The following is a 59,598-nucleotide window of genomic DNA, read 5'->3' on the forward strand; positions in this document are numbered from 1 at the left end:
ATATTGCCTTCAAATCAGTATCACCTGCGCTCTATTCTAAAACACCTTCTGCATATCACTACTAAAGACTGTCAGCAACTGTCGGTTATAGCAGATGTGGTTCGTCATGCGTTACAACACTGCAGTGTCTTGGTTATACATATATGCAGCTTTTAAGATTGCACTTACCTATTCTGACATAGTTTATGCCCTCTGAGACTGTTATAAAGAACATTAAGCAACAAGTTGAAAAGACATAGGTGATTGATGAAGTTATTAGTCAAAAGAGATTCTTATAGGTACTGTTGTTTAATTTGGATCAATAACACAGGTGGAAGTAATAATACTCTTTCTCTCTTATCCATTTTCTCTCCATAAGATTCCTGTCAAATCACACTAGGACTTCTGATTGTTTAAGGAAAACCAATGAATAAAATATAAGTGGAAATTGTATTTTTCATATGAATAATGTAAAAGAGGGCATGCTGTTGGCGTCCACGTCTCAAGGTTAGACTACATTGTTAGTTTCTTCGCCTGGCCCATGCTTTGTTCTTGTTTGATTCAAAATGAGAGGATCCAATTCTATCAAGTTTGCTGTTTTGAGGGACACTTTGCCTCCTCTGCAGGGATATGTTATTCAAGGAACTTCAAAGAAAATCCCAGCATGAGGCACGTAGTGTCAAAGTAGTACCATATGGTATGACTTGAAGAGTATGCCAAAACTTCTCACCACAGACAGTTTCCTTCACTCTGTCACAATCAAATGCTTCTTACCAGGAGGTAAATTGATGAAGAAGAGGAAAAAACTAATGGAACACTAAGATAGATTTATATGCTAAAATGACTGAAGATAATACTCATCTGATGACTTAATGCCAAGCATATTCTCCAAGGGAATTTTAGTTTGATGAGTGACTTGTAATGAAAATCCAAAGGTTTACATTCATCATTTGGTTTTTCTGCAATAGGCCAATAATGTCTCCATTGAGCAGCAGGCATGAGTGAGCTGTGTGAAACAATCTTTTCATTGATTTTTATGAACAGTATCGTCCAGGGATTACAAGGATTTTACAATCTTACATGAGATTTTTTTTTCTGTAATACAAAAAATGTGTGTTTCAGTACTTTCAGAACAATATGTTTATGTTCTAGCAAGATGATTTATGTCTGTCTTAGGCAAAATCAAAAACACTAACAGCGAGGCATGACATTGATTGTGGAAGAACAGTAAATGTTTTTCTCAACAATTACATATTTGTTCATTTTTTTAGGGATTGGGTGAATGTCCTGGTCATTGTGTCCTTGGGCAAGACACTTTACCCTACCTCCTACTGGTGTTGGTCAGAGGGGCCGATGGCGCGATATGGCAGCCTCGCTTCTGTCAGTCTGCCCCAGGGCAGCTGTGGCTACAACTGTAGCTGCCTCCACCAGTGTGTGAATGAATAGTGGTATTGTAAAGCGCTTTGGGTGCTTTGAAAAGCACTATATAAATCCAATTCATTATTATTATTATTTTGTTTTGGGAAAAAAAAGTTTTAAAAAAGTGCAGGCTTAGAGTGTATTTCATGTCTGAAAGACCGAGTGCATGCTTTGAAGCATCCAGCCACTGAACCGCAAAACAGCTACAGTGGATTCTGAAGTATTCACACGTTGATGTTTTATGCCCACTGTTTTGGCCTTGATTTAATTTTACATTCATAGAATGCCTATTTTTCCCATCAGTCCATACTTAAATCAAACATACATACATCAAAGTGAAAATACAAACAAGGTTGGCAAATTGAAAGAAACTAGGTTATGCTAGGTGCCTTAGTTAAACTTCCACTGTTTTCATTCAAATTCTGTTGTTTTCATTCAAATTTCATTGTTTTGATTCAAATTTTGTTCTCTTCATTGTAATTCCGTTGTTTTCATTCAAATTCTATTCATTTCATTCTAATTCCGCTCTTTTCATTGAAATTCCGTTGTTTTCATTCAAATGCTGTTGTTTTCATTCTAATTCTACTCTTTTTCTTCAAATTCTATTGTTTGTTTTAGAATTCTGTTGCTTTCATTCAAACTCTGTTCTATACATTCTAATTCCGTTGTTTTTGTTCAAATTCTGTTGTTTTCATTCAAATTCCATCATTTTCATTTTAATTCTGCGTTTTTCATTCTAATTCTGTTGTTTGTTTTAAACTTCCATTGTTTTCATTCAAATTCCGTTGTTTTTGATCAAATTCTGTTGTTTTCATTCAAATTCTGTTCTTTTCATTCTAATTCCATTGTTTTGATTCAAATTCTGGTCTGTTCATTCCAATTCCATTGTTTTCATTGAAATTCTATTCATTTCATTCTAATTCCGTTCATTTCATTGAGATTCTGTTGTTTTCATTCAAATGCTGTTGTTTTCATTCTAATTCTACTCTTTTTAAAAAAAATTCTATTGTTTGTTTTAGAATTCTGTTGCTTTCATTCAAACTCTGTTCTGTACATTCTAATTCCGTTTTTTTCATTCAAATTCTGTTGTTTTCGTTCAAATTCTGTTGTTTGTTTTAAACTTCCATTGTTTTCATTCAAATTCTGTTGTTTTCATTCAAATTCTGTTCTTTTCATTCTATTTCCATCGTTTTCATTCAAATTCTGGTCTGTTCATTGTAATTCCGTTGCTTTCATTCAAATTCTAGTCATTTCATTCTAATTCCGTTCATTTCATTGAGATTCTGTGTTTTTCATTCAAATGGTATTGTTTTCATTCTAATTCTACTCTTTTTTTTAAATTCTATTGTTTGTTTTAGAATTCTGTTGCTTTCATTCAAACTCTGTTCTGTACATTCTAATTCCGTTGTTTTCATTTAAATTCCGTTGTTTGTTTTCAAATTCCGTTGTTTTCATTCTAATTTCGTTGTTTTCATTCAAATTATGTTGGTTTCATTCAAATTCTAGTCATTTCATTCTAATTCTGTTCATTTCTTTGAGATTCTGTTGTTTTCATTCAAATGCTGTTGTTTTCATTCTAATTCTACTCTTTTTTAAAAAAAATCTATTGTTTGTTTTAGAATTCTGTTGCTTTCATTCAAACTCTGTTCTGTACATTCTAATTCCGTTGTTTTCATTTAAATTCCGTTGTTTGTTTTCAAATTCCGTTGTTTTCATTCTAATTTCGTTGTTTTCATTCAAATTATGTTGGTTTCATTCAAATTCTAGTCATTTCATTCTAATTCTGTTCATTTCTTTGAGATTCTGTTGTTTTCATTCAAATGCTGTTGTTTTCATTCTAATTCTACTCTTTTTTTAAAAAAATCTATTGTTTGTTTTAGAATTCTGTTGCTTTCATTCAAACTCTGTTCTGTACATTCTAATTCCGTTGTTTTCATTCAAATTCTGTTGTTTTCGTTCAAATTCTGTTGTTTTCATTCAAATTCTGTTCTTTTCGTTCTATTTCCATCGTTTTCATTCAAATTCTGGTCTGTTCATTCTAATTCCGTTGCTTTCATTCAAATTCTAGTCATTTCATTCTAATTTCGTTCATTTCATTGAGATTCTGTTGTTTTCATTCAAATGCTGTTGTTTTCATTCTAATTCTACTCTTTTTTTTAAATTCTATTGTTTGTTTTAGAATTCTGTTGCTTTCATTCAAACTCTGTTCTGTACATTCTAATTCCGTTGTTTTCATTCTAATTTCGTTGTTTTCATTCTAATTCTGTTGTTTGTTTTGCTACCAGTAGAGCTGTTATAAATGCTAGCACTGATTCTAAAAATGTCCAGAACTCCAAAGCTCTCACCATAAAGTCCACAACATGTAATTCATATGATTTGCATAGTCATTGAATCATTCAGTATCCCCAGTTCCCTAGGACACTTAGACAGGGGTCACATTAAAATGATAATGCTTTATCATATGATAAAAGTGATCACTCAGAAAACCTTTGCTTTTTAAGTGCATATGAGAGCATGAGGGTGGGAATGGATGTTTGTGTCTGTGTGTGCCTCTATGTCTTTGTCTATATGTCAGGTTGGGTATCAGACACCACCTCTCTGGGGACATCTCAGGCCCTCCAAGGTTTGGAGGCCTATCTCCACCCACCACCACTTCCCCTGCCAGTGGCGGACTCCCTCAGGTGTCGGTGCGTTGGTGGTTCTTTGTGTCTGGGGGTGGGTGTCCGGGTACACACCGGCTCACTCCTTGGCGGCCGCTTATCGGGGCCTGGAGCCTGGGGCTCGCTCGGGCCACTTCGGAGGTGGGGTGCCCCCGGCCTCTCGGCCTGGGGCTCGGTCACTCAGGCACAGCTGGCTGCCGGCGGAGCTCACGGGCGCGTCACTGCAACTCCCCCTGGCTTCTGCTCCGCGGCTGCTGAGTGAGCCCTCATCTGGGACTCTCCTCAACTCTTACTGGGACAGTGGCGCGGCTGCCCCTCTGTTGGTCTTCCTTGGTCTCTTGTGTTCTGGGGGCCTCTGGATGTCTGGAGTTTTGATCTCCTCCATACCTGCTTCATACCCTGGAGGACGGGGCTGTGGCTCCCCACACTCCCTAGCAGATCGTTACATGGAGAAACCTTTGGAATGCAAGCATGTTGATCCACACAGGTATGCACACAGGTGTACACATGGGTATTCACAGACGCGGACTACAGCTTTCTTGGCTGCTGCCTCAAAGCACATTGTGCACTGTCTATCTTGCGTGCTGCACAATATTGTTTATTACTTAGTATCTACTGATATTTACTGCTAGCTAGTTTATTGTGATGGTGCCGTTTTTTTTATTATGTTGCACTTTGTTGTTTGCTTTCTCTTCTGTATTTTTTTCTCCATACAGGTGACCCAGGTGTTTTGTTTTTTTTGTTTGTTTGTTTTTCTTTCTTCCCCCCTTCTCACCGTCTCTTCTCCCCTTTGGTTTTCTTTCTCTCCCTCTTTTTCTTTCATTCTTTCTCCCTGTCCTATCCCCCAGTCATGTCTGTCCCGTTTGTAGCAACTGAAAATAAAATAAATTCATAATTATAATAAAGGTCAATCAAATGGACCAATATGGCAAGGCCATGATGATCCACTTGGTAAAATAAATCCGCTTGGCATCTTTCTTGGCCTTAAGACAACAATTCTGATGGCTAAAGATCCAAACGGGACACAAAAAAAAAAAAAAGAAAAAAAAAAAAGAAAACCTTTGCTTTAAAATTCAGTGACTCTTCACTTTAAAGTGACAAATGGATATAAACCATTGCAGTAACCCATTGCAGTTTTTTGTGTGTATTTTAAATTATTTTGAAAATTATTATTCTTTTTTAATCTATTTATTTTTTCGTTTCAAAGTTCAGTACTTTGTCAGCACCCCTTTTGGAAGGATAAGGTTTGAGTATCCTTTGGAAAGTCTTTCCACACCTGGATTTGGGAAGTTTATCTATTCTTTCAGGCTGATCCTTTCAAGCTCTGTCAGAGTGGACAGGATACATCCATGAACTGGCATCCCTGGGACTCCCGACAGAATATTCTATATGATATGAGTCTGGGAGTACTCGGCCACTAAAGGTCTTTTTCTGAATCCCTCCATCTGTTCTGATGAGTCTCCCTGTCTCCACTGAATCAGCTCCATTGAATTAGGCTGTCACCACCATGTTTCACGATAGTATTATTATTCAGCTGATGAGCAGTGCCTATTGCTGGAGGATGTTGCTGGACTTTTTAACCATATTATCTTTTGTCATCCTCATTTTTGTACATGCTCCTTAAAATGTTGTTTGGCAAGCTCCGAGTTCCCGAATCCAATATACCCATAGAGTAGTTCCCGTGTAGTCACTTTATATTCAGACAGCAGGAACTTTTCAAAGTTCTTATAACTAATAAAGGAAATCACCTCTTTTTTATGTGTCTGCACTAGAGAATATATAACTAGGCTGAAATAAAGCACAGAGGCACTAATCAAGGCAGCACAGGAACAAGTACAAGATCAACATAGGTTGAGGTCCATCACACCATTCAAGACCCCATATGCAGGCTGTTTAGAGATGTGCCTGAGGTACCTGATGGTACCAGGCAAGCCATACATGGGATGCCATAATGTCTGGCATAGTAAACAGGAGCATCTCTGCCAAGTATGGCCTGGAGACCCAAGGTCAAAATGGGATACAATCATGAATGATGAAGCTAAAATCCTGCGGCACTTCCAGATAAAGGTGGATAAATTTGTGATCGCTAACCAACTATATACTACTACTAATAATAATGATAATACTAATGGATTGCATTTATATAGCGCTTTTTGAGACTCTCAAAGCACTTTACAATTCCACTATTTATTCACTCTCACATTCACACACTGGTGGAGGCAAGCTACAGTTGTAGCCACAGCTGCCCTTGGGCAGACTGCCATATCACCCCATTGGCCCCTCTGGCCAACACCAGTAGGCAGCAGGTGAAGTGTCTTGCCCAAGGACACAACGACCGAGACTGTCCGAGCCGGGGCTCGAACCGGCAACCTTCCGATTACAAGATGGACTGCCAATTCTTGAGCCACGATCGCCCCGTTAATGGTGGACAAGCAGAGAAAAAAGGTCATAGTGGTAGATGTAGGTACATCAAGTGATAACAACAACATCAGGATGAAAGCTTGAGAAATACCAAGGACTGAGAGAAGAGCAACAGAAGATGTGGAAGGTAAAGGCAACAGTGGTCCCTGTAGTAACTGTAACACTTGGGTATGTGACCCCCAAACTGGACCAATGGCTCCAGCAGATTTCAGAAATGACATCTTTGATCTCTGTCCAGATGAGGGCAGTTCTAGAAACAGATACGTTGCTGCATAGGACCCTCAAGTTCCTGAGCTTGAAGGACAAACAAAGACTGCCCACAGGGTGAGTCAAGTACATATATGATTAACTTTGTAACACCATAATGATATGCCTCAAAGCAAGAACGTCCTAGATTCGAATTCACCAGCCAGCTCTCAGCTTTCTCCCCAGTTTATGTGTGTTCTCTCCAGGTACTCCCACTTCCTCCAACAGTGCAAAGACAAGCATTTTAGGTTAATTAGTGATTCAAAATTGGCAGTAGGTCAAAATGTGAGCATGAATGCTTGTCTGTCTCTCTGTGTCAGCTCTGCAATTTGCAACCCTTTCAGGATGTACCCCGCCTCTCACCCTAGGACAGATGACAGCTGAGATAAGCTTCAGCCCCATGAAAAAAAGTTCTTGATAGTGTGCTGTTGATATGGCTGATGTTCCTGGAGGTTCTCACTTCTCTCGTTTTTATCTATTTGTAATTACAGGTCTACAACAATAGCAGGACTGTAAAAAAAAAAAAAAGGTCTGGACACTTTCTGGACACTTTTATTAGTCTTGTAGTTGAGCTGACTTGATGTCGTTGGCATTTTATCTTGTAATACTTAGTGTGTACAGCTTCTTATTTTGTATAACTTCAGTTATTTCCTCTCCTGACAGGAGAGGTGTAATGAGAGCAGAGCCTGCAATGAAAGTGTCACCAGAGTGCATATCTTCAGCCACACAATCTTGTTAGTTTTTTAGGGTATAATACAGAGATCAATAGTATGATGGCAACAAGCATCAAATTGAACCCCAAGAGACACCTTTTCTGCATGTGTGGAAAAAACTGTACATGGGCAGATGCAGCAGCTTGATAAAGATAACAGAAGGCTATCTAACACCAACAATGAGCAAATTGAGAGACAACCATAGAAGTCCTGCAACAAATGTATATTGTATACCCTACGTCTAACAAACTGAATATGTGTCAAGATAACTGCAGCAACACAGCAGGCAAAGCTGAAAATAGCCTGAGAAAATAGCCAGCAACAAGGGGAGCTCTATGGGGCAGCTTTGTCAACTTGCTGAAATTTGCCAAGCACAAACAGACTGTCCTGAGATTAAACCTTCTAACACAAACAACAACAATGGCTGAAAGCACAAGCAGCAAATACTTAGACACACTCTTCAAGCGGTCAAGTCTGAACGCACTGGTGCAAGTAATGGAGCCAATAAAAAGGTCAGGTGGCTGCAAGAATACAACTGGATGTTATTAGTCTAGCAAATTAGCACGATAGCAGGCGTTAGCTTTCCTCGCATACAAAGTTAATCAGTCTGAATCAATATTGTGCTAGTAAGCAGCACATTAGCTTGTTAAATATTAGAAAACTGTAAATTTACAACAGTACTTTCCAAACTATTTCCTATATGCTGGTTTTTCTAACAAGTGAAAGCTGTCGCAAAAGAGGTTTACAAGTTCTCTTTCATGTTTGAAGCCAATATTACTTCTATAGTTAATATTTGTCCCCCTTCGAAGTATTTAAATAAAAAAAGCCAAAAAATAAAATTATTCATAAGATAACACAGTTCACGTGAGCTTTTCATGACTGTTCCTTTAATGGAAAAAACCCACCCACTCAGCATGTGACCCAACAAGGAAGTTTAAATGCGAGATTAATTAAACACACGAGTTGTGTTTTTCAAGCAGCTCTTGTGTGTTTGTTTTTCTAACGTCTTATGGGGTTGTAAATGGTAACCGCGCGAATATAGCAATGAAGTGATAAAAGTGTTGTAGTAATATCCATGCATCGACAGGACAAAATGTTTACATTTCTACTGATTTGCACTTTAACGTCGCTTTTAACGCTTGGACATGCATCGCTACCTCTTGTGATCAATACTTGGCCATTCAAGAATGCAGCGGCTGCAGGTAGGCCAATCTTTTACACGACTATGAATTGTGTTAGACAAAAAAAAGAAAGATTCATTCAGGCTGGAGCCCAGTCACGTGACACTGTGGTCTAAAATTGCAGTTAAACAGAATCCACACACACCAAAATAAAAAAAATAAATCTATATATACTGATCGATTGTTTTCTGGCTGAGCTTTAACAATCAGTGGGCGATTTGTCACGAGGGGTTTTGCAGCCCACTGAATTTATACCACTGTTGCGCTCTGTATTATACTTCCGCTTTCAAATTGAGATCCAACTTGTAAGTGTCCTAACGTATAATTTACATACTAGTGTATATCCATGCTGTTGTATTGTTTGGTCTGTTATACTGTTGGCAAACTGATATACTTAATCATGTTGAGAAAAGTAAGAAAAGGTAAGGTGGGTAGATGGTGTTTATATGAATAACAGATGATAAATATGAGCTATTAAATATTCATCTACGGCGAAATGTGTTCATATGTATGATTAAGGGGCCACGTCAACTGTCTAATTATTTAAAAAAAAAAAATTAGATAAAAATAAGCCTACTACTACACTCATTAGCCAGCTGCCAACCCCATTCAGTTCATAATGGCATACTTGCAAGTTCCTTAATACAGTAAACTTAACTTCATAAGTTAATGTGTCAAATGATGTAATGCTATATTGATAGTGTAAACATCACTCTTTGGAAATATTCAATATTTAGTAAATCAGATCTTGTCCTGAAATTTAAATAATATAAAATAGCCTATTAGTACGGTTGCAAAGCGACATGATGCATAATATCTATTATCGATTGGAACCTTCAGGGATACAAGATGTACTTGTGCACCAGTTTTGGTTGCTCAACTCCTGATCACTTAAAGGAGAAGTTTGTGAGCAAACAGACAGAAAGAGGGAGAGAGAGTTTGTGGGTTTTAGTGCAATATTTCACTAAAGTTACAGCTATGTAGGTTTGCAGACAAAAAAATAAAAATAAACAAACAAAACATAAGGTAATTCATGATCTTCAGAATAGAAGGACAAATTGGATTTAGCAGCTGCACTCCTGTTGAGTCTAATATGACAGTTTTCTCAGAGTATTAGTTTGGTTTTCAGAAATGACACATAAATTATAAATAAAAATAACTGTCTATAATTCTATTTAGCTGCAGAATTTATTGTTAAAGTCAGTAGAGTCATGTTGTATTAATTAGCAGGCATCGTGGTACTTGGTGACAATCACAGCCATTGGTTCTCAAATGCAAAGGTTTGCTGGTTGCTGTTGCTCTGTAGGACTGTAGGCTTTTCTATGGGTACATATTAGTCATCACTTGCAAGAATCATTGTGTTCATTATGATTTTGTTGCATTATAATGCAAGAAAATGCATACAAAATTCTCCAAGAGGAGAACTGTTTTTTTTGTTTGTTTGCTGTATTCATGTGACTCACATGGAGCTTATCCATACAGTATGTAAGGCCATTAGCGGCTTAGATGGGACTGCGAAATGGACAGAACCTGCTAGGCTTCTTAGCTGCCATTGCCACGTCTGCCCATACTCAATTTGATTTCCTTCTGGATGATACATTGGACATGTTCAAATTGAAACTGAAAATATTTCAGCATTGCTTGGGACGTATCCGTCAAGTGGATTTTCACCAGGTGCACAGCTCAAAATGAAAAATGATAGAAATGGTATTCAACATATTTTGAGCAACAGCTCAGACCTGTAGATGATTAAAGTTAACTAAAAATCTCACTATTTGATAGATGGATGCCCTTTCATTTATCAGATGCATATCACCTCTTTTCCCCAAGGAGGATATGAAAATGAAAAATGTACCCAGCTATCTGTTTTGCGGCGAGATATTTAAAGGTGTAGTCTGTGAGCCACGGCTATTGATCCGCCCATGCAGGCCTCCTTTCCTTTGGGGGCTTACAGAAGCAGATGACAATAGCAGGCTAATCTCTTCCATTCAGCAGCATTTTCTAAAAGAAAAGGATGTAATGCAGAGTTTGATATGAAGAAAAAAAGAATTATATCTCAAGACAAGAGCACTAACTTGAGAATAGAATTTCAAGAGAGATAAGTCATAAATGATAAGAGGGAGAATATGTGTGGTGCTGAACACAATGAATTTAGAAGCAAGCTGGTGGCAGGCTACCAGTTGGTATTTTGATCCCCCATGGGCACTTGGGGGATCAGTGACCAAATGCTAGTGTGTTTTCTGTTTAATACCTCTGTTTTGTACTGGTCATCTAAGACAAACTTTAGCTCATAGATTTTTAAATTTGACAAGCAGATGCCATCAATTCAGTTCTATACCCTACAACAAAAGATAACCAAACAAAACACTTGTTTGACAAGTGTTTCTGTAAAATTTTGCAGCCAAATGCTACACTGGTTGACTACCAAATGTACAAGATATCTCTCAAGGCTTTGTCAGCAGTGTCTTTGTCAAAATTCTGTCAAACAGATTTGCTAGACAGAGGGATTCCATCCTACCCTTGCAAAATGTGACTGGCAGAGGCTTCCTGTCATGGGGACAGCATTTGTTTCATTGTACAGTATATTGCATGCTGATTGATTCATTGTGTCTGCAGCATGGAGTGCCCTGCAGTCTGGTGGCTCAGTGTTGGATGCAGTGGAGAGAGGCTGTGCCCGCTGTGAAATGGAGCAGTGTGATGGCAGTGTAGGCTATGGCGGGAGCCCAGATGAGTCTGGGGAGACCACGCTGGATGCATTGATCATGAATGGGTAAACCGTGGACATGTCCTGTGCTTTTATTATTAGTAAAAATCTAACATGGGGTAAAAAAAGAAAAAAAAAAAGCCACTTCTATAACAGCACAGTTAAGCAATAAAGATTGATAATGCAGTTAAAAACTGTTACGTTTTTCTCTAGCTCCTATTTGTCTAGCTTTCCCCCCAAATCTTATGATTTAATAGTATGTAATGAATGCCTGAGCCTAAATGAGTATAGGATTGATTGCATTTTTTAAAACTGGAAATTACATATATTTAAAAGAGAGTTTCTTAGATCTTGACCATGCTAATTAAGCTCCTACAGTTTAGTTAAGGCTTTTACGAGCCTTAACTGGTTCTTTCCTGTAACTTGTTCTTCAATAAAACAGTCTCAGTAGGATCTGAACATTTAACAATTATTATGTCCTAAAATATTACATTTACCCACTCAGAAGTTTTTATGGGAAGTAAATGTAATCTTGCAACAAAACCAAGCGGCAAGCTGTTTGTTATTTCTCTGTGGAACAGTGCTTCTTTTATTTTGCAGGGAAATTGACATTTTTTGGCTACAAAGTCATGAATACATTGCGAGGATAGGATAGTCTCCTCCACACAATCCAATATAGCTGCATAAGAAATCCAGTAGGTATCACCAGCAGATGTATTGTAGCCTCTGAGTGCTGGAATCTAAACCATAAAATTTAATGTAATCCAGCAGACCAGTCTGGCAATAAATATCAGCTCTGCAAAATTGTTGAATTTCTGATACTGTGTCAGGGAGGAGTTAGCTCTGTGGAAATTCTAGAGGCTTTAGTTTCTTTTGATAAATATTAGAAACACATTTCAGTATAATGTAGCCTATTACACTACCACCGCAAAGGGCAGCCCTTAAAAATTAGCTTCCATTCACTCACACTCTCAGAGAAAATTCCAGGCATTTCTCTATTTGGATTTAGCTGAAGAATGGTGTGTTACAGTCACCGCTGAGTAAGCCAGGTGTGTCAGTGCATACACTCCCTTACTGCTGAAAAACATTGTGTTCATCTCTGGGCAACTATTTATGAGGGGTACAGGGGGTTAGCAGTGTGAGGGCAGTGTGTGATGCATGCACCTATTGTTGGAGCGTGCACTCATTCCTAACACTAGTTTATGACTGATATATATGACTTGCAGATACTGTTTGTGCCCAGTAAACCAGAAATGATGTTTATTTTCTGCGGATTCTCTGTGAGCAGTGATACAATGGAGGTGGGAGCAGTTGCAGACCTGAGAAGAATCAAGAATGCCATTGGAGTTGCAAGAGCTGTGATGGAGCACACTGAACACACATTGCTAGTGGGAGAATCAGGTATTATTATGGTTTACGTCGGCAGGAATTGTTTTCACATTCTTGTTATTTGTTCAATATCATACAGTTTTATTAGAGCCAAAGAATTTCAGACACGGTTTAATCTTTAATCTGTAGACCTCGTGACCTGCAGTAAAAAGTCTTGAGCATAAAGAGAATTCCAAACCACAAGAGTTTTTATTTTTCCTTTTCCACTAAATTAGCACATTGTGAGAACTGCACACTGGTATGCAAGTCATTTAAAGGAATCTGGAGGCCAGTGTTGAATCTTTTTTCTTCCCCAATGTAAAGTATTTTTAAATCAAATAACATAGCTCATATGTCGAGAAATCCTAACAATCCAGCGAATCCTTATTGAACCTTTATTCTTCAGGAAGTAGTAAGGTCACTTGCATTCAGAACATTGGCCTCTTGTCCACCTTCAAAAACCAAGGCGACAAGTTTAAATGAGATGGAATTGCCTCAAGTCCCTCCTTTGTTTGTGACCCTTTGTTTTTTGTTATAACCCAAGGTCAGAGTGGTCCAGAATGTCTAACTTGACCTGAAAGTATTACTTCTCTTTTTATAGCTTCAGTGTTTGCTGAAAACATGGGCTTCATTGCAGAAGACTTGACTACCAACAAATCTGTGAATATTTTCTCAGAGTGGCTGAAGGGCAGCTGCCAACCTAATTATCGAAAGGTGCGTGTGTGTGTGTGTGTGTGTGTGTGTGTTTTAGGCTGTGTGTTTTTCTCACTTGTGTTGGCTACAGGCGTGCTGCTTCTAAAAGATTGATATTAAACAGGACAATTGACAAGCATACTAAAGTAGTTCATAAAAGAGCCAGCTTTTGTGGTAGAGGTGATGCCCTACAGCAGTGTTGCTTTTCTATAGAATGCTCCTGTTAATTTCGCCAATAACTTCCCCAAATTTCCAAACTAAATCAGCTGTTATCTGTCTACAGAGTATCCAGTGCTCAACTGATTAAATTTAAACTAGCTATACAGCCCAGTACAAGAAGTGCCTGTTCAAAGTTCATCTTCACAGTAGTGGAGGAATAGATAACACTGATCACTTGCTCTTACCCTAAAGGGTCCTTGGATGTTTTAAAGGGTTTTAAATTCACCTTATTGGAATAGAATATAGCACTTTGCTTTGTTACTAATGCACAGGCAATTTGAGAACACATTCGAGCTTTGGCATGATGAACAAAGTGTAAAGAAGTAAAGTTGCTTCTGTTAAACATTCTGTATTAAAAGACCTTTTTAGTCCACGTGTTAAATTTAACCTGCACCCAAAGCACAAATGTTGTTAGGGGTTTTCAAAAGTCACAGGTTTTACAGCTGTTCACCCAACTCAAAGGGATTCCACTTACCTGTAACTTCAAAGGAGCACACTGAACTTTTCACACCACTCTATGCAGTCAGTTGACTCACTCATATCAGCAGACAAGACTCCTTGAGTTAGAGGCAGGGAGCCCTTTCTTAAACTACCCCCATGCTCTGACAGATATCCACATCTTGTTCTCTGTGCTGACACACTATCCAGAAGATTGAGGTGGTCCAAAAGGTTGTCTGTGTCTCACCATGACATGTTTGACTACTGAAAGACAGGGAAGACTCCCTACTGTATGTTATTAAATACCAAACCACTTGGTGACAATAGCGCTGATGGTTTTATGTAATTAAATCATGGCAAATCAGAGTGCTCGCAGATCAGCATGTCTAGCTTGTGTGCCATTACAGTAATTGAGTCTCGGGATAATAGCATTATGCAAACAGTGATGCAGTTTTGTCTTCTGTTGAAAGAATGTCAGTCCAGAGCCTTCCAAATCCTGTGGACCATACAGGCCGAAGGCAACGTGGAAACAGAGCAAGAGGGCACGGCATGCTAATATCCATGCCCATGACACCATAGGTAGGTTTTTACCAGCTGACACAGAGTCGGCTTTCCTTAGGCATGTTATAATTTAGTATTTAACTACCTCATTGAAACCAGACAGGTATGAAAATATGTTTAGTTGTATAATGGGCCACATAAAGAAGGCTTTCTGTAGAGTTTCTAGAGTTTGAATTTGTATTTCTGTCCAAAAATACTACTCAAAAATAAATATTCCTTATTGCTTCTACATGAATTCCCAGTTTAATGGGTTGGAGCTAGAGTTATATATTACTGATCAGTGTGCTTGGAACTACTGGGATATTTCATGGTGTGTTCGAAAAATTTAATCAGTGTCGACACTAGCTCACACGGGAGCTTGTAATTACTTTGTCTAGCCCCCCCCCCCCCCCCCCCCTTTTTTTTTTTTTTTTTTTAAACCTATGAAGAGGTGGCTGGTGTTTCAGAATCAATTATTTTTTTGCACCAGGGATGATCGCTCTTGATCGTGATGGCCATGCGGCTGCTGGTACATCAACCAATGGATTAACTCACAAGGTTCCAGGGTATGTACATTATAATGTTTTTTTTTTTTATCCATATATAAGATTACATACAGGGTTGTAGCTCAGGGTTAGCTCCAGATGCATATTTTTTTGTGTACTTTTTATGAGGCACTCTACTGTGTTTACATGCTCATGTTTCCTGTCCTGCAGTCGTGTCGGGGACTCTCCTATAGTGGGTGCAGGTGCCTACGTAGACAGCTTAGCTGGTGGTGCTGCTGCCACTGGAGATGGAGATGTCATGATGCGCTTTCTACCAAGGTACCTCAACCATTTTATTATTAAATAAATAATAAATACGCTTTTTGTCTTTTGTGTCAGGAAAAAAATAATCTACTTAGCAACATAACTCATGTTAGAGGGGTTTATTCTTAAGTGTAACTAAGGGGGTGGGAAGAGATTTACTTTTACTCTATAGATTATTTCAGTAAATCAAAATAGGTGTTATATTTATTCCAGAAAACAATGTGAAGTTACTCTGTTGTTGTACTTATAATTCTTTAGGACATCTCGTGTGGTTTGAAACTTCTTTGTGACTTTTTTCCCAGCTACCGTTTAAATAAAAGGACTGTTGGGTGGCTTTTTCCTTGACAGATTTATTTATTTATTTTTTCAAAGAGAATATCGACATATGGGACGTGTGTTGATTTTAAACAGCCAACTTTGGGCTTGAGCCCCAAGCTGCAAGTGCAAAAATAGTATTATAAAGAGTGGAGGTGTGACTATGTTGCCCCAAAACTGTCATTTGTACATTCCACAGCTGAAGTGAGATTTCACTAAAGCGACTGTTTGTTTCCAGGCTGTGAGAATATATTTGTCTCAGAAGGGTTATTTTTTTAAGCTTTATTTATCTAGGATAGTTTAGCGTGCACACATACTGAGCTGAATCCAGCTTAACATTCAGCTACACGCATGCACAACACAACCTGAAGGGTCCCCATTTTCAATCAGATTATTATTCACTTCCAGGAACTGCTGGGTGGTTAGAGAACCGTGTTACTAGTGAAAGAAAGCCCTTTTCAAAGCCCAGGTTTCTATACCTGGTATGTCTGATTACAACTCTGCCCAAGGACTATGCTGTCAAATTGCAGCAGCACCAGGCCATTTTAGAAACGGTTGCATTCTGTGTTGGAATCATTCTTAAACTGCTTATCCATGAATTCTAAATGTTTAAGTGACTATGAGATGATTTCCTATGTTGGATGCACTCATATATATATATATTAACACAAACTAATTTTCTTGCAATGCAGTCTGGAAAACAGCATGCAGGATTGTACTTGTCCTGTCAGAATAATTCACTGAGGAACAAGGCTCTTGGAAATTTTCCATTTAAAACCCCCCCATACTTTCACCGAGGTCAATTATAGAAAATTTGCAGTGTGTCACTCATTGTTTTGTACAATTGACCTAAGGCTAATGGAGTTAATGACACCAGCAGTGTCTGGATGGAGCAAATAATTTAAAAGTAATGGTACATTAATACAAATGCTCCTCATGTTAATTTTTGTACACTTTGTGCATTATGTTCTTGTATACCATAGAGTGAGGCAGGAATCCTTCTTTTTCCCCATTAAGTAATTATTCAGGTTGTTGCGTTATTTTATCCCATGTTATGACTTCAAGCGCATCACTGTCATGATCCTGGTTGGAGGCCCTGACAGCACTTGTTAGTTTGCCTCATGTGTGCTCCGTGTAATCCTGCCAACAGCTACTTGGCCGTGGAGTTGATGAGGGCCGGGGTGGATCCCTCAGCAGCCTGCAAGTCGGCCATTTCCAGAATCAAGAGGCATTACTCTGAGTTCTTTGGAGCTATCATATGTGCTAACACAACAGGGCATTATGGTGAGTGTTGGAGTTTACAAATCGTACAGTTCCTTGCCCAGAGTACTGGCACAAAAACTGACAAATGTATACATATTTCTTTAAAGTAATACTCACTTAAAACTTTATCATAAACATGTTTGAGAGGGAGATGATAACAAGGCAGTCCTTTGTAAATTAGACCTGAACTGAACAGATACAATTCAAAATTTAAAGATTAAAAATGTAACCATAATCCAGTGGCTTTAAAACAATATTTTACTGCTATAATATCATTAACAAACAGTAACATTAAGTATGCTGAAAAGCATACTTGATGCATACATACTTTTCAAGCAAATGCTTTCTGGGACTGAGAAATAGCAGCCTTAATGAAGTTCAGGCATTGCTGTAGCAATCTTTTGTACAAGGGTTTAACTAGATCACAGCAACATTAAAGTTAAATGAAGCTGTCTTCACTTCTGTTTCTTTTACCTTTACTCATCAGCTCCAACAAAATTTGTTCTACCCTAGAAGTTATTTTGTTCTCAGGTCAACCACCACAAAGTCTGAAATTAGAGTGTCAGCCAAAGCGGCACAGCCTTCATCTCTTCTTGTTCAAATAAGACAACCTTTTCATCTTTAAGTAATGTATCCATTTACCCTACATCCACAATGTTTTCGTTACCACCTGCTTCTTACTTTGGCACCAGAGAAAATGAGGTCTGAATGAGACACCTGGATAAACAGATGTTAACAGGTTATAAGAATTCTCATTGTCAAACAGCATATGCATTTAAAAGTCGAATTTCATGTCACAACTAAATGGGGTCTTAATGAGAGAGGGTTATAAAGGTTTGTGTTCCTGCAGTACTTCAATTTCCTCTTCATCTCTGCAGGTGCAGCTTGTAACAAAGTCCCCGGCTTAGACAAGTTCCACTTCATGGTAGCAAACTCCGAGACAAACACACCAGTCCTAAAATCTGTTGATTGCTTTTAAATAATTTATAACTGTATGGATATCTTTAGAATTAATACTATACATGCAAATTTTATGATCATTTATTTGCTAAATAAAATCTGTTTTAACTGTTGATGGTTTTGCATTTTTGGATTTGTCTTAATTAAAGGTAAACTCATAATACCAAATAATTTGAAACAGACTTTATTAGAGATTTATTACAGCTGGTACGAACAAAGTTGGCCATGATTTGAAGGTCAGAAGCTTAAATGGACGGGAATATAGAGCAAGGGTATATTTGATATATTTGATACTTGTCATCCAGTCATCCACCCCATTTCTATATCAAGTTGTTTTTATAAACATTGAGGATTCAGGGTTTCACTTGGGAGCAATATATGACATTAGCAACCAGGTAGGATGGAAACCCCTGGTCCATTCTCGGCCCACTGGAAAAAGTCACACTGTTTCCCCTTTTGAAAGCTGCAGGTGTAAAAATTCCTGCCGTTGTTGGGTCCTAGTTTCAGAACAGTCCTCATTAAACAGCGCTTTCCGTGGTGACAAGAAGGAAAGTGCAAGTCTGCCCACTGCAACAGTGAAAATAAAGTTTGGTTAGCTTGGACGTACAGTTGTAAACTTTTATTTCAGTTATTTAAGTGTTTAGTGAACAGACTGCTAACAGACTGTGCAAAGGCTAGAAAACAAGAGAAGCAAATCGAAAACAGATAAGCTGCCTTCCACTTTCACCTCAAAGAAGTTACACTTGGTGTCTCTGGGTAGCGAGCAGGAGTAGAACTGTCGTCCCTTATTCTCCCCCTCCTTGTGGACCACTCTGAGGACAGCTGGGCGACGATGGGATGCACAGCGAGGGGCACTGGGACTGAGAGGAATGGAGGTTGCACGGCTTGTCGCTTCCATTTTGTGGGTACTGACAGGAGTATAGAGATAGTGTCATCAGTTTGAAATGCACTGAAAATATAACACAGCCAAAGCTGTCACATGAACACTAATTAGCAAACTAACCATTTTGTCTTGATGTGTGTTTTTGGAAAAAAAAAAGTATGTTTAGTATCATACCATGACTGTGTGTGTGTGTGTTTTGTATTAAAATACTAAATTTTGGGGGTTCCCTTCTTAAATCTCACTCATTTCCCTGAAGTTGCAAAACCTTCTCTTATTAAAAACTTACCCATGAATATCCAAGTAAGAGATTCACTCACCTTGAGTTTGAGGTTCCATTTTGAGCACTGTTACTGGGAAAGGGGCTGTGATCAATTCTCATTTTCTTGGATGTGTGACTGTAGGAGGCCAGTGATTCCCCATCGGACAGCTCGGCTCTTTGCTTCTGCCAGCCACCAGAGGCATAATTGGGGCTTGTTGTCCCTTGGCAAACACTGTATTTATATAAACCTCCTTCTGCCGCCAAGGAATTCAAATGACTCCCGGCTTGGGCAAGCGGGACTTTTGCAGGCTTTGCCTTCTTGCTTAAGTCGGAGAAAACAAGGGTGGAAGTCCCAAATGCAGACCTCCAGTTGACTTTGAGCTCCTCTTGTGGTTTCTTGAAGGCAGTGCAGGGGTATTTAATCAAATCAGCAGTGAAGGGTGATGCTTCAACGCTAATGTCATCTGTGTGGACTGGGGAGATGGAGCCACAGAGAGAAACTCAATTCATGTTCAGCAGCTGCAGCTCATTCTGATGCACCGACTGCACCCATAAAATGCAGGTTGTTGTTAGTTTTAAGTGGTTAGCTTGCCGTATCATTTATCAGTGGGCAGTATATTGCCGTGCTGTGTAGTCAAATGAAATGTCACACAATATGTGGTGCTGAAAATGCCCTCATGCAAAATGAACCACCGTATCAAAAGCTTTAAAAATGTTTTCAGTAATGGACTATGGAGCCTGACATAACAGTCATTAACAAGGAACTGTGAATAAATATCACTCTCCAGTCCCTCAAAAGCTACCATTAAAGTGGCCATGAGCAAAGCCCTTAACCCCCAACTGATTCAGAGGATATGCACAGGGGTCCGTTGCAAATGTATAACTGTACATATGCAAATCAGGATATTACTGAAAGAGCGAGTGTGCTCAGTCAGCTTTCCATGGAGAAATAAGTGTCTGTTATTCATTTAAATCAACCTCAAAATGTCACCACTATTCTCACTTACTCACACGCATCTTTTAAACAGTCCAGATGGACGCTGACATATGTGACGTAGCCTTTAAACCTTGTTAAAACTCAGATGATTATATTGGACTTAAGGATTCAAATCCCACTCCCATCCTCCCAAAATGGGAAATATTTTACTATCTAATACCACTGGACTAAAGGGGTTTGTTCTGGTAATGATTAACATAAAAAGACTCGGTAGTCTTAATTCAAATAAAATATTACAAAAAAGGAAAACAATTTAAGGGTACACAGTGAAGCCATCATAGCAACGTGTCCATGTCCTTGAAGCTCAGCACAACCTCGGGTTAACAGCTATTCAGTTGTTCAATCAGCTATTAATTAAGAAAACTGGACTGTATACAAAATACAAACTAACCCTTAAACCCTTCAACTGTAGCTTTATGCAGCAACAGTGACACTACAAGGACATTTCTTGCAGACACTATATGGCCAACTGACAGACATGCTCATTATCCGTACTGCAACATACAAACACACACAGAGAAGCTGCGTCGCCTCGCTGCAGTGTCACTCTGCCATTTTCCATCTTTTTCTGAAAAGTGCTTAAGCATCGCTGTCTAACTGTACAAGATATCATTCAGCTAAACAGCAAAACTATAGCTACTGTTTTATCTCTTGTTAGCAAAGACATTTTATTCGCTCCAATTGAGTGACTATGAAGACAGAACATTTCACTTACCCTTGGGTCTTGGAGTGAGGCAGGCATCACACGCTGTTGCTGCTGGCTGGTTGATGAGTGTGCAGAGCTGACAGGCCCAGTCCTCTTCCTCTTTCTTAGCCACATTATCACTGGTTCTGTTGCAGGCCCAACCAATCAGGCTGTTTCGGACTGGAAGCTTACTAAATAAACAAAGCAGGGCAACGGTGATGATTATAATGTACTTCTGCTGCTGCGAATTTTATTGTGCAAAAATGTGGCGTTTCCACAGACATACATTTACTACATTACTAAATGTGAGTCACATTTGTATTATTAATGTTACTGTTCCACATGTTGAGAATAATTGGAATTATTAGCTCTCTAAAGTGGTTAAAAATTAAAAGTAAATATATTGTGTTGTATATAGTTTAGAATAGGGGTGGGATAGATGCAGCATAGCATTGCCATATATTGTATAACTGAAAAAAAACATTAACACTGGACACACTTAGTTTGACAAAGCTACCTCCTAATTCAGAGCAAAATAATGGACCAGTCGCACCAACAAAAACAGGAAAATAACCTCCTTGTATCTACAAAAAAATGTAAAAAAACAAAAACAAACCTGTCACAGTCTGACTTGGACTGACTGCAATCACTCTTAGACAGATTGGTGAAGATATTACTGTTTAAGCTATTATTCAGTTAAAAACAGCAGGGTTGTTGAATGCAAATGTAATGGTTAAATGTAAATTTCTGTTAAATGGGAATTTCTTTTATGTAGACAGCAACAGTTGCTTGATGTTTAATTTTCAATGATTTGTCCTTGTTAATTGCTATATTATCAGAAATACATAAATGCCAAGTTAACCCCAAAACAGATACTGACAGTTTAACTTTGGGGACACAATTAGCAGTTAAAAAATTCATTCCAACATTCATTATATTCCAAAATGTTAAGAATAGCAATTATACTGTATCAGCATTGTGATAATATCCTACTGTTCTGTTAGTTTCTATTTTATAGTCTATATACGTTGTGCTTGTGGTGGTGGTCAGAGGGCCCGGTGGCGCCTGTGTCCGGCAGCCTCGCCTCTGTCAGTGCACCCCAGGGCAACTGTGGCTACAATGTAGCTTGCTATCGCCAGTGTGTGAATGTGTGTGTGAATGGGTGGATGACTGAATGTAGTGTAAAGCGCTTTGGGGTCCTATGGACTAGAAAAGCGCTACAAATGCAGGCCATTTACCATTTACCATTTGCTTATGACATTTATTAGATCACCACCCAGTGTAAGATTTATGCTACAGCTACTTTAAATTAGCAGTACTGGTAATCCCCCCCCTTTTTTTAATGCTTCTGTAATGGTTAGGCCATGTATGTGCAACATTTTTAATGAAAAGAAATTTTTATTTCAAATAAAAAAAATTTATTATCCATGAATTGTCAAATTTACTGTTTTACTAAAAAGTGGGGGAAAATTATTATAGTTTAGATTACAATTATTTAATTGCATCCCTGAACAGAAAAAATAGTTTTAATGGTTGAATGTTATTCTTGATTAATTTCTGACTTCTCAGAGATTTTGACATGATCGATTTCTTAAATGTGGGTTATTATGAAGGGTTTATTAATACATTTGTTAAGCACTGTACATTATGAAGTTAAATGTGAAATGAGTATGAAGATGAGTTCTTCATGAGTTTCAGAAAGGTTTTAGACTGGGTAGCTCATTTAATTTAATAAAGAAAAGATTTTTGGATCAAATGATAGCCATTATGTGTTATCACAATGGCTCATGGGGGAACGTTTTTTTTAGTTTGTTTTTTTAAAGCAGAAAGTCACCTTCAGTCATTATAAGATTTAAGGTGGAATTCAGAATCAGCCCATTTTGTTTCCTTATTGTCCTGTATCCTGGAGACTCTAGCATCTTTTGTTTAATGACATAATGAACTAATGTTCATTATGTCATTAAACAATAACAATTATGTCATTATGTCATTAAACAATGAGACAATAACAATCTAAAATGGTTGCTTGAAAGAGCAATTTCAATTAGCTTCTTATTTAAGAAATAATGGGAGGTCAAAAGAGACCCCTGTATCAGTCATGAGTGGGAGATAATGATGTTAATGATGATGATAATGATATACTTAACCAAAAACCTAGTTTCCTGGTTTTTGTTTGACTTTTTTGAAAAGGTTCTTGGATAAATATGTGACAGTCTTTTTTTCCCCTTTAACTTTGTGAGATGGAAATGACTAACACTTGATATGAAGGTGCATTATGATTTCATGTATAATTGGCCATAAAATGCCAGCGTAGCTATATTATACTTTCAAAAGTAAGTGTCACTTTATTTAGATATATGTAACTTTTCAGCAGTAAAATAATTCCTAAATTATCATATTTTTTTGGGATTGTCTGCACAAATAAACACGATTCTGATCAATTCTGTTCAGAAATGTAGTCACCCAATTACAACAGCAGTTGTAATATATTAAGATATAAACCATGTAGACACCTATGAAACTTTTACCTAGGCAAATAATTACAGTTCAAGCAGAGGAGAAAACAGGCAAGAATGAAATGTGTTTTATATAATTGCTCCAAGCGTACATGATAGTGCTCTGACATGAAGCTAGACTATGTTTGACAAGAGGGTAAATCTGCAGCGCCAACAGTCATGGAGGAGCAAAGTAGCGGCGGCTTTCAGGAAACTTCTCACAGATTGCTTCATCAGCTGTGTAATGCGTTGTAAGGGCTTTAGACTCTAACCCCTCGCAAAGCTTTGCTCAAACACAGCCCAGGAGGTGTTGAGCCTGTGCCCTGTCTGGCAAACACAGCCTTATATGCGCATTAATTTCCCTCATAACACTTCCCACTCCCTGCCAAGCCCATCTGCCTGCAAAGATGGCCTCTCTAAATTTGAACATATTATCTAAAGAGCTTTGGAACTTTATGAAAAGACTGAAAAATGACACCTAGCTTTACTATGTTGGTTTCTTTACTGCCCATATATGTTTAATAAGTTAGTGTGTTAGCATTTTAAATACAAAAGGTACATATTTTGTAACAGAAGAGGAATTGTCGCTTTATTCTATCACTGGAATATTTCCACTCATAGTTCTTAGACTCCCAAGTTCCAAACCTTTTTCATCCGATGCACCACCAAAAACCTATCCAACGGACTCAAGTATCCCATTCATCAAAACCACCTGTAGTCGAATGTGTTTAAACTGCCATTTATCTGTGAACTTTTTATGTAGTTCAGTATATTTCACTGTTTGCTTATTATTCCATTCATTAGTCCAGCGCTTTTTGTTGTAAATCTATTCAGCGGCTATTTAGTGTTTAGTGGCCACACCATGTTTTTCGATCGTTATTCCAAAAGGCGATGAGGATGCTCTTTCGAAAGACAGATAGTCCTACATTTTCAAACATAATATAACCAACATTTATACAAAAGATTTTTATTGATTTCTTTTTCCCAGTATGTCCTAAAATTAGGTTTTCCCAGAGAATTCTATAAGACTAGAAGTCTTTTTGCAGGAGTGGGCAAGAAAAACTGGGACTGTTGTGGTGAGCCTCACAGAACAGAGAATAGAATTAAGTTCATCTTATATGTAAGTAAAGATGATGGAAATGTGCAGCTTAATGAAGGTAGTATGCTGTGCAGAGCTGTAGTAACTACAGAGGGATAAAGTTGACAGGCCATTCTACAAAGATATGAAAATAAGTTGTTCAAGCTAGGTTAGTAAAAGGTGATAATCAATGAGCAGCAGTAAGGCTTCATGCTAAGAAAGACAACAACAGGTGTAATGTTTGCTTTGAGAGTGTTGATGCCATTGAAGTGAAGAGAAGGTCAGAGTTGCACAATGTCTTTGTGGAATTAAAGCATTCCATAGGGTGTCAAGAGAGGGACTGTGGTAGTGCAGGGAGGTAGTCGGGAGTAGCAGATAAGCATCTGAGGGTGGTGACAAACATGTATGAGGGCAGATAGACAGTTGTGTGGTGTGCCGTGGGAGTGACAGATGGGCTTAAGGTGGGGGTGGGAATACATCAGGGATCATCTCCAAGTCCCTTCTTGTTTGTAATAGTGATGGAAAGGTTGACATATGAGGCTAGGCAGGAGTCTCTGTGGACTATGATGTTCGTAGATGACATTGTGATCTGTAGCGAGAGTAAAAAGCAGGTGGAAAAGAACCTGCAGAGGTGGAGGTATGCTCTAGAGAGAAGAGAAATGAATGTCATTTGAAGCAAGACAGGATGCATGTGTAATGAGATGAAATTGTGAAGGTGAATGAGTTTAAATATATGAGGTCAACCGTGCAAAACAATGGAGGTGAAGAAGAGAGTGCAGGTGGATGCAGATGAGTTTTAGTGGCAAATCAGTGATGTGTAACAGAATTTAAAAAGCTATGCTTTGCTATTATGTCTGATTTGGAGAGAGGTGGTAACAAAAACACATCCCAATGAAGATCTTCACTGGGGATGACCAGACTGGACAGTAGGGCTGTTTGATATAACGATATATATCGGATGACGATATAAAAACGTCTATCGTTTCATTTTACACTATTGTTTGTTTCGTGGTGTCGCAAAATAAACTGTTTACAGCAATATTTTTTCATCATTTTGATGGTCACTGAAGTGGCTATATTAATTTCTTAAAGTTCTCTCTTTCTCTTATATTTTATATAACCACACTACGAACGGACAAGCACCTGTTTTTATGCGTTGTCGTTAGCAACAACAATGGTAACAGCATCGCGTGTCTGCTTGTTTATGTTCCACATAAACCTTTCACAATAAAGCTCAAGATCCTGTTGAGACTTTCCAAAATAAACTGAATCACGTGAAAGAGCAGATTATTTACGGATGAGAATTAACAAAGAGCCGCCAGGTGCTAAAAAATAAACCTTAGACTCAAACGTTAGAACAGGCTTTTCCCCGCAGCACGCCGTGTAATAAATACTCACAAAGAAAACGGCGGCTGTTACAACTTATGTCTAAAAATGTATCGTTTCATGCATCTGTTAAAACACTCGACTCCAGCTACATGACGCCCAGCTGGAAACACTTCCCGCAAGACGAGCTGCCCGAGATTCACAGAATTTACAGAAAATGTTACATTTTTGTGATTTATATCGTTATCGGACGATAGAATTCATATATCGGGATATGAGATTTTGGTCATATCGCACAGCCCGACTGGACAGGTTTAGAAAAAGCTCAGGTTGAGTGTACTGGTGACCAAACCAGAAAGGCAAGGCTGAGATGGTTTGAACATGTGTAAAGGAGGGACAGTGAAAATATTTGTTAAAGGATATTGAATATGGAGCTGCCAGACAGGATGGAAACAGGAAGACAACTTATAAGATTCAGGGATGTAGTGAAGGAAGACATAAAGAGGTTTGGGGTGACAGAGGAGGATGCTATGGACAGGGTGAGATGGAGGCAGATAATCAACTGTGGTGATCCCTTGTGTAAATGGGTACTAATCCCTGTATGGATATCACTGATAAGAAGGATGCACTGCATTGTTGAGAAAAAACAAGGTACATTTTTAATCTCCATCTTAGTTAAAACATAATTGGTGGCGGATATTTTTACAGCCTTCAAAGGAGCAGCCTGTAGAAGAATAATACCTGCTCAGTCATAAAGGTCTACAAGGGTTTGTACCTTATGTTCACTCTGCTGGGATCTCCTTCTTGACAATGCTCGCAGAAGTAAGTCATCCTTCCGTTATCTCCAAGCCGACAGACTGTGATGACATGAAAACACTGGCCGCACTGGGAAAGCTTGTAGACTTTGTAATGTTTGTAGAGGGGAGAGCCAGATTTGCGACACTGACAGAGATGAGGAGGGCACACAAGAAGAAATAAAAGTATGAGGATAAAGAAAACAGAAAAAGATTACCCTTCCTCACTTCTCTGTTATGTATAGAAAGCAATATTTGTTTTTTCTGTTCTCTAGGTAGTGGGGCTTTGGCTTTTGCTCTCCTTTCCTGGCAAAACAGGATTTTTAGTTAATCTATTCTCGCAAGTGACTCTAAATGAGGTAGCAGCTAAATACCCAATTTAAATGTGCGCAGATCAACATAAACCCATACAGATCCCATTCAGATCCAAAAGACCAACTTGTGATTTATGCCTAACCTTGTAAAACAGAAGAGTAAAATCACGAGTCATTTTCACCAAATGGTGAATCTGGTCATCTGTCAGCTGCTGAACCTAAAAATGACAGAGCACATTTAGTTACAGTTCACAAAAAGGAGACAAAACCTTATTTGTGTAGCCTTTCATTTTAAAACAGAGACAAATAGCACTTCACAATCAAAATCAATACTACAAGCACATAAACAATAAAGCACCAGATGGGAATGAGAAAGACTGTTTTAAATTGATGTAATGGGAAAAATAGCCAGCCACCAAGAAGCTGTCTCTGGCTCAGACAGTGTATAAAAACAGTACTTGTTGATCTTTCAGGACTCCTAGGGGCTTGGTAATAGAGGAGAAGCTCATAAAGATTCAGTGGTCCCAGAAGAAGAAGGGGCCAAAAGTCCTAGATTAATGTTTTGCTTCAGTGTGCTATATTCTCATATCCTATCTAAAACTTTCTAAGGAGGGCAAAAATTCATTTCAGATTGGAGCCCCTAGTAATGTTTGAGTAATAGAAGTATTCATCCTATGAAGTTCTTTTACCTGCAATAAATAGGCCACTCAAAAATTACACCTTTCTTGTATAGTTTGCCTACCAAAAAAATATTCCCAAAGAGCCATGTGACGTATTGAATCCTTCACAGTTCATGTGATATCATTTCCAGATCAGGATTAGAAAATATTTTATTCATGTTTTAGGATAAATATATGCTATAAATCATCGAGAAAAGCCGGCTCGGGTTGCAATAAGGACCATGTACATTCATGAAAGTAAAAAATATTTCCATTTTCAAAAGGCACAGAGGGAAAGGCATATCTGTGCTGCAATGTGCTTGTTTGTCTTTTCCCTATTTTACCCACCTCATTGCAATACATCACTCAATAATACAAGGGCTTAAACTTTTTCTGTGAGAGTTTTGTATTCCTCTGCTGAACACAATCCATCATCTTTTCCATACCTTCACGGCTGGGTGGAGGCCAGAGTCAAACAGGGCTTCGTTTTTAATGATGTTGCCGACTCCCGGCATGACGGCTTGGTCAAGGAGAACGTCGCAAAGCATCCTGCTACTCTGGCTCCTCACTGCTTCCTCTGAGTGGGAGAAGCTGAACTTGGAGGAGCATACATCCAGACTCTCCATGGCCCTAACCCTCTGCTCACAGTCTTCTGTTAACCTGCAAATACACAGTTGTAGTAATGGAAAAAGGCAGAAAATATATAGCGACAGTTATTGGAAGTGTGCCACGGGGTCAACTGGCGCTCTCAAGGTTACACTTTTCAAAATTGTTTCTTTCATATATTCTGTAAGGTGTGTTTGTTATGGGATGGAGTAACATAGGTGAAACCTTCACACAGAACAAAAAAAAATGTGGGTCTGACTGCTGAGCATTACAACAGGACCTTACAGACAATGGTCGGGACAAATGCTGAGCCAAAAAGGCTGCGTTTTTCATGCAACAACGGCCACTGTCTTCAGACACAGCCTAATGTAGGACATACTCACTCAATGAGACTCATAGCCCAAGGTGAACTCCTGTCACCTCAATCTATCTAGGCTGGGCTGGTGTCCCTGTTACCTTATTTCCACTGTGCTGTCAAAGAAGCACACGGTGTCGTCAGTAAGGTGTATTTCCAGCACAGGAGTGGAGTCCTTCCTATCCCTCCTCTCAGCAGGGTTTATTCGCATTGATCCATTCATACCAAAGTGAACTCTAGAGGATGAAAGCAAGGAAGACAAAGAAAAAAAAAAGGCAAACTTCATTTAAAGACAGCATGTCTCGATTCATTTTACACTCGACACTCGATCACAGGATCATGGTCTTGTGGATGGAAACTCTACCCTTGGAAACTTATCGTGCAAGGTGTCATTGCCTTGCACAACAAAGCTCACTAGTTCATTTACATAGACATGAATCTATCTGTCCAATGATGATTATTCAAAATAACATTTTCATTTAAAAAAAATAATATGAGCACAGTTAGGGTGGCATTATATGAATGAATATGTTCCTGTAGATGCAGTAATATCTGTTGTAGTTGCTATCTCTCCAAATTACACTACTGCAACCACTGTCGTTTTTTGCATTGGTCTGATTGAAAATCTGGATGTTTTTCTATTCTATTCTATTCACTAAATAACCAAAAACCACTTGGTTCTAGTTTTTTTTGATTAAATAAATAAATACATACAAACATACTTAACAAAATTATCCATATTGACTATTTCTCCTTATCACCATTATTGGCAAAAGGTAAAAACACAACTGAAGATTTGAACACTGTGCTGTGTACAAACACAAAACACATAAACCAACCAATAACTGGCTTTAATACAAGGGAACAAATAGCTTAGCTTTTACTGCCACAAAAAAAAATACATTTTTGTAGTACTTATAAAAGCTGTAAGTTAACCCGAGCCTCCTACACTGAAAAAAATATGTTGTTGGATTTACTTAATTCAATGGTGGACATTTGTTGCACACAGATGTTTTGCTTTGGCAGCAACTTAAACAATTGAGTTAAATTAACACAATTTATTCATGTTCAATAAACCTGTGCAATTTGTGTTGATAAAATGTGACTTAAACATGTTTTGATGAAGTAATTTGAGCTCTTGAAATATTTTAATCCTTCACAATTTTCTCACTTTATCCCAACACCATTCAATAACTTTTACCCAATACTACTTGGTCACTTAAATACTACATGTTATCTTCAAATTACATTTTGCTATTATATTCTAGTATCAAATACACAATTTTCAAATGGAGGCCTTATAACAGATTATATTGTTCTCTTCCAAGATGGTTGCTGGCATCCACCAGTAACCTTTCAAAACAAAATGTCTAATTTCACTGCATTGACAGTAGGTAAAGAATTAAACTGACATTACTCCACTACTGAATCTACATAAATCAACAGTTAAATAATGTCAGTTCTTCCGTGTTCTCTGGAATCAATCACAGCAAAGAAATTAGACTGTTTCTTTTGAAAAATGTTGGGAAAGAACAAATCAAAACATTCTATTTAAGGCCTCTGACGTCAAGATTCAGTTAAACAACAATTATAACTAAACAATTTGAGGTAATGTTAGTTTCCATTAACATTAAATTAGGTTACTGAATTGGCAAACACCTTCCTATTAACATTACCCATTTTACCCCAATAACTAAAGAAATTAGCACTTGCAGGTCAAAACCTTTATTCAAGAGACGCAAAAATAACATTGATACAGTGACTGTCAAAAATTACAGCACTGATCATACTGTGACATCTTGGTTCAAAACAGCACACTTAGAAATATTCAACGTTCTTTACTTCAACTGAATGAAACTGAAAATACCATTTCACACGACCCATATGGGATATTTAGACTGTATAACTGTTCATGCTACATCTCTTCACTAGTAAAAGAAAGAAAAAATACAAAGAGAAATGTAAAAATGCTGCCAAACAGACAGAGAACTTGTACAGAGCAAAAGGAAAAACAAACAACAACAACAACAAAAAAACGGCTCGTCCTCATGGCAGTTGCAGTGTATATAAAAATGAACCCTGCGATCTGTTCCTGGAATTGAGCTTCAAAATGCAGCAGAACAAGTGTGAGATTTAAATGTCCTCTCACCTAGAGCTGATCAGCTTGCATGCATAACAGTGAGCTTTCCTTGCACGAGCAGTTTTGTCTTAGTTGTGAGCTTTTCTTGAGAGCTGAGTTGCATCCAACTCCATTACCACCCTTTGAATCACCTCAAAAGTGTAGCAGAGTTGTGATGGGTAACTCATGTTGAAGGAATAAAAAAGGTCCAAACAGCATGGCTACTGCAAAGGTCACGTTATCCAGATCTTGAAGAACTACTATACCCTCGATGATGATGCCAACATCAGAAAAGTCATTGCCTGGTGCATCCTCTGGAGACAGATGTTCATTGTGGTTTTCTCAATCTGTGCAGTGGCCTCAGTCAAGTCCTGGTTAAACACAAAACATTTCTTTAAGATTCCCTTTTAAACGCATCTCTTTTGAATCTACCAGTTCTAATGTTAGAGTAATTTAAACCAATGCAAGCAACATAGTAAATAGCTATAGCCAAAGAGTGGCCTGCCATGCTGCCATTCATGGTCTAACAGAGTTTCTAAGAGAGGGTGAAAAACATAATTTCAAATGCTTTACATTAGTTTTTCTTAGAAAGACACCGGCCCATCAGAAATCCAGGTTTTGTCACTCAGAAGATGTTAGAATTTAGACTTTCAGCCCCACAATTTGGTTAGCTGTTGGTCTTTTTTTTTTTTCAAACAAAAGCTAATGTAAATATTGGTGGGATTTTCCTTTGTTCACTAGAATGACAAATTTAAAGTTTTTTCACACTGATGTGACCCCTAATACAGGGGTGGGGCCTCAAGGGCCGGCGGCTGAGTTCACTACCAGGCCTCATGTGAACTTCAAATTATTAAAGAGGACTACTGGTCCTAACTGGTCCAATGAGGATCAAGTGGATAACTAAATGCATTTTTAAATGTTGCAAAGCCACAATCTACTCATAAAACACTCACCATGAACTCCTGCACCAAGATGTTGCAATTGTCTTTCACACAGATGCGGAGCACTTTGATGAGACTCCCTTTGAGCATTAATGTCATCCTAAAGTATTATAACAAAGAAAACAGAGATTTGTGAACTTTTCAGTAGCACAGAAGAAAATGATCCCAGACCAAAACTTAAACCAGTCAACATGCAACACCAGCATCTACAAAGCAATATCAAAAGTTCCTGTTTGACATCAACTTTATGGATATATAGTTTCCAGAACATTTATTTTTAAAAAAAGATAAATTTTTCTCAGTGGGCCAGTAAATGCATGACGAAAATTATGGCATCCTTTCGGTGGAATCAGTACTCACAGGTAATAGTTGACTGTTTCAATGGATGCAGCATAAAAATCTTTTACTGACCTAATGCAATACATATACACTTTGTAGTTAAAGAATTTTAAAGTTCTTACTGTCATCATGGCAGCTACATCCTTTAGCTTTGTGCCCTGTTCCCCCGATCACTTTGCAAACACTTTCAGCAGACTGTCAGAGAGAAACTCAGCTCCGTCAGAAACCTTGACTGTAAAGGCATGGTTGGGATGCACTGGAATGCTGCATTTTATCTGAAATAACATTTTGAAATTTTGAAATAACAGCAGGCACTGTGCTTGGTTAATCAGTAATGTTTTGTTGAATAAAAACTGTGTTTCCAGATCTTATGGGATTAAAAAAATCCAAAGATGTTTGTTTCTGATTTGCAACCCAAGAACCCACAAGTTACAACCTCATTTCAGTTCAAGTGTGCATTAATGTGAGTCCAGTAATCACCTTTCTGGCAATACATACAGGTATAAGTTAAACCTATGGCAGATTTTGGATTTCTCAGTTGTATTAATAGGGTGAGTATGCATGCACCTAATAATTATAAAAAACCCATTATAATTAAGTTACAGAAACGAAAATAGAATATACTTTCTTACCATAACACCTTGAACCCACAATCCATCAGCTGACTCCTGGTGAAATGCAGAATAGAGGTCGTCTCTCAATGTGCATCAACAAAAACAAAAACAAAAACAAAAGGACAGCAGGTGAGGCCAGGAGGGGTAGGGATGTAAGCTAGCATAATGCCGCTGATGATATTAGCTAAAGCTGTTCAATGTCCAAAATCTCACTAACACCACGGTGCAGTAAATACACAATGTAACTGAAGAGTCAGTTGGCAAATCTATTCACACAGAAAACCAAATTATGTTATGAGTGCCTCGTAATTAGGTTTAATGTGATATTACGGCTCTTGTGCCAAAGACAAATTCAAATGAAAAAGCGCCAATTCTTTGACAACAGATAAAACAGCAAATAAGCTAACGGCTCTTTTTTAGCATGTTACATGGCGGCAATCTAGACGTTTAACTACATTTGGCTGAAATATGGTAAATATTAATTCAAAAAATCAAGACATACCAAAAAACGTAGAGTTGGCTGCTCGACTTGACTGAGATGGATGCATTTTTTAAACCACGATCCAAAGCCCGCGAGATGAAATCACGCGTGGTTTCACGAGATTTAACGTTGCTATCTTATTGACTTACTTCACCTGAACATGATATGAACAATTTAATACACCCTTTCTGCATATCATGTAGTTTTTACACTATATAGTTACATTTATCTTTAAAACATGAGGCAATTGTGTTAAATACATGCAAGATGCTTACATAAATCCAAGAGATGGCCAGTCCCTTTTTTTCAGTGTACGAACTGATTAGAATTGTAGACTTTATGACTGCTCTTTTTAGAAACTCAGATAGGAAAAGATGGACATAGCTTCTGGGTTTGAAAAAAATGAAACCATTGCTGGAGTGCCTTAAACTTGCACTTGTTTTTTGTTTTTTTTAATAGCCACCTGGGGGTGGCTCTGGTAGTTGCAAAAATAACTCCAGTCCTATTGACATCTAGAATATGACCACTGTAAACACTTTCCTGCTTAGTTCACAGGCTCAGTCGCTCTGTTTGGATCATATTAAATTAAAACAAATAAATAAATTAATTAATAATAAGCCTACTTTGTAACTTTTGGTCACACTATGTGTATTTTGGCTAACGATTTATGATTGACAAGTTGTTAGCCAGTGAACGTGGGGTTTCACAATCAGACCCGCCCCACTCACGCATCATATTGGGTTTCAAAACACCAAGATCGTGACAGCACAAACACTCATCTTGATACGATCTTCAGAAACCTTAGGTGACAGCACAGTAGCTATGTCCATCTTTTAAACTGTTTATGAGAGTAGTGCATGATCATATAAATAGATTCATATTGCAAATTATACACATTTTGCTTACAGTGGGATGACTCAAATATTGAATCAAAGAGCAGCAAGCTAATCGGCTTATTCAGAAAAATGTGCTTCACTTTGAAAAGAAAATCCCAGATGTCACAGTTTTCAAAAACACTGAATGCAGCATTCATTGGTGACATCCCTCCAGACTCCGGTGCACATACAGTCGGTTGATAATGACAGAAAATGTCTAGACATTTATACAAACAGAAAGCAAAAGAAAAGAAAAGAAAAGAAAAGTTGTTCGCTTACCTTAAAGCACGTAGACCAAAGTACATGAAGAGCTCCTTTCCCAGGGTTTCCACTCCGCTGTACTGACAACCATAAAAACAGGGGAAGGCGTTTGTCTCGGAGCTGTTTTTCTGTACAGGGATATAAGCCAGTTAGCAGAAAAAAAGCACAGACGAAGGCTGTCTTTGATCTTCTTTAATAACAGCTAGGTGGCTAGCCTACACGCCAAATTTACTACATAACTTGTTCCACCGTGACATACAGTCTCACAAGGTTACTTACGGCTGATGTTGTCAGACTGCCTCTGATCGCTTTTACTTTCTGTCCTTTCTGGACTTTTAAGCGGATTTTCTCTCCGTTTAATGTGCATCCCGGCCCTTCAACCATTTTCTATTTCAAGATATAAAGTCAAACTGTGCGTCAACAGTCCAAAAGTTTTGTTGTCGTGATCGTTCCCCGCCACAACATTCAATTTTGCGCATGTGCGGCACGGCTTGTACCCGGAACTTGATGCATTAAAGGTACATTAACCTATTTTTCATAGCAGTGTCCTTCTTTATGAAAACAACATGTACATAGACATGAATATATATTAGGGGATTATGTAAGTATGTATTTGCTTTATAATTAATTCCTTCCCACTCTATCGTCATCCCTTGAAGAGGTTTGTTATTTTTTTCCTTTTAGTGAATAAATTCTTAATATGCTCTTCCCCCCAGCTCTGCGATGTCTATGCATATATTAAAGGGCGTGAATAAGAATAGAAACAAATAAATAAACCAAACATGAGTAGATAAAGTAAAGAAACACTCTGTGGAGTAGCTGTGCATTCATTGGTACCCAGAAATATGCAGTAAGCAGGCTTATTAAAATCAGAAACAGCTAAAACGTTAACGAGATGCATGCACATCAGTGTATCAATAATTACCATCCAAATTTATCTGTATATGGCTCTTCTAAATAATAATTATGGCTAGCTTTGGTACTTTTTAGGTACTTTTTAAAATTCTTATTATATAACTTGTGGACTATCAGTTATACAGCTTCTGCACCTGTCCCCTACCTTATAATATTTCAAATACTTCGCATAAACGGTAATAACATACTGATTCTTTTTTCTAAAAATGAATAAATGAATATATAAATATAAAAACATTGCTATTGTAAACAAGAAATTGTGGTGAAACTGCAGAAGAGATTAGGAGATTTTTAAAGTCTCATATTCTCCTATGGGACAATTTCAAACGTAATAAATCGTCGTGCATAAATTAAAAAAGGACACGGAACACAAACAGTAACGTGTTTCTGGCAGTGCACTATATGTATTGCACATTCATAGAAAGAGCGATTTCTTTTATTTTTCACTTGAGGGCGGCAGCGTACCGTTGTTGCGCCTGCACAAACACAAGGACATGTTTCTGGGCTGCAGGCTTTAATTTAACGTTTACTGAGATACGCTAAAAGATACTAATTGTTCAGCTGAATTTAATTGATCCAGAGAAATTTTCATTGTTTGAATTTTCATTCAGCCTGTTTGTTGTAAAGTTGAATAATAATAAAAAATCTGTTGCAAATAGGAGAAAAAGAATACTATATTATAATTTGACAAATTTTGCATTAAATTGCTTGTCTCCTTGCACATGCATGATGCTGTACTCTCTGCCCAGGTTAAATCTCACTGCCATTTGTGGGTTAAGTGGCTTACCTGCAGCTTTACTCTGTTCATCGAAGGTGTCTGATCTGGCTGAATTTCAACAACAATTTCCAATATTGTCAAACGATTTTCTGCATGGCTTGCTTTCATAATTGCACCAACTTGTTTGCGCGGCAGTTTTACCACCCAGAAACCCTTCTGTGGGCCCAGATAAAAATAGATAGACTCCACGCTCTCCAGCCAAGTGTACAGACATGCCGTCCTTTAAAAAAAGCAGCACTCAGCAATAATGTGTATTAAAATCTGTAGCTGTTCTTGCACATTGGCTCCAAGGGATGCAGAGTATGTGAAGCTCTCAGCCTCTTATCCTCTCTCTTTCCTCAGGATCTATAAAAGCAACATGTATCTGCAGAGATTTGTGCTCCCACAGAGTGAAATATATTAAAGATTACAGAGCAACAAGTTAATATTATCTTTTTTACCGAGTTATTGTCCAGATTTAGATTTTTTATTACATTATATAAAAATTTATGTTGAAAGTTAAAGCTGATAGTACTGGTTTGGGCCCTTCTACCTTTGGAACTGGGCTGCAGGTTTGTTGGCTCACATCACTGAATCTTTTGATGAATATTCCGGTGAATCCCAAAGATGCTCTGCTGGATAGAGATCTGGTGACTGTAGAGGCCATTTGATCACAGTGAACTCAATGTCGTGTTCAAGAAACCAGAAACTGGTGTATTATCTGCTGGAAAAGGAGTTATGAGAAAATGGATACACTGTGATCATAAAGGGATGGACATGGTTAACAACAATACTCAGGTGGGCTGTGGCGTTTCAGTGATGCCCATTTCATAATAAGGAGATCAAAGTGTGGTAAGAAAATATCAACCAGACAGTTAAACCACTTCTTCAGCCTGAACTATTAAAGATAACAGAATGAATCCACTCCATCAAGTTGTTTAGACCGAACTATGACCCTACCATCTAAATTTTGGTGACCCTTTACGAATTCTATCCCTACTTTCCTGAGATTAGCTAACAGGTTTGGCACCTGGTTCGTTCTTCTGCTGCATTAGACCATCAGCTTCATGTTTGAGTTGCTGTTGCCTTCCTATCAGCTTGAGGCAGTTTGGCCATTCTCACCTGATCTCTGGCATAAATGAGGTGTTTATGCCCAGAAAGATGTAGCTCGCTGGATATTTTGCCTTCCTTTCAGACTTGGTAGAGACGGTTGTGTGGGAAAATCATAGTAGATCAGCAGTTTGTGAAATACTCACATTTTGAATGTGGCCAGTCAGCTTGGCCACTTATATCTCCCTTTTTCCCCCTTTCTGATGCTGGGTTTGAACTTCAACAAATCATCTCCATGAACAGACACCATCTTGTTTTGTAACTGTAATTTTACACCTTTAAAGTAATACTGTTTTTCCATCTCTAGTGACATAACTTAAATAATTTACTGCTAATTTATATTGCCATCCAATATAAATTAGCAGTTCCACATCGAAAGGAGCCAGCTGAGGTGGTTCGGGCATCTGACAAGGATGCCCCCTGGGTGCCTCCTGGGTGAGGTGTTCCAGGCATGTCCCACCGGGAGGAGGCCCCGGGGCAGACCCAGGACACGCTGGAGAGATTATATCTCTCGGCTGGCCTGGGAACGCCTTGGTATTCCCCCGGACAAGCTGGAGGAGGTGGCTGGGGAGAGGGAGGTCTGGGCCTCTTTGCTTAGGCTGCTGCCCCCGCGACCCGGCCCCGGACAAAGCGGATGAAGATGGATGGATGGATGGATGGATGGATTATATTGCCATCCAAGTCAGACAGTAAATAATTGTATTATTTTTCACTCACTGCCTTTAACTACATCATAAAAAGACAAACAAACAAAAACAAAACAGTTATCATAGTTATCATATTATCTGCAACCGACATATATTTGAAAGGCATCTACACTGTCTGTTATACTTCCAGTTGTCACCAATGCACGAATACTGAATTGTCCTTTTACATTTATATTGTTCTCTTTCCCTTTGTGCCGTTTCTTTTGCCTAACTGTCTGTCAAAGCGATGACCTTTGAAACATGTCAAGGCAATTACATTTTTCTTTTTTTTCTTTCATGACATCAAGTGAGTAACATCTGCTCTGACTACAATGAGAAAAAGAAAAACAACAAGAAAATAAACAAACACTGTAGCCCCTTAGTACAGCAACATACATCAACAGAAGTACAATATTCCAGGACCTAGATGATAACGGGAGCATGGCCACAAATCTGATTACCACCGTTGCAAAAATGTCAAGGTGTGCCAAGATAAATGCGTCAGGCTCTGAACCAAAGGAGAGCTTCACAAAACTTTGCATTATGTGTGTGCAACACAGGTGTGTATTTGAACAAGTGTGCACATATGTGCACATTTTTGTGTGTCCTTGCATGTGTGCTGATGGATGAGTACAGAATTCCACACCTGGTACTTTGGGCCAGCTCTCTTATGTTATATCTTTATACTAATATAGAGAGACACATCATTTAACTTATTTTGTCACATTTTATATCATTAGTTCTCTACAATGTCTGTCACAAATGTACATCACCGTAAACATGAAGTGATATGCCAGCACATCATTTTATAGGCTCCACAGGATCACTTAACTGAGGTCCAACAAATAATTGCTTGTATGTGCAAACAGAAACAGTGCTCTTGAGTTACTTTCCCATTTAACTTAATTTTTAGGTAAAATATTGAAGTGCTCTCAGAAAATCTGATTTTGGAATAATTCCACATAGCCTGGAGATGAAGACCACATGATATTTCTTGTCCAGAAACTATAACTCTGATGTCTTTTGTTTGTTTTAGAGGATTACTTGTATGCACAGGTGTAAGATGAAATCAGTGCAACCATGACATGCTTGCTCAGCATTCCAAACTTCATTAAACCAGTATAATGCTCCTAATGGAAGAAGCAAATTATATTGTGGCATGCAAAAATCATCTCATACCCTTAATAGTCTCTTCTTAATGGCCTTAATGAGTCTCCTGATTTTTAAACAAAATTTGTGGATTGTGTTTACTGTGCAGCTGCTCTTCTCTTTATAATGTGCTCATAATGTGTATGTGTGTGCCATTTTATGTGTCAGTCTGTGCACACGTTTTTTACTTTCTCATAGATTTGCTTGAATATATATTTCCTATGTCTGCTTGCATTCATAAGCTGTTTGTGCATATACCTGGGATTTATTAAGGATGTTGAAACAAATATCAACCTACCTGCTTGTGTTTCTAGATGGCAACAAGGTCTAAGCTGAAACAAGTTTCACTTCATAAAAGTAGAATCCAGAACCCATTTAACTAGTGAAAAATGAATGATAAAGTTTTATAAAAATGACCTGTCTACTGAGCTGCAGTCCAACGTGTTCAACATGTTAAATAAACTATGTACTTACAGGTGTGCACTGAAGAAATACTTACTTTATTTTGAGCTTTTGACATTTTAAAGACTGTTTACTTAAAGAAAATAAATATTATTTCAAAGTGCAAATCTGCCATCTAGTTAATACAGCCTCACTGAAAAACATCTGTTTCTGTTTGAAAGATAAAGTTTGGTCCATAAGTTGTTTGGACAAAGACATGTGTTTTTTCTGTAGTGGTGTGAAGTGCAGATTGAAGTGCAGATTCTCAGCTTTAATTCAAAGGATTTATTTTGCCATGTATAGCCATTTTATTACATATTCCCCCCATTCTCTAAATCTCAGAATTAATTGGACATCATTTTTCCCTTGAGATGCAGGCCTTTATTGCAGCCACCTTCTGCTGCTGTTTTCTTATGAGTCTTTCTGCATTCAGTTTGTGATTAATAACTGAAAAACAAGCTCTGTTGGGTTGAGATCAGGGTACTGACTTGGCAAATGAAACATTTTTCATTTCTTTACCTTTAGAAGCTCTATGATCACTTGTGCGATATGCTTTTTTTTTGCACTATGAAACACTGTCTGATCTGTTTTGTAGAATTTGGCTCAAGCTGAGCAGAGAATACACACCTGTGTAGGGATGGGTACCGGTGTCCGGTGCCATGATGGCACCGGTTCTGACATAAACGGTAGTAACCAGACCGAAAAGCAGCGCACATTTCGGTGCTTTATTTCGGTGCTTTTTTTCCCCCTGAGCTGTGATACACTTCTAGCCAATCATTTTACGTTTCCCAGGATAGTAGGCGGGGCCAGGTACGTACGTTCAGTTAGAGCAGAGCTACCGATTAAAAATGTCCAAGGCGAAGCGGTCAAAAGTCTGGCTGTACGCATAGCGTTTTTTTAAAAGCCGAGAAATGCGCCGTATTTGATAGCTTGCTGCGAGACCTCACACTGTGCACGTTGGGTGGGTTGCCAATTATCGGACCGGAGCAACATCCCCCAAAAACCCGAAGAATAGAGTCCTGGCCCCTAGCCCTGCCAGTGTAGCAGAAATGATGAGGATGATGATGCAGCAGAAGCCGTTCTTCTCTGCGTGAGTCGCTTAATGTTGTCCGTGTGTAATTTACGTTGAGTAGGCTAACCACGTTATTACATTAATGCATGTAAGGTGAACTAGCAAACATCATCATAGCTACATGCGGCTGTCTTCTTGTTTGATGGCAGATACTCCCTTCACCCTGGACAAAAAGGCTAAAATGACCAAAGAAAAAGTGGGAAACAGCTAAACATGAGAGGATTTTGGACAAAGTTTGTGTTTTTTTTCCATTGTTTAAGCACTGCTTCCAGCCAAGAGTGATACCATATATGCCCCATAGCTGCAGAAAAGGCTAACATTGTTATCTTTTTACAAAAAAAAAACAAAACAGCTGAACATGAGAGGTTTTTGGACAAAGTTTGTGTTCTCCATTCTTTAAGCACCGGTTTGAGCACCGTTTAAGCACCGGCACCGTTTCAAAAGTACCGATTTGGCACCGGTATCGGATAAAACCTAAACGATACCCATCCCTACACCTGTGCACCTCAGAATTTGTCCTGTTGCAGTCACAACCTCAATAAACTGGCAGCCATACGTGCCCATGCTACAATATTGTCTCCACCTTGACAGATAATATGGTATGCTTTGAGGTGTTTCTCTCCTTGTCAATGCTTTTCTCTTTGGCAACCGCTCTCTCTGACAGATTCATTTTTTCAGCTGAACGATGGCCTCCCTCACTTGCACTGACATCTCTGTGGGCTTCGTTTTAGATTTACATTGAAAAGCTACAAGGCCCAAACCTGCTTCATTTGTCAAGAAATAAGAAGGAAATAGGTCTCACCTGAACATGAAATTACATTTCCAGTCAATTTCCCAATTAATGATGAAATTCTAAAAATAGGGACCACATCTAAAAATTGATTGCTAAACAGCCAATACAAATCTTTTGTAAAACCCCTTGGATTAAAGCCGAAATCCAATCACATCTTGATTGATTTAAAATCGACTGAGGTGGTGTACAACTAAATGGTGAAAAACTACAAAAACGGTGTCTTTGTCCAACAAGTTATGGACCTACCTGTAGCTACAGAGAAGTATGTGTATGTATTATGTCAGAGTAAAGAATGGAGAAAATAGGCTCTTAAGACTCAGTGGTGTTTATATTTTTTCTTTAAAAAGTTTCATTGTATGAAACTGCATGTGAAGCAAAAATGACAGTTGTTTCTTTGGCGGAGAGAAGCTTAATTGCAGATGGAGATGGGTTGCTATGCAACTGTACTTGCAGCACCAGGGTCACATTTCAGTGTCTGTCTCCTCCTGCCTGGCAGGAACCGAGGACTGCTAATAATGCTATTTTGAAAGCGTCTGACTTGAAATCATCCAAATTTGAATTTATAGCAATATGCTGTGGTAACAATGTTTTTTTTTTCATATATTATACAGGAAATATTGCTTCTTCTGTTTTAGATCACCTTTGTCACTTCTCAGTAATGCATTATCACAGTGTATAATGCAGTGTATGTGCATCTAATATGGACAATCTGAGATTTAAAGGATAATTAAATGCTGTTACCAGATAAAGTATATAATAGAATCAATCATAGAATGTGATGGAAACTACAAAAAAATCATGACATTCTGTTATTATTAAAAATCGTTTTACAAAGTGCCGAAATATTTTCTTCTATTTTTATTTGTCAAATACGTATATATAGGCCATACTCCTTAATCTATATAGTGCATTAATGTAATAATTTATTCAATGTGTCATCGTTCCCGAAATATTTTTACTGTTGTTCTGTCTCTTTTTACTGGCAAAGGTTTTTTTTTTTTTTTTTTTAAAGTGGCATACACTAAGAAGGGAAAAATCTGCTGTGACTCTCCACCAGTTCTCTTTAAACACATCCACACACATATGTTCCCCTGATGCCTTTGGAACAAAGTCCTTTTTGTTTGGTGCTCACAACTGGAACCATCCTGGATAGCTGCCTTTCATTCATGACAAATATTAATCTTCTCTCTGCATTAAAAAAATGTCTCAAACTTAGTCTTAGATTTATTGTGTTTGTTCAATATCAAGCAAATGAACTTGAGAGGCAAGAAATAACCTGTCTAGTTTTAATGTGTGCCATGCAGCATTGACTTTGCTGTGAATGTCTTGATAGTATAAATTCATGTAAAATTATTTTTAACATAAAAGGGATGTATTTTGGAGTGAGATGCTTCCTACAGAACCCAAAAACTGCAACCTAGTATTTCATTCACACATGCCATCTTTCAGTGTTGGAGACCTACTGGGTGATAGAGAGGTCTGCTGAGAAAGCAGGCCAAGCCTGTGAAGTCATGCACTGAGCCAGCTATGGACTGGGATTGGACTAAAAAAAAGGGGGGTCCGACAACATCAGGAAAAAGAAAACCTGTTATCCGGCAAAAAACAACACCCCCCCCCCCCCCCCCCCCCCCCAAAAAAAACAACAAAAAAAACCCAAAACAAAAAACAAACCCAGCACGGAAACACTCAGGAAAAAGTAAAGTGGTGACTAAATCAGCAGCTAGAGACACCCTGATGTGATGTCAATAGAAGACACAAAGGTCGAGTTAGGTGGGACTTTTGAAAGGTGTTTTATTCACAACAAAATGGCTGCAAGAAAAAAACAAGTACAGCCCCATAATGATGCATTCCTCCTCTAGGTGGCAGTGCTTCCTTCTTAACCAGAAGGACAAGCTGGGAGAAACTGGATATACCCACACTTCTCATCTCCATCCCTGGAATCACCTATTAATTGTCGCTGGATAACTAATGGACTATAACTGCATTAGTTTAAATGAAAATGTCACTGCTGCTGTATAAGAAGGGAAATTTAATTGCCAGTTGACATCACTACTGTAATCTCCATTACCCCTGTATAAAGCATAGCCAATTGTTGCACTAATTTGAAAATGGCATTTTTAATTAGATGTAAATGATGACCCCTGATGACAGAAAACACGACTACAAATATGTTTACAGATCAACTTTAGGGTTCTAAACCTCACAGATGATGTGCTCCTAAGCAAAATAAAAACCAGGAGGTTTTGTTCTGTGGCTGTCTCTGACTGGTGACCTGTGAAGAAGCTTTGAGAGACAATTTATACTCTAAAATCTGACTCCCAGTTCCACAATGATGTAAGGATGACCCAGACATATACACAGACATTGTGGCCTCTCTGACTTCACTACGTGATGCCAAATGAGGTTTTAATTTTCCTTAAGAATTTGGGTTAGTAAGTGGTCTATGGGCTGTAAGGATTCAGCAAGTGAATGGTCTCTGTGATATCTCTCTTTATCCCCTGCCATTGTCATAAAGAGAGCTCTAAGTGTTTTTATTTAATGCACTATTTAAGGAAATAAGTTTACGAAAAGAAGATTCTGTAATAGGTTTATTAGCACAGTGCACAATCAAAATAAGATGAATAAATAAAAGAAAGACAAGTATAGAAAGTACAAAGATTATATCTCCTTGCATAGCGGTTACAAAAAATCATAAAATATGCCTAAAATCAAGCTTAAAATAGTCAAAACAGAATATAGCACACTCATTTTGACTTTAACTCAATTCCCAACATGTTCTTTAGAACTAGGGAAAACAAAACAAAACATGTTTTTTGTTGCAGATAATTTCATGGAGGTCCTTGTTTAATAAATAAAAAAAGAACAGAAAAAGAAAGAAAGAAAAAAATCAATTTTAATCCACGGGACAGATCAGTGATCATTATACACTGACATAAAAAAAAATCTACCAGTGTAAAGCAGTTTTTAAAATCTGTTTCTAATCCCTAACATCATTATTACACATCCCAATCCATGTGTCTGTCTCGTCTAAGAAACAGCTGGTTTTACATCAGGGTAATTTCACTAAATATATCCTAATTGCTTTCTAACAGTATTATTGCATACAGTCAAATAGCTATCTTTTGTACGTGTGGAGAAGTATCGAGGCAATGTAGCAAAATGCAGTGTTTACAGCTTAAAATATGTCTTAAGCTGGCAACATTTTTAACCCTTAAATCTCTGTTTGTTCTATGTGTTTCCAGTGTACATCAGAACTGCAGCTTCTGTATTTGCAGATATACATAAAACACAAAAGCTACTTATTTACATGTACTAGCATACAGAAATAGTGTGACTCAGGCTTTAAATTACCAAATGTCCATAAATAACTAATACAGATTTTCAAGTGTTATGAGTTTTAATACCTGGTGTCAATGATCCAAAACAACAGACAGTGGATAAGAGAAATGAAGAACAGAGTGTGGGCAAGGTGGAGTGGGTGGAGACGAGTGTCAGTGTGTTTTGTGACTGAAGGATCACCAGAAGACTGAAAGGGAAGGTTTACAAGATGGTAGTGAGATCTGCTATGATGTATGGTTTGGAGATGGTGGCAAAATGACAAAAAATACTGGAGACTGAGCTGGAGGTTGCAGAGTTGAAGATGTTAATTTTTCATTTGGAGTGACCAGGATTGACAAGATTAGAAATGAGTACATCAGAGAGACAGCTGAGGTTGAGCGTTTTGGAGGGAAAGTTAGAGAGACCAAATTGAGATGTACAGAGGATCTTGACGATAGAGCTGCCAGACAAGAGGAAAAGAAGAAGACCACAGAGAAGAGTCGTGGCTGTAGTAAAATAGGAGACGGAGAGGGTTGGTGTGACAAGGAGAATGCTAGGAACAGGGTGAAATGGATAATAAATAAATAAATGAATGATGGCCTAGCTTAGGCCAGTTGTTTTATTATAGTATATATAATAATATTCCATCAGAAAATATGAGCTGTTTTTGCCCAACTATCAATAAAATGTTTTTTTCTTAGTACTTAATACAGATTTGATTATATGTGCATATTTGATGTTTTCCAAGGTTAGCAGTGATGAATTGTGCAATGCATCTTTAATTAATGGAATATGTGGTGCCCACGTATTCTTTGAAATATGTCTTTTGAAGCAGATAGTACAAAAGAAATGTTCAGATGAGTTTAGTTCATATTTCAAGTGTGGCTGACATTAATTCTGAATCTGACTTTTTCTCCTCTTCATGATATAACTCAAACCTGCCTGCAAACCGTAGCTGTTTCAGCAGGTCAAGCCGAATAGCTGCCTGTTAGACTTCAGTTCAGTTTTGCCACCACAGCTCACAGGAAACTACTTACAGCTGAAACTCTTAGACTGGTTATACCTTTTTTTTAATTTTCATTGTATCTGCAAGTCTTGAAACCTCCTAAGTAAAAAAACAAAAGGAAAAAAAAAGAAAAACAGAAAAACTTCCACTTGAGTTGACACTGAAATACCATACTGCATTATTCAGGGAAAATCACGGGGTGCTGGTAAACACAGCCCTGCTAATTGTGTTTTTGTCTTGTTTTTCTTTCTAACCTAAAGTAAGGGTGACAAAACGGAAAACCTGAAACACTTAACTTCTTCTGATTCTATTTGCTGCGTGAGGCATTTGGCTGGCATGGTTTGGACCCAGGTGTTCCCTTAGAAGGAAGATAATGGGAACATGGAAGGCGACAGCTGACCTGCAGATTTATACCCAGATGTTTTTTGCTTGTGCTGTGAGACCAACTAGTTCACTACTTTGCCAGAGTAATGCAAAGCTGTTCACATTTATTCTATATGATGACGTGTCTATCCTGGTCAAAGGGGTGACAGTCCGCCATCCATGAAATCACAGGATTGAAAAATGGTTTGATAAATGTGAAAATGATGTAAATTGTTTGATCTGACCTTTACAGTCATTATATCTCAACTCATTTTGAGAGATTTTGAACCCAAGTGATAAACAGATATGTTCACCAATCAACACCAAGAGAATATTTAGACTATTTTTGGTTTGGAAACAAGGGAATCAAATTGATGTTGATACAGCAAAAATGTTTATTTTGTTTTTACTTCATATTGGCCCAACATGCTTGAAACACTAATGTATCTTTAATAAATGCATATTGAATTTAACAAGTATGTCCTGATGTCTGACTACCCACTGACTATATCGCTCTTGTGAACAGCACTTGGTAATTTTTATACTGTCTGTAATTATAAAATTTGTACAGCTATTGTCAATCATGAGCAGTAAAGCTTATGCATTACATAAAACAATCCAAAAAATATACTTTAATTATGCATTTTTGTTTCTATTTACTAAAATAACTTTGCACAACAGTACCCACAGATGTTCATGACCAGTGATTTTCGATCTTTTGGAATCTCTTTTTACTAAGAGATGAGAGACCTTAGCGAGAACATTTTATGATTATTTGATTCCGTGATTCTAAATTGAATGTAATTGTATGTTAGAAACTCCAAATCTGCTATGTGGGAGCAGTTGGCAACAGTGGGAAGGAAAAAAACCCTTTTAACAGGAAGAACCCTTTAGCAGAACCTGGCAAAGGGAGGTGTAGCCATCTGCCATGACCGCTTGGCTGTGAGGAGAGGGAGACAGGACAGAAGAGATACTGTGAGAGAGAGCCGTATTCTTTTACAGTATGTCTACCCCATTACCAATACAGACAAACTACATCCTAGTATGTACAGAATTGTCATGCAATATATATTATTAGCATGAATATTATATGATTATATGCTGAAAGCTAAGATACAATACAACCAATTGGTGTGACAGGTACACCTGCCATGTTGTAATACGATCTGTCTCTTTAACTCTAACTTTACTGGGATAATCACACACCTACACATGCATACACCAAAAATGCACGGCCATTATTTTGTCTGGTGCACAGCTAATCCTTTGATCTCGAGCCTTGATTTTTAGGGAGCTGCTCTGTTCTCAGCATCCCAAGGCTGCATTTGAGTTCTATTATTTATCACCAAGTGTCATGCAGGGAAGGGTAGACGAGTGAAAACAAGGTTTGTCTTCTTCTTGGTACACTTCCTCAAAAAAAACCAATAAAAAACAAACAAACAAACAAACAAAAAAGAACCCAGGAAGAAGTATTAGTGTGCTTAGTGTACATTTTAATTGGTCTGTTTCAGTAAGGGTTATTGCTTTGGCAGTATTTTATGTGCGATCATCGATTGTTTTGATCTCACTGTGCCTGAAATTTAAGGATAAAAAAGGTCTGAGTGATGCTTTCATGTTTCAGCAATACAGTTAATATAGTCTTTAAGGTGTTATTATTGTGTGATACAGTGTATTACCTGAAATACATACAGTAAATGGATGCAATACAATAGTCCTGAGACAAACTGAACAAGAGTTCCTCCAAAGACAGTTGACTGAATGGATAATTAATTTGTCCCACTGTTGCCATTTAGCCTGCTCCACTGTTATTATGGCTTTCCTAAGTTCCTAAGACCCACAATTATTAGTGTCTTACAGAGTGAATCACGTTTGTGTGTGAATTTTGTTTTTGTGTGTCACCCAGTTCTTAATAATTAATTGAAATACAGTTGTGTGGCATACTATTTGACAACATTTAAAACACTAACATGCTGCATCTGTCTACTAAACATGAGGCTCCAGTCAGCTGTTTGATATAGGAAAAACTGAAACTAGGGCAAACATCTTGCAGAGCAATCTTGGCTCTGCCCAATAATAACAAAATTTGCCTCCCACCACCACTAAAACTTAACAAATTAACACATTATGTTGGATTTATCCCCCCGTAAAGTTTTAAAGCAACAATGCACTTTACAGTGGATTATGTGACTATTTCTTGGCTGGGGACAGTGCCTTCTCTTGTTGGTTGCCTGGCAACTGTTCACTGACAAGAAGCAGTAAAACAACACGTTTTTGCTTTTATGCTTTGTTTTTTATAGAATTAATAATAAATAAACATGCAAGTTTCTAACAGTAAAGTCACACTTTATGAAGATAGTACCTGGTTTTTCGCATGTCTGTGGTGTGTCTCTTCAGCTTCTTCCCACACTAACAAAAGATGCTCATGAACCTTAAACGCTGTTTAACCAAAGCCTGTTCTCCACACCAAAATCATACTAAATCCAGGTTTGTTTGTGCATCTAAACATACTGTAAATACACTAAGAAGTTCTACAAAAACAGAAATAAGCCAGAAAGACAATGTTAAAGAAACGAGTCCATGCTTCAATTCAGATGCTTTTAGACATAATTATTTTCCACAGTCTGCAGTAGTAATGACTTGGGTAAATAGAGTAAGCAAGTCCTGTTGTGTGGCGACAAAGACGAATGACATATTCTCTCTCCTTCCTTTAATGGTGATATTTCTCTTCGTGTATCAGCTGGGCCTACAGGAGTGAGGGTTACGTGTTTTTTATGCTTGAGCTTAGAATTTCAGTTCTGAGCTAGAGATAAAGGAGAAGCAGAGGGAGAACATGGAGAAAAGGGATGCTCTAATTATTTAATTGGCCACTTGTGGTCTGTCCTCTGTGGAGATGGCCTTGTAACGGCTCTGTAATGGGCTCTGTCTCACACAGGTGCTTTCCCAGTGCGACTTAAGCCACCAACACAGATGGAGGAACTTCATCATAATCTTCCTTCCACAGTCATTTGGCTTTTGTTCTTTTTATTGCTGGAATGCAGCAGTGCGGTTCCACACCATTTTGCAATTGTCTTTTTACATCTATAGCATTATTAATTCCTCTCTTTCCCATCTCTTCATTCAAATGATTTATTCCTATACAGTATTAGTCACATATCTACAATTTTTCATCACACAAGAGTATATACTGCCCAATTTTTTAGGTGTTCCAGCTGCGTGTTATTGCAAATATCCAATCAGCCAGTCACATGGCAGCAATTTAATGGCAGAAAGAAAGGTGATAAAATGGACTTTCAATGAGGTGTGGTTGTTGGTACCAAATGGGATTGTCTCAGTGAACCATCTAAAAAAAGGTATATGATATCCAGTGAGAGGCAGTTCAGTGAGTAAAAATATCCAGAGGAGATGGCAAGACTGCTCAGAGTTGATAGGAAAGCAGGGTAACTAAAATAACCACTCCTCTCAACCAAGATATGCAAAAGAGCATCGCTGAAAGCACAATATGTTGAACCGTGAAGCTAATGGGCTACAACAGTGAAAGACAGCTCAGAGCAGGAAACTGAGGCTACATTTTGCACAGGCTCACCTCGATAATAACAGTCGAAATTTGACTCGTTAATACAAACATTAGAGAAAAGCTTCAATTTGACAGATTCTGAAATGACACAAAATGCCCACAATAGAGGAAACACTCCCTTTCTGGCAACAACATTTTAATAATACAATACAGTAAATGCAAATGACACATTAGTCATTGTGATCTTAAAATATCTATCCAGAAAATGTGTTTGATGGTACAGAAATGAACATGAAAGCTCTTTATGTGTTTGGTTCCTCACCACCTTTACCTTGTATGTTAGTTCCTTCATCTGTTGTTGAGAAAGAAATGCAGAGAAAAACAGGGGAACACACTGTTGTTTAGAGAAATTAAGTTCCTGCTTTAGTCCTACACTGTATTTACATGACATTTGTGATCAGATTTCATGTTAGCTAACTGCTTGAAAAGCATTTTTTAAATTAATTAATTATTCTTTTTATACCTGTGCATTTTTCCCAGTATTACATGTTACATATCTACTTTTATTGATGAAGTTATTGTCAAAATCACATTCTATAGTAGCTTCCACATTTACGTTAACACTATCTTAGCTTTTACCTTATTTTTGGTAACACATATGCTTTGGGCTTTGGTTCAATATAGATTAGAGTTAAAATGTTGTCTACTCTTAAATTAAGTTTTCTTTAAAAAAGACAAGGAAAAGGGATGCAAACTGCTGCAAGCTTCTTGGATGACTAAAGTCTGCTTACAAGGAGTCACTGAAACATTATGCAGCATCCTGGGGCCCTTTGAGCCATCAATTCCCTTTCATATTGAAGCCTTTGAGAGAGCATGATTACAAAGAGCAGAAGAGAAAAACAGAGGCAAGAAAAAAGGTGTGGGTGGAATTTATCTCCTGACCAGACAGCCAGTCTTTAACGAGGCCAGAAACGTCTTCGGGAATTTTAATGAGTAGATCTTCCAAATCTCAGCAGTCACCCACACTCACTCACAACAGTGCATATTGTTGGAGCCAAATGCAGGAGAAATAAAAACTAACATCGACAATGAAAAATGCAATATAATGTCAGTATAGCTGAGCACGCCTTATATCAGCAACAGCAGAAAAGGTCCTTTGATAAATTAAGGGGAAACTGGAGGTCAGAGACATGGAGCAAATGAACTGGGGCAGTAAAGTGGACTGTTTTGTGAAATCTGACATGCAGCAGAAATGCACAGCAGATACATTATTTGTTCCACAAATACCTCCTGACTTGAACCAGCCAGAAAGATTAATGTTTGATATTATTACTATTAAAAAACATATAAAAATATGGTTTTATACATCTTGCTGGTACCAAGCCACCCTTAATGCACCTGCATGCTTGTTGTTGGTTTTTATTGCCTCAGATAGATTTATTTAATCTAATCAAAGAATTCAACAGTTCATTTCATAGACTGTCTTCCATGTCTGTGTTTCAGCTTTGCATGTTCAAGTTAGTGCAGCACCACACATACATGAACTATGCTGTGCAAGTGCCTTCAAATAATGTTTCTCAGAGAGAAAGGAAGAGGAGGAGGAGAAGAAAGGCTGAGAATTGATTGATTCTTTAGATCCTTAATATTGTGCATTGTCCCTATTACCCTGATTGAGTCAACACATTTATTTGTAAGAAGGATAACATGCAAAATCATATGTGCTGTTTATGTCAAAGATAATGTAGTAGCAACATTTGAATTGCTGAATGTGTATTTGTGTGTCTGCTAACACCATGTTCATTTGAGTTTAAATTGAGTGTCTGACTGTGTTTGGATGGCTTCCATTTGAAATTTGCTTTGCAGGAAGTTTTAGTTGAAGACACTTCAATTCCAGCAGCTCTCGGTGCTGTTGCCTGGTAACCATTCATACAGTCTGCAAGCTGCAAGCTCAAAAATATAAGCCCACTCTTTTTTAAAATACCAAGCTGGGAGTTCCTCTCTGCCAAACTGCATTCAAATGTCCCTGAAGATGTATACGTTGTCATTCTACGTGATCCCATGGAGCTTACATGGAAAAATGGAGCATGCAACATTCATATCTTATGAGTTACAATCAAACTGTAAAAAAATGGCGAACATTAATTGGCACTTTACTCGGCAACAGTAACCCCTTTATGCTCGTTTTACACTACATTTGGCATCTAACCTTTTTCCTTCCTTAAATACTCATTCATGTGCTTTTGGTGCTGTTTAGCTATATTATGCATGCATATTGTGTCTCCTCTCTCTGAGACTGATTTGTTATATCACAACTGAATAACATCATGTACTCCTGTACACAAATGTAATGTTTTCCCATTTCATGCACAATTTATATGTCAAAGCATTCATTAATTTTCCTTTTTGCATAAAATATCACTGTGTGTGACAGTTAGCTTTAAGCTTTCTCAACCAGAGTTCAGAAAGGATTATAATCACCTTCAGTTCCATTTAAGCAACGTGATAACACCTGCATTTGCTCAGAATGTGGCTTAAATCCTGAAGGGATTGCTTAATAATAAAATAATGCATTTTTTACATTGCAATCACTTTTAACATTTTGAGCACAGAACTCCAAAAAATAGTCACATGGTTATTAAGGTGTAGACCCTGATGTAGTCACTGTCATCCAATCTCTTCCTGTTGGCATTTGTATAAAAATCTCAAGGTTTTCATACAACATAGTTTTGACTATTCATAGATGTTCAAACAATGTATTTTAGTTACCACACTACATTGTCTTCAAGTAATGCTTTCTCCATTATCAGTGTGTTTGGTTTTTGTTGTCCTCATACATACAAGACATTTATATTGTCGGTAGGGGCACTGAAAGGCAAGGCTTATGAAAAATAAAATCTGAGTCTTTATTTATTCAAAGTGCTTCATGATACTGCCTCAACATGACAAGACTCTGTGAAACATTTAAAGAAGGAGCTAGGCAAACTTGAAGCTCTGCTTCATTTGCATGTGTCTGTGTGCGTGTGAATGTGAGATATGAAGTAGGCTCCTATTTATTAATGCCATCTACCACTCGCAAGTTAATCCTACCATGTATGAAAGCAGTATGATGCCTTTTCAACCAGGCTCCCTCAGACAGCTTTTCCCTCTCATTTATGTGCTGCATAGGGTAACTGTTCTTTTAGGGGTCGTCTCCCTTGTGTACTAGCCAGGATGCTTATTACCATAGCAACGCAATCCCCAACCAAGCTGGAGTGGTGCTTTGAACAGAGAAGGAGGTTGTTTTGCCATTCGTTTGCAGATGTGCCTGATCAATGACAAAAAGAAAAGTCTCTTTATTGATCATAAATGCACTTAAGCAAGGCACAGTGCTATATGATATTTACACCAGAGCGTAATGTCTCTGGGGTTGTACTGAGTATGTGGAGTGCTCATTTGCTATGAAAATTACAGGTTTGAGATTCTTCCTTTGAAAGTGAATTGGTGAGTTCAAGTGAGATGGTGGGTTATACAAAGCAAAAAATAGGAATATAAATAAATAAATAGAAAAAGAAAAAAGAAAACTAAATGTTTTTTATATGTTTGTGGACAGATTTTGTCATGGCTGTAGTGTTGTATACATGCAAGACACAAAACCTCAGAAGTGTGTAGATGAGCAAATGTGTTTCTGGAAGGTGTTTTTGCTTGACAGCTACCTTGGCAAGTTATTGCATTTGGACTACAGGAACAAGCTCCTATCGGAATAGACAGACAGCAGAACATAAAAATCAGTCAAATGAGCTAAAAACGATCTGAAAGTGTTGTTGAATTTAAGTCTTATTATTATTCTTTTTTCCCCATAGGTTTGTCATAAGGGATTAATTACCAAAATGTAGACTATTGAGAATTAGTTAATAAACAAATAATGAACCATTATTTCAGTAAGCAAAAATTAGCAGACAATAAATAAAAAAAGGGAACTAAAAAGTCCACAACTCAAAAACACTAGGTCAAGTAATCCAGGACCATGACAGAGATACAGGTATTTGTGGTATAATCCAGACAGGGGTGCCTCCAGATTATTTTCAATAGGGTGGCCATTATAAATATTGGAGTGGCACACCAAAAACAGAATTTCCATTTTTATTATGCTCCTGTCAAATATGGGTTACTTGAAAAATGGGGTGTGTGGGGTGAGTGGGGCCAAATGCTTATAAAATCACTTTGCTAAATATTTAATATAAAATTAGTGGATTTAGTAGCTTCAAATGCTCTGAACTTCAAATGTCTTATATCAGTGGAACAAGATCTGGCTCCAATGTTCCCCTGCCGGCCCCACTGTTAACTGGCTCTTTGTGTGATAGTCTTTGGTGATAATGACTTCTCCCACAGATTCATGTTCAGTACTCTCTTTGAGTACATTGTCTCTTTCATTGTCTCACTTTTAAATAAATGAAAGTTACATTTCATAGATCTGCTCTGATCAATGAGTAATGAGTAAAGAATGTTGAAATTAGGGGGCCCAAGTGCCCTTCTACCACCCTACACCCTCAGTCCACATTCTTCCCACATTCTGTAATGTATTGGTAGTTAGCCAAATAAGCTATCATCATCTGGTGAATAAACACAAAATAGGTTGGGTCCTAGAACGCATTGTTGGAGTGGTGTAATCTTGCTACAAAATGGTCTCAAATTAAGTTTTCATTTTCCTTCAGCATACAATGAAATGTGCCCCAAAGATGAGACCATTACAGATGTTTTGTATATAGCTTAAGCGTTTTTCAAGTCTGTTTCACATTTTGTCACATACCCTCATAGTATAGATCATCCCTGAACTTTGTGGAAAAACTCACTTGATCATGAGAATCAAGTGTTTTAAAGTTCAATGGAAGAAATGGCTTTTCTCATCATGCCATTTCAGTAAATATACAATAAACTACATTTCAAATTTGAATTAAATCAACAAACAAACAAACAAACTACAGAGTACTGTATTAATTTTCTAACGATTAGCAAGACCATTCTTGGTCATTTTCCTTTCATACCAGCACAGATGTAGACATGGAGTGGTCAGAGCTCCAGTGGTCAGGGGTGTGGTCAACAGCATGGAGGAGTTTGTTTTAGTAAGCCCTCTCTGAAAACCCTCACGGGAAATATCATGGATTCTGCTGCAGATGTTTCTCTCTGTTTGCATGCTTGGAAATGGGGTTGGGCCCTTTGATCTAAATGAAAACTCACCACAGAGGTTTGCAGCACAGGCGAGTCAGAGCTCTACTCAGAGAGCAAATCAGAACCTTTTCCCACCTCCAGATTTTCCCAGGTTTTCCTGTAGAGTCTACCTTCTGTGATCAGAGACATGGGAATACCACGGCTCGGCCCGTCGCCTTGATCCATCTCTCTCTTGGCACAACCTGGAGCCATTTGGCATCTCCAGCGGAAACACTCACAGTTGGTGCCAGCAGTGGCAGACCACCAATGCATGCGTACTTCCTCCCACAGAGTTCATTTTTATATCAACTCTCCTCTATCATCAATCTTTCTTTTCACCACATACGGGATTCTCTTTTGAAATGTTTAAGTAATAAACCAAACAACCCAGCAGTAGATATATTTAGGGGAAACTGCAGCATCGCTTTGATCCTAGTAGCTGATAATCAGAGCGACTTTCACCTTAGACTCATACAGTAAGCAAGGTTTTTAATCATTTCACAGTCACATTTGTGGATAAATCTGGGAGTAGCTCCAACTGGTAACCACAAATAAAGTAAACATTTATATTTAAGTGTATGATACTTAGCTCCACATAGATCTCCCTGGTGCACTTTTGACCCAAGTAACGCTCAGTCACCTGGCAATTAACTGTGGCCTGTCTGGCATTGCCCTCTGCTGATGTTCCTACATGCAGTTTGACTGTCTCTCCACTAGATTGAACAGACACGTTTTAAAATAGATTTATTTGTTTTTGTGGGGAAATTATTAGCAATTTTTTGAGATGCACTCATATGTTTTCCCTCATCATTTCCTGGATATTTTTATTCACATGCTAAGTTTTGCTTCTTGCTTTCTTGTCCATACAGCACATTTTGCTTTCTGTTATATAATATGCCTTCTTCTTCCAATAAATAAATAAACAAACAAATAAAATAATAATAATTCTGTATTTCAACTTTTTCTTGCTTCATACAGCAGCATTCAATTTTATTTCAACATGGTTATTTTGTCATTTTGAAGTTTACATTTCATGACAACACAGTGCATTTCATAAAAGACTAAAACTACAATTTAGGAAAAGACTGTACTGTATTTCTCAGACCTTGTCAAAATGTAATCTTAATAATCATCAAATGTACTTTAAAAGATGGGAAGGTGTCAGAAATGTTTTCGAGAGCTCTCCTTTGAGGCTGAATGGTTAAATGCACTGTTTGCTTCATTTGCTTGTAAAACAACAGGACCTGACTTTCCCTACCGTGGAGTTATTTCCTTAATAAATCCAGACTAACATGCACCAAGTTGTAAATTAGGTAATGTAATGGGAAAATGCCCATTACATTTTCCACAGTAATATCAAGGAGCTCTAATACTGGAGTTCATAGGTATGAGCTACTAGTACGTCATGCATAATGGCATGTTGTAAAGAAAGCGAACACATGTGGAGGTGAAACTTTTATCAGTTAGATGAAATATGCATAATTGTTTGTGGGTAAAATAATTACAAACTGCCTCACTCACCGCTGAAGTTGAAAGCATAGTCAGGACCTTACAAGCTATTAACACTACAGGCTGTGCCTGCTCAAGCTATACTCACCATGAGCCAAGCGCTAAGGAGCCAATAAAAACAGCCTCATTTAAGGCGCAGTTACTTGGCACAGTGTGCTTTCAGATGAAAACAGTCTCTACGCCCTGTCAACTTCATGTACTGCTGTGAATGTACAGTGTGCAAGCTGGGCAAAAAACGTAGTTAGATGTACAGTTAAGTCAGTACTTGTTCTTTGAGCAGCCAGCATAAATTACTGCAGGCCTAAACACAGCTTAAAGAATTACAGTGAGCTAGTGCCAAACCACTTATCTCTCTAAGAATCTATTTCACAGTTAACTCACTTTTAAAAGGCCATAAAGGGTATGATGCAAGAAAAGTCTTTTATTTTCCATGCCACCAAAACCAGAGCTTGATGACCTTGTTGACTTCTTGATGAATGTACCTGTGACTGATGTCTCAGTGCATGAGAAATGATGTTTTTTTTCAATAAATTAAAGGAAAAAAAAGTGGCTTTATTTTTCTTTCACTGGGTTGTCATTTTGTTTTTGTGATCTCTGTTAACAAACGCTCTTTAAAGTAGTTAGTAATTTCAAAATTGTACTGCTATCACTAAAAAAGCTCAGTTGCAAAGTGCTTACTTGTTGGCAGTACGTAGTATTTATCAAAGAGCAATGGCCCATCGTTGATCTACAAGTCCTGTCGTGCTGCTTTAACCTATTCAAGCCAATACCTGGGGGATTGAGAAGGCTTTGATGCCTTGTCAGAGAGCAAAGCAAGTGGATTTTTTATTTTTTTTTGCTTGTTGTGTACTTTCTGTATTTAATAATTCTGTAACAGATTTATATTAGTGTTTGATCTTATCAGAGGGCAACTTCAAAGACATTTTCATCAGAAAAACTTTAGCAGTTAGTGTTATATGAAAAGCCATGCTACACACTAACTGCCATACAGTCTCAGAGCAAGTAGGAGCTGAAAACCGAAGGCAAAGTTTTAGATAGTTTTTTTGTTATGTGATCAAAGGTTATTGTATTACATCACATCTTGAATGCAAATCTTGTAAATGATTGTGACAAATTCTTTCACTGGACAATGAGAAATCAACCTGCAACAAAGGGTTACTTTAATTTGCTGAAATGCTCATCTACTGCATTACTGACAAAACCATGATGCAAGTCTTGCAGTAATTGCAGCATGAATTGCTGTAAATGTGTGTAAATTTCACTTTCATTCAATTTATATTGTAGGACCCTAAAAAACAGTTTCCAGAGAAATATGAGATGACAAGAAAAGACTCTAAATTAATATTTAATTAGCAGGTTAAAAGCAAGTTGGCCCCAAAGATATTTTCTGCTGGATCAGGGTGCGTTTGGAGATTTTAAGTAGAACATGCTCTCAAGTGTATATCTGATGGAAAAAATGAGCACTTAGACAACAGCAGTGTCCCCGTTCAGGGATTTGCCTTCCCAAAGTCTTCATTTCTAGACCAAATAGGTCTTGACAACTCAGAATGGTCTGTCCTGTTCGATGCAGTCTGTTTTTGCATTAATTTGGAGCACACAGCTAATAAAACAAAGTTCTAAATGATGATTGAGAAATTTAAAGTAATTGTTTACTATGTACCATCTTGATATATCAGCTCATTTTTAAGTAAGGTCACATAAATCCAAGAATTTTGGTCTTAAAACAGAGTTGATGGCTTGGGGTGACTTACTGATACAGTAGAATTAAACATATAAGAAGGATTTTTTTTTGTGTGTGGTTGATTGACATCATAGCCCTTATGTCTAAAAAAAAACCCCCACTCTAATTCACAAAAAAGGACCTTATTTCTTAATTTATTTCTTTAATTTAACTACTAGAGATCAGAACACCTTTTCTAATGAGGGGGTGCAAGTTAAGGAAGGTCTTTGTGCTTTACACTGGTCTCAAAATGAACTTCACTGACAGCACAAAAACATTTTTTGGACACTCTGTTAGCATTTATATAATATTTATTATTCAAAGATTTTCACAGTTTAATCTATCAGGGAAAAAAAACGTATGAAAAATGGGAGGTAAATGAGTTTAACCCAGACACTCACAAATGTGAGATCATCTCAACAGAACGTACCAACACCTGCAGTTTCTCCCCCAACAACTTCTAAGAGGTACACAGCTGGTGATTACAGTCAAATGGTCCCCTAGAGACCAAACTGGGCACTGGTGGGGAAAAGTGCTACCAGAGAGCATAAACTGAAAAGGGAAAATGTGACCAAGCAAGAAAAATGCAGTAGAAGTACTGAGATAAAATAATGTCAACTGAACTAAAATAAAATCAAAATACACTAAGATTCAGTGTCTGTGGCAGCACAGGCAGATACATGATATCTGGTGTTGTCTTTGGTCTCTCTTCAAAGTACATGGTTCCCACCATTATGGCTCAGAAATTGTGGTATGTTCAAACATTGTTCTTCTTCCTTAAAAGGACACTGGCTGGACTTTGTTTATAAGGTCACATGATGAGTTTATTTTAGTTTAAAACTCAGGACTTAATTTGGAATACATGTCTACATTGATAACAGGGGGGAAAGTTGGAAATGTTAACTTCCTTGGAGCTCTGCTTCAGTGTGCTCCTCATCAACTGAATCAGGCTTTTTAAGTTGAGCTTGAAGTTGTGCTGAATGCACTGATATCAGTGCCTTAGATAATTAAGAACAATATCCAGAAACTGAATGATTGGAAAAGAAAATGCTCCATGTGACTTGGCCAGTTTCCTAAATTTGTGCCCTTGCGTTGCTTCAGGGTAAACCGACCCCATGCATTACAGTTTTTTTTCCCAGTGACCACATCAGTCAAGTAGATTTTAAGCCCTGGCTCAGCAGCGCCTCGACATGAATGGGACATTTAGTGGACTGCTGACTGGGACCTGTGTTGTGCCTCACATGTGGTCTGTGACCCCTCCTTTCAAACACTGTTGAAAAAAGGAAACAGGATGCATAAACCATTTGACTTGGCCCATTTGTGCGTGTGACTCAAAAGTGAAGCGCTGGGGCAAGTCCGGGCTTGTAGAAAAGAAAATAATTCATTGATGGTCAAAGACTCTTGTGCCTGCTGTGTTCAGTCTATGATCTAATGTGCAGCGCTTTAAAGCTGTAAAACAAACTTTCTACCCCTGGCTTACACGCTTCCCTTTAGTCATTTCCCCTTCTTGCTATGAAACCACCATTTAAAAGAGAACAAGGTTTTTGAGTATTGCATTTTTTGGTAGAATTGATTTTCCTTTTTTTGGTGTTAACACTACAACTGTGCAACTGAATTAGAGACGGTTATCCTTGATTTAACATATCAAGTCACTTTTATTTATATATCACATCTGATAAACAAAAAAAAAATCCAACAGAGTAGGAAATAAAAGTGATGTGTCTTCCTTTAGTCTAGCTTGGTTTCATGACAGTTTTAGCTTTGAAGCAATATTCAAATGCTGCCCCCAAAGGCTAAGTCAGGAGACTCTGATGACTTTAAAGGTTGGGATACATCTGGTATATGTGACATTTGCTCCACACAATTAAATTTGTAAGGGATGAAAACAGGTAACAGCAAAATTTTCTGCTTTGTTGCTGGAGTTTCTAAATATGAATTTAAAGTGAAAGCCTAGGTAAAATTGTGAAGATCAGTTTTCTGCTCTATGATTAATCTAGAATTAAGGTGATGATAACAATTTCGTTGTAGGTTAGTTTGCCCCCCTTACTCAAG

At 37.9% G+C, this 59,598-nt stretch overlaps 2 protein-coding genes across 3 annotated transcripts; one reads left to right on the forward strand and one right to left on the reverse strand.

Moving 5' to 3' along the window:
* The first annotated feature begins 8,345 nt into the window (after positions 1 to 8,345).
* On the forward strand, positions 8,346 to 18,041 carry aga (aspartylglucosaminidase). The gene is made up of 9 exons (XM_085284302.1): positions 8,346 to 8,640; positions 11,236 to 11,389; positions 12,612 to 12,724; positions 13,293 to 13,405; positions 14,512 to 14,620; positions 15,072 to 15,147; positions 15,298 to 15,405; positions 16,856 to 16,989; positions 17,847 to 18,041. Exons 1-9 carry the CDS (start codon positions 8,514 to 8,516, stop codon positions 17,945 to 17,947), a joined length of 1,035 nt encoding a protein of 344 aa, XP_085140428.1. The 5' UTR covers positions 8,346 to 8,513; the 3' UTR covers positions 17,948 to 18,041.
* A 63-nt stretch (positions 18,042 to 18,104) lies between these two features.
* neil3 (nei-like DNA glycosylase 3) lies at positions 18,105 to 34,483 on the reverse strand. Of its 2 annotated transcripts, XM_085284292.1 has the most exons (13): positions 32,895 to 33,993; positions 32,411 to 32,446; positions 31,901 to 32,053; positions 31,452 to 31,539; positions 30,529 to 30,869; positions 28,481 to 28,615; positions 27,865 to 28,078; positions 26,903 to 26,977; positions 26,427 to 26,593; positions 20,783 to 20,943; positions 19,129 to 19,543; positions 18,656 to 18,836; positions 18,105 to 18,495 (listed from the first exon to the last, which is right to left on the reverse strand). In XM_085284292.1, exons 6-13 carry the CDS (start codon positions 28,600 to 28,602, stop codon positions 18,313 to 18,315), a joined length of 1,518 nt encoding a protein of 505 aa, XP_085140418.1. In that variant the 5' UTR covers positions 28,603 to 28,615; positions 30,529 to 30,869; positions 31,452 to 31,539; positions 31,901 to 32,053; positions 32,411 to 32,446; positions 32,895 to 33,993; the 3' UTR covers positions 18,105 to 18,312. The 2 variants fall into 2 exon arrangements, with proteins under 2 accessions (XP_085140418.1, XP_085140415.1); XM_085284289.1 differs by lacking the exons at positions 30,529 to 30,869; positions 31,452 to 31,539; positions 31,901 to 32,053; positions 32,411 to 32,446; positions 32,895 to 33,993 and adding exons at positions 34,028 to 34,137; positions 34,289 to 34,483.
* Between the last annotated feature and the right edge of the window lie 25,115 nt (positions 34,484 to 59,598).

Source organism: Mchenga conophoros, linkage group LG2, assembly GCF_057382185.1.
Source record: "Mchenga conophoros isolate Kocher_MC1m ecotype Shallow Benthic linkage group LG2, M_conophoros_male_GT1.1, whole genome shotgun sequence".
Taxonomy (NCBI): Eukaryota; Metazoa; Chordata; class Actinopteri; order Cichliformes; family Cichlidae; genus Mchenga; species Mchenga conophoros.

Bases quoted from the DNA above. Each gene is read 5' to 3' on its own strand.
- aga (XM_085284302.1), top strand. From the start codon at position 8,514: ATGCATCGACAGGACAAAATGTTTACATTTCTACTGATTTGCACTTTA. The intron at 13,406-14,511 runs GTGCGTGTGTGT...TTCTGTTGAAAG, and splicing joins GCCAACCTAATTATCGAAAG to AATGTCAGTCCAGAGCCTTC. The intron at 16,990-17,846 runs GTGAGTGTTGGA...TCATCTCTGCAG, and splicing joins TAACACAACAGGGCATTATG to GTGCAGCTTGTAACAAAGTC.
- neil3 (XM_085284289.1), bottom strand. From the start codon at position 34,393: ATGGTTGAAGGGCCGGGATGCACATTAAACGGAGAGAAAATCCGCTTA. The intron at 34,138-34,288 runs GTAAGTAACCTT...ATCCCTGTACAG, and splicing joins GCAGTCTGACAACATCAGCC to AAAAACAGCTCCGAGACAAA. The intron at 28,616-34,027 runs GTAAGCGAACAA...TTCATCCTCTAG, and splicing joins TTTGGTCTACGTGCTTTAAG to AGTTCACTTTGGTATGAATG.